The 71,566-nt window shown below is 36.3% G+C and overlaps 5 protein-coding genes and 1 long non-coding RNA gene across 9 annotated transcripts in view; 2 read left to right on the forward strand and 4 right to left on the reverse strand.

Annotated features, from left to right (window-relative positions):
• Positions 1-4,168: 4,168 nt before the first annotated feature.
• Positions 4,169-5,636, reverse strand: LOC122023483. The gene is made up of 2 exons (XR_006123155.1): positions 4,677-5,636; positions 4,169-4,563 (listed from the first exon to the last, which is right to left on the reverse strand). It is a non-coding gene; the product is annotated as an uncharacterized LOC122023483 (long non-coding RNA).
• A 379-nt stretch (positions 5,637-6,015) lies between these two features.
• On the reverse strand, positions 6,016-11,816 carry LOC122023480 (peptidyl-prolyl cis-trans isomerase FKBP42-like). 2 transcript variants are annotated; one of them, XM_042581603.1, is made up of 7 exons: positions 11,589-11,810; positions 10,970-11,155; positions 9,408-9,497; positions 8,130-8,314; positions 7,839-7,961; positions 7,603-7,755; positions 6,016-6,440 (listed from the first exon to the last, which is right to left on the reverse strand). In XM_042581603.1, exons 1-7 carry the CDS (start codon positions 11,665-11,667, stop codon positions 6,114-6,116), a joined length of 1,143 nt encoding a protein of 380 aa, XP_042437537.1. In that variant the 5' UTR covers positions 11,668-11,810; the 3' UTR covers positions 6,016-6,113. The 2 variants fall into 2 exon arrangements, 1 of the variants encoding a protein (XP_042437537.1); XR_006123154.1 differs by having other exon boundaries at positions 6,429-6,622; positions 6,871-7,755; positions 11,589-11,816.
• A 176-nt stretch (positions 11,817-11,992) lies between these two features.
• On the forward strand, positions 11,993-16,761 carry LOC122023481. Of its 2 annotated transcripts, XM_042581605.1 has the most exons (4): positions 11,993-12,142; positions 13,038-13,120; positions 13,190-13,319; positions 16,573-16,761. In XM_042581605.1, exons 1-3 carry the CDS (start codon positions 12,067-12,069, stop codon positions 13,277-13,279), a joined length of 249 nt encoding a protein of 82 aa, XP_042437539.1. In that variant the 5' UTR covers positions 11,993-12,066; the 3' UTR covers positions 13,280-13,319; positions 16,573-16,761. The 2 variants fall into 2 exon arrangements, with proteins under 2 accessions (XP_042437539.1, XP_042437538.1); XM_042581604.1 differs by having other exon boundaries at positions 13,038-13,319.
• A 1,269-nt stretch (positions 16,762-18,030) lies between these two features.
• On the forward strand, positions 18,031-24,657 carry LOC122024262 (vesicle transport protein SFT2B-like). Its single transcript, XM_042582840.1, has 6 exons — positions 18,031-18,242; positions 18,937-18,990; positions 22,229-22,302; positions 22,941-23,058; positions 23,163-23,221; positions 24,308-24,657. The coding sequence occupies exons 1-6, from the start codon at positions 18,096-18,098 to the stop codon at positions 24,384-24,386; spliced, it is 531 nt and encodes a 176-aa protein (XP_042438774.1). The 5' UTR covers positions 18,031-18,095; the 3' UTR covers positions 24,387-24,657.
• Positions 24,658-26,377: 1,720 nt separating this feature from the next.
• Positions 26,378-35,635, reverse strand: LOC122024261 (protein STICHEL-like). The gene is made up of 9 exons (XM_042582839.1): positions 35,325-35,635; positions 32,400-34,497; positions 31,579-31,798; positions 30,167-30,377; positions 29,867-30,057; positions 27,808-28,528; positions 27,033-27,102; positions 26,852-26,941; positions 26,378-26,777 (listed from the first exon to the last, which is right to left on the reverse strand). Exons 2-9 carry the CDS (start codon positions 34,356-34,358, stop codon positions 26,757-26,759), a joined length of 3,483 nt encoding a protein of 1,160 aa, XP_042438773.1. The 5' UTR covers positions 34,359-34,497; positions 35,325-35,635; the 3' UTR covers positions 26,378-26,756.
• Positions 35,636-70,706: 35,071 nt separating this feature from the next.
• Positions 70,707-71,566, reverse strand: part of LOC122024803 (START domain-containing protein 10-like) — a 1,235-nt gene continuing 375 nt past the window's right edge. The window contains exons 2-4 of one of the 2 annotated variants that reach the window (XM_042583512.1): positions 71,466-71,566; positions 71,035-71,327; positions 70,707-70,929 (exon numbers count right to left, since the gene is read on the reverse strand). The exon at positions 71,466-71,566 is cut by the window's right edge and continues 152 nt beyond it. In XM_042583512.1, the coding sequence (XP_042439446.1) occupies positions 70,884-70,929; positions 71,035-71,327; positions 71,466-71,566 (440 nt within the window). In that variant the 3' untranslated portion in view covers positions 70,707-70,883. Of the gene's footprint in view, positions 70,930-71,034; positions 71,341-71,465 lie in introns of both variants that reach the window. The other variant, XM_042583511.1, reaches the window with a different exon arrangement.

Genomic DNA, 71,566 nt, shown 5'->3' on the forward strand with positions numbered 1-71,566 from the left:
ACGTCGTTCAATTTGAGTCAAAAGTTATAGTTTCTCAAATCTTCTACCGATCCGGCAGCGAAAGGAGCAGACTGTCGCCCAACAGCGACAGAAGTAGAATGCGTAGAAAAATTAAAGGAATAGGGTGTTTTGTAAATTACGTTTGAGAAAGAGAAAAATAAATTGACAAGTTAGTGACCACAAACTTGAAAAATATAATTATTATAGTGTCCGTATATTTTTTAAAATTTACACATAAATTATAATTTATAAAAATTTTACACATGAAAATTTTACAGATAAATTTTATTATTATATTTTAATTTTTGTTATATGATAATTTTTTTATATATGTATTTATGATATCTAGCTCTTTGCCTCTCCTTGATAAAATTTTTAGATCCGCCCTTGCGATCCAATTATGATCCTACCAATCCTGCTTAGATGTTACTGATCTCACTCTGATCCCACCAATCCTGCTCTAATTTCATTGCAAAAATTGATCCTACATATATACACACACACCTCTTCACAGGTCGAGGCGCTTCGATCAATTTTTCTTCTTATTTAATTTTTTAAGCTCCTAGTTGTGCCAATAAAATTTTATCTTTAGGATTTAGGGGTTGGGTTATAGTATTAATCACAAAAAAATTAAATCAAAAAAAATTTGGGAGTGCACAGGGTGTGCGGGATAACAAAGCTCTATATATATACACGTGATTGTTATCTGGATGGTAGCGGTGGGTGACATTCACAACGTGTGAAATTCTATTTTTTTTTTTTCCTTTTGTTTATTTTTTAAGCTCCAGATTATATCAATAATATTTTGTCTTTAGGATTTAAGGATTGGATTATAGTATTAAGTACAAAAAAAATTGTAGGTGCTCACGAGATGTGCAGAATAAGGTGCGCATGATATTATTATTATTATTATTATTTCTCTCTCTGTATATATATATATATATAAAAGTGATATGGCACCTGACTCCTTTTCGTGACTCTCACAGACATTAGAGGGCTCGGATCACATCCGGGCATTCGGATCACTTTCGGGCGACCCAGTCGGGGACGACAGTCAGGCACCATATCAATCCTGTGTGTGTGAGTTTTGATATGTTGTCCATCTTACGTCATACACCCCATATGCACCTAAATTTTTTCCATTTGAAAATTTTTGTATACTTAATACTATTAATCCAACCCCTAAATCCTAAAGGGAAAATTTGATTACGATAACCAAAAGCTTAAAAAAAAATCAATTAGATTAGGTGCTCAAGGGGTGTGCTACGTAAGGTGGGAAGCATATATATAATGCCTTTTTAGCCTGGGTTGTTGTTGTGGACGACAACTAGAACTGTCAGACGGGCTAACCTGTGGCGAAGTAAGTCGGGCCATGGCAAGCTAGCCATTTGGTGGGGCGGGACAGACCGACCCATCATCTTAGCTATTGAAAATTCCCAATCCAAGGTGAATTTCGAATTAGGCAGGTCAACCTACGAGCCATCAATTTTTTTAAAAAAAAATTAAAAATGATAGGGAACCTACATGTCAGCCCATTTTTCATGTGAACTTTCTTTCATGACATCTAATGCTACCACTATGCTATTTCTTTAGCTAGATTAATAATTCCATTCAATAGGAATAATTCCATACTATAGGAACATATTCTTTGCAGCAAAGGAGGCTATCATTTTTTATGTTTTAAAAACACTTATCGCTTTTAAGAACCTAGAATGTCATGATAAAAAAATTCCATCCAATAGGAAATGTATAATAACAGCATGCACGACCTGAAGTCTCTTCTTTGTTTGCTTAATGTAAAGTCTTTGATGAGCATGTACGCCGAGGTAAAGTTAGGAGGGGGAAATACTCATGAGATGACTTTGAAAGCTTTCTCGATTTTATTTTGGCCCTTGAAAATAAAGGCACACACGAAGGATTAACATACTTATTCAAATGCCTTGAGTTATTGTAGAATTTCCATCTATTCCTTCTTATTGTTTTGCTTTGCTGATCTTGAAACTCACTTGCCAAGTTGTCACGTATCCTTGCTAGAGATGTTCACCAAAAGTGGATTGACGGTGAAATCATATCGTCCATTAGGTGTTCTTATTTCTCAACCTACGGACCAATCCAAGCCTGTTGCAGGCCGACCTGTACGGTTCAGGGGTCTAGGCAATGAGCTTTGATTAATAAAATTCTAATTAGATCTGTTTAAATTGTTTGACGGGGCGAATTAACCCGACGGATCTGACCTAAATTGACGACTCTAAAGACAACTGCAAGTGACACTCATAGTTGCTACACATGGTAATTTTTTTTAAAAAAAAATTAAGCTTACGGTTATGGCAATAGGCTTTTTTTATTATGATTTAGGAGTTGGATTATAATATTAAGGTAAAAAAAATCAAATTGAAAAAAAATTTTGGGTGTGTACGGGGTGTGCAGGGTAAGGTGTGTAGTATATCAAAACTTATATATAGTTTTGATATGCCACAACTCTTATGTCGCACACCCCGTGAGCACTTCAATTTTTTATTTTATTTGTTAATTTTTGTTCATTTTTTTAAACTGTCTGTTATGCCAATTAGATTTTGCCTTTAGGCTTTAGGAGTTGAATTATAGTATTAAACAAAAAAAAATTGAAGTGCTCACTGGTTGTGTTGTGTGTGTGTGTGTATATATATATATACATGTCGCTCACCTTACGCTGAACATCTAAAATATTTTTTTTGTTTGAAAATTTTTGTAAGATTAATACTATAATTCAACCTCTAAATCCTAAATGAAAAACCCTAAATAGCTTAACCACAAGCTTAAAATAAATAAATAAATAAGAAAAAACCTATGTACCACATAATCACACACGATTGCGCAGGGTAACATTACAATATATGAGTTTTGTATGTCACTCCCTTTATGTCACACACCTCGTGAGCACCTTAAATATTTTTTATATTTAATACTATAAGTTTATAATCCAATCCTAAATACTAAAGACAAAATCCTAAAATGACTTAATCGCTTATATATATATATATATATATCAAAGCTATGTTACCCTAAGGATCTTACCGTGTACATCCCGTGCAAATCTCAAATATTTTTTTATTTAAAAATTTTATATGCTTACTACTATAGCTCAACCTCTAAATCTTAAAGACAAATCTGATTGGCATAATGGGAAGCAAACAAAAAAAATATAAAAAACCAAATACAAATGCGCAGACTTAAGTCCATAAGCACATGGGATGTATAGGGTTTTGATATTCTATCCTATCTTACATTGCACATCCCATATGCACTTAAATTTTTTTTATTTGATTTTTTTTACTTAATACTATAACTCAACTCCTGAATCTTAAAGGTAAAATCTAATTAGGATAATTAAGAGCTTAAAAAAAAATCAATTACACTAGATACTTATAAGATGTGCGATGTCAGATGAGCAATATATCAAAATTATATACATATACAGAATGTGAACTTATCCGTGGGGACTCGTTTGCGCCTAACATGATTTGTTTTTTAATTTTTTAATTTTTAGGTCTTCGATTACGTGAATAAGATTTTATTTTTAGGTATATATATAAGGAGACCCAACTAAATCATACCTAATCATTTGGATAAACATGAATTTTACGTAATCATTGTCCAACAAATCGGGATATGACATCTCGTTGTAACCCTACATATACTAATTAAAGGCGTTCAATTCTCAATACTATCGTGTCTAATTTGGTGTCCAGTTTTATAATTAATCATTACAAAATTTAATAACATAATTCAGCTTGACCTTTTTTGAAAAAAAAATGAGACTATCAATTATGTATTTTCAAATTTAACTATATATATATTTCTGAAATTGCATAACGATCAATCATCCAAATTTAGAGATTCTTTCCTTTTTGTCAACAAGCATACGAATAAATAGCCATCAAATCCAATATAGAGAAAATTAATTAATTCTTCTGCCTAATCATCTAGATCTTCTAGATGGACAATACGCTATTGTACCCACCTGTCTCATCAAAACGACTGGTCCGTAGCTGTCCGATCCAATCCAATTTTAATAATAACAAAAAAATATTACATGTCCTTCGAGAGACAGCTGTTAGAAATTCCAACACCACAGGATCAAATTTGGCACGAGACATTCTCTTGACTCTCAAATAGTTATGGGAGTTTATTTGAAACAAGCATAAACTTTAATTTAATTTTTTTCAAAACAAGAGGGAAGGAATGAAGAAGCTTCCTGACGTTCACGTTAAAAAAGAAATAGGAAAGGGCGATACCAAACAAACCTCACGTCGAACTCGCCTTTTTCGCACCGATGGCTACAGCTGCCCGTGCGACGTTTTAGTTCCCTTTGTTGACCCGTCGAAGCACGCAGAACCACACATAAATACACACGCCGGTCCTTTTCGCCGCGACTGCTCGGTGCGATGGCGACGGCGAGAAAAAGAGGAGCGGTTGGTGGAACGGCTCGCCTCAGGCTGAGTCGGTCGTGGGGGAAAAAAAGATTCGGAGAGAATTAAGATCCTGTTTTGCGACGTCGACGTAAATCAGATAGTAGTAACAAGCCTGTGATCAGTGAAACAGGGAAACGATTATCATTAGGCCTGACACGGGTACGGCCAAATAAAAAAAAGGCTACACCATCAGAGATTTTGATCGGAATGGGGGAGGGTCCCTACCTGCAGGTGTTCAGGGGGAGAGCACCAGGTCTTTTGAGGCGTGTCCTTGCAAGTACTGTTTGGCACTTGAGGTAAATGCTGAGATGCAGCCAGTGATCTGTGGCACTGACAGGGCACTGTGGCAGAGCAGCGGCAGCTCGCTGACAGTGATGGCCACCGCGTCGTTGCTCGCGCTGCCGGTGTTTGTGTTAGTGTCCATCCAATTCCAGTTATGCAAGGACGACAAGTGATTAACAATAATTTAAGTTGTATTTCCCAGTTTATTCATGCACAACGTTCTGATTTTTCAGGAACGGCATATCTCATGAAAAAAAAAAACAGTATGAAATAAATAGAAGCTAAAGCCATCTTTCAAGGGTTTTGAGGACATGAACATGGATGATTTTCAGTTTACTTACATTGAAAGAATGTGATGATGATGAATAGAGGCATCAGTCAGTGTTAATGCCAAAATGTTTCTGGCCTTCTGTGTGAAGGATGTTCCTTCCAAATACACTGGGAATGGTAGAACTATGAATAACATATATAAAGCCCCGTATTAAATACTTGTGTGGACTGTTTCTGAATTACACTAGCATTATATAGTATGGTTTAAAATGTTGAGCCGTGCTACGTGTAGTAAGGTTGAAACTTTTGTTCTTTTGGAGGGTCATGACATGGTAGGGGCAAGCACAAGGTTTAATCATTGTGCCGCCTGTGCTAAAATAGTTTTGCCCTTGTCTGATCTAGACCTAAGCATGCTCAGATATTCAACTAAAAGAGAAAAAAATTTCAACTTAAACAATTTCTACTAAAAAGAGAAAAATCTTTCAAATCTATTCAACTAAACTAGTTGGCAAGGGAAAGGGTGAATTGATGATGGGTCACAATCCACTTGGTGCACTCAATGAGCAAGAACGATGAAATTCAATTTCAACTTATAACGAAGTAGATATTGTTAGAATTAGATTGGATTTTGGATTGGAATTTTGAACTTACAGTAATTCGGAGAGAGTCATCTTCTTTCTCATGTACGCCTTGTCAAGGGACTTCCATGCACAAATTTAGGCACAGCTTCAGATATAGGATTTGACATAGCTTCAAAAATTGGATTTGACAAAGGATTCAGACACAAGATCTGGTGCGGACTCAGATACTAAGCCATTCCTGTGAAGCATGAAAGCTTTATAATGAGATAATAGATAATTACTTGAAACAAATTGACTCCCCAAAACCACAAATATTTCATGATGTTAATTATTCTCTTAGAATGTGATAACCCAATGTACATTACTAATTAATACGGGTCTAAAATTGCATAATGACAATAAGATTTAGCATTTTCACTAGAAACCCATGCTTCGATCATCCAATAGCAACAGCGTTGTTTTTCCATTGTCTGCAAGAAAAATTGTTCAGAAGTACAGTGGAGCACAACATTAACTATATTGAACAGGTTTAGTCTTCCTTGCGCCTTCGGAAGTTCAGTAAGTTACAAATAAGAGAAACAAGCCATTGCCAAAATAAGACCAGTCGATTTGAGCTCTTTGGTTTGGGTTCAGGTCTGGGGCCAAAGATCCCTTTGTAGATCTCTTTCTGCTTTTGATAAATAGCTTTGTCATGTTCATCTAGCAAGTGAAGCTCTCGGATGATGGCCTTGTCCTGTGGGGCATGTTTCCTTGCCTTCTCGAGGTCCTCCTTTGCTGCATCAGTCTGACCAAGTTCTGCCCTGGCCTTTCCTCGTCTAAATAGAGCTTTCACGTTGTTCTCATCTTCTGACAACACCTTAAGATATAAAGGTAGAAAATCACTTTCCATTTATAGAATGTGAGAAAATCATGAAAGTAACCAGCAGAAGTGGTTCAATGGAATAACCATGTCCGCTAGTGCACAAAAGAGTGAGGTTTTATTGCTCAAGACATTTCCTTTTTTTCCATCAAAAATGCATTTCTACAAACTTTTGTGTTCAATGGCGTAGCCAGGGCTGGGCTTTACTGGGCTCTAGCCCAGTGCAGCCTAGCAATGCCCGGCAATTTTAACCTCACCTAGTAAGCAATGCCCAACAATTTTAGGTCTTAACTTTGGTTAGCCTCACCTAGTAAGCAATGCCCAGCAATTTTAGGCCTTAACCTTGCTATGCTGGGCTGGGCTTTACTGGGTTCAACATTTTTAGCCCAGGGTAATTGTTCAATCTGGCTACGCCATTGTTTGTGTTTGCTAATGGTTTAATGTAATATATCAACTGTCCTATAGGAAATTGTGTTGAACTAGCTAGCTTGAATAGTCTCTTGCAAGGCAGGAAACCTGAATGGGCAAGATACTTTTTCTTTTTTATTTACCTGTAACATTTCATACTCTCCCCAAAAAAGATCACTTCTTTCCTTGAAAAATAGAGCACATTAAGTGCAAGCCCTTACCTGCTTGTGATTTGCTCTTTATTTGCTAAGTAGATACGATTGTAAAATTGTGACTTCTATGGGCCGATGCTTCTATGGATGCCTGGTGTATCTTCCTTTACACTAACCTATGAAAGTTTTTAAGCCCGCCAAATAATCATCTATCAGTTTAAACATATCACAGCAAAACAGTTTCAACTCTACGAGCATCATACAAAGCGCTTACAATTAACAAGCTTAATCCCCTGGTAATGTAACTGCTATGTGTATTTTGTTACAAACAGCAACCTAATATGTCTCTGAGTTCAAGTCATATAAAAAATTCATACCTAAAAATAAAAGTGCTAGGAGCCTAGTACTTTGATCAATAAGTGTATGGATCTTGATGATTTATTTCTTTTGTACATATAAAACTCACCCTTTCTGTTTATATGATCTGGGAGATTAAGGAAATTTAGAAAGGAATGCTTAAGTAGATAATGCACAAAAATAATACATAATTGAACAGACAACATCTTGAGAAATACTGGAAAAGTTATGAATGCACTCACAATGGTGCAGTGACCAATAGCTTCCTGGTAACGTTTAAGTTTGATTAGGCATGCAGCCATGTTTAGATGGCATGGGTTCTTTACAGCCAAGGCCATGTCCCTATACTTTCCAAACAGTTGGAACATAAAATCATCTCCCATATAAGCTATTGCCTGACAAGCACAAGCTACATATAAATCTAATGAAGAAACTAACTTAATGCAATTAACAAGGATTGACTTGTAACAGAACTGACCATTTCATATTGTTGCATTGCTTCCTCAAGATTTTCTTCCTTGAAGTAATCATTCCCTTCCACCTTCCTTCTTTCAGCAGCTTCAATCCTCTCCTCCACTGTCATGTCACTTCGGGCTTTTCCCTGCAGAATAGAATTTATACACCAAAACATTAAGATAAGGCAATTATATCAACTGAGTTATGAAGTTAATTAAGAATTTTGGAGATACTAACTATTCAATTTCAAATACTAATGTGAGGTGATAGTATGGTATACAAAAAGAATGAAAAAAAAAGATAGGTAACTCACTTCTTTTGCCTCATCAAAGCCAATAAGTTCAACCTCATAGATAAGGTCTGCCATAGGAGGTACATTTGGGAATGAAAAACTTCCCTCTTTGCCGTAGCCTAGTTCCCAACCTACATGCAGTAGTGCCCGTTCTCCGCTCTTCATGCTAGCAATACCAATGGCTAAACCAGCCATTTCTTTCTTTTCTGTGTATCATAAGTCAAGAACACTCAATGAACAAACAAACTACCAAAGCTCTGTAGGAAATGTCTACTGGTTAATGATGGAATATAATCAAAATTAGATTTCATAGAAGTGTGCCTCATAATCATTTTTTGTGTTGGAACAAAAGATCCATGGAACTAAATACAGCATTATAACCTTAAAAAGAATAAAAACAACAGATGCCAATGATATTTTGTTTGTCACTCAATGCTTCAGAACAATGGGCACAATACCGTCTTGGAATTTATTTTGCAAAGATCCATACATGACAATAGCACCTTGCTTTGAGGCTAGACAACAATTGTATGACAGAACACACTATATTCAAGCAACATTTGGTCTTCGCCAAATGCAATGCTGGTGACCCATTTTTTTATTTTTAAAATAGTATCTGATTTTGGACTTCAATTTCATTAAACAATGAAACAATATTCTTTTGCTGCATGTATGTGAATAGTTTTTCATTATTTGAGAGGAAATGAAGTGAAAATCACATTCTCAAATGTAACAATAAAATATTAAAAACCCTAAACCCTAAAAAAAAATCAAATAATAATGGAAGCATTAAATAGTATATTACATATATATATATCAGGCACCTTATATAACAAATAGTAAAATAATAAGTATTTATATTGAAACATATAATATAATAAAGACAATGATATTTATATTATCCATAACAAAAAGAAAAATAAAAAATGGTAGAAAATATAGATACTTCTTAATAAAAAGCATAATAATAAATACAATAAAATTGTAAAATAACTTAAACAATAATTCTAAGAAGTACATTTAAGAACAAAATGGTATTAAGAACCAATATATGATGAAAATATTTGAAGAAATAAATTATAAATATAAAAAATATGATGAGTTTTTGGTTTGTAGATTTTATCCATATAGGCAAGCAAACACTAGACTATTTTTGATTTAGGTATAGTCACATACAGGAAAATCAGCTACTTTCCTTGAATATGTTTTCCATTAATATTCTACATGAAATAAAGAGCTTAAACAGTATCTTACTTTCAATGACTAGAAAATCCTACAAGGACTAAACATGAGGAGTACCTTTCCCCAATATGATTTCTGTAGGCCTCTGCTCTTGCCATGTATCTTCAAACTTGTGTGAAGTGCTTTTAGCCCATGCTTTATAATGAACTGCATAATGAGAAGTCATCAATGAACTAAATGTCTGGGTCATACGTCTTCAGAAGTCATACCAGCCATAAAATAAAGAATCAATTGCAATAAACAAGAAACATTAGCATAGTACTTTGTGAGAGAATTTAAGGCTTAATGGCATATAGATATAGGTTGTGAAGCATAGGATAGATAACATGTACATGAACAATACTCTCTATGTGTCTGCTTTAATCACATAAAGACTACTAAGTTACTAAGATTCTCTCTTATTGTCTGCTGGAATCACATAAAGGCTACTAACAAACTAAGATTTTAAAATATGTCTGATTTTAGATTCCCTAAATGGTTTCTCGGGGGTTGTTTGTCCTCATAGGCCATAACAAGCCAAAGACTAAAAATGAATGAACCACTAAATTCTGATGGTAATTCTAGTTTCAACTGTAAGTAATGATCACAAAACTTTTACACTTGAGCCACTGCACCATAACTTAATTTGTGCTTCATAATAGCACCTGAGCACCATAGGTAGTATTTCATGCTCAGAGAAATGATGTGTATCAAACTTCAGGAGATTTTAAATTTTAAATTTTCAAATAGGAAGTTTAGACTTCACAAGTTTCTAAGAAATGTTAGTTTTTATTTTCAAGTAAGACAAGATAGAAAAACTTATATTTTATTTTAGTAGGATACACTATTTAGGAATTAGTTATTTATTTACCAAGTAACCAAGGGATAGACTATTTCTTGTCTAACTTGCGAGAATAGATCAATGTTGAGGCCCTTAAAAGGGAACAAATCCTCTATTATTAATTGATATTCTAGTTAATGAAATTTTAAATTCTCCATGCATGTTTCACTCTCTGGGTGAAATGCTTATTTCTATTGTTTATTCTCATGCTACATTAAGTGGTATCGGAGCCAAATGTGGTTGGATCTCTTTGGTATGCTACCTATAACTCCTCACCAGCCCATGTTTTTCCTCTGAAAACCCAAGCCACCACCGCCCATGTTTTTCCTCCCTAGAAAACCCAAGCCACCACCAAAGCCATTTCCTTTTCTCCCTAGTAAAGGTGTTCACAATACACTATGTTGCCATAGCACCTGCCTATGGCCCTTGTAGAGGGCCTGCTTAAACCCATGTCTACCCAAACCACCACACACGAACTCACAAAAACCTTCTCCCATTCCCTAGAAATACACCCTGTGATTTGATTCTCCTCCAATATGAGAACCACCCCTACCCCTAGCCCTAGCCACCACTTGAAGCGAAACACTTCCAATTAGACATAAAAGAACTTGTAATTGTTCAATGGTTTGTTTTTAAAAATTAAATCTTCGTTATTCTAAGGTAATTGGATATTGAACTTTGTATACATGCATATAATCATATGATCTTGCTTTTGTAAAATTAATCATTTTGATTACGATGACAAAGTTTGCTTCATCGCAGACATAAACCTAGAGACAAAATAACAATTCACACATACAGAAGCAAGTCGACAGCTTTGGTGGCTTTCCACCATGGCCTTCCTTAATAATTTGCTTCTTGACATTCTCATGAAGGATATCCATATCTGATTGAACTTTTGGAATATCAATATCATCTTGCAGAGGTTCGTTATGCACAAATGCTGCAGCTTCGGTGACAACGTCATTGTCATCAGCATCAGAGCCTACCAAATTAATAAAACATCGGAAAAATTAGTTGATAAAAAAAATTCAAACGGGCTGGGAAAAAAAAGACTCTCTAAGATTTCAGATAGACTAATAGGAATATCAAACAACAATGCTATAGATATTATCAGTCCAGATGGCTTGCAGCTGATAATCGATAAAAGGATCGTACTTTTCTAATGCGAAATCAAAATGACAGATATAGCACACATAGTGTCTCGCCAGCTACCAACGACTTCTCGATCCACCTAACCCTCTCGCAGTGATAATTTTCCCTCATTTATCTCGAAAAAGGTTTTCTCATTCAACACAAACTCCTCTCTTTAAGTAAACCAATAGTAAGAATAAGTTCACAGAGCCGCGACCAACCCTAAATGCCTACAACTACCTCCAGAAACATAACATGTTCAAACCGAGAGAAAGAGGAATTACCTGGAGACGTCGGCGCTCCCCGGTCGACGACGGCAGGAGACTCTGGCGGCGGAGGAGAGGCGGGGGTGGAAGAAGCCATCTAGCGGGCGGAGGCCGGGGGGATCTGGAAGGGAAGGGGCGGCGAATGCGGAACCAGTGCGGAGACTCGGACATCAAGAGGAAATTATAGGAATGGAATACTCACTTTCCAGAAGCTTCTTCGCATCAGATCGACTTAAATTCTGGTTGGACGAGCGGAGAGAAGTCGAGTTCTATGTCTATGTTTTTTTATATATACTTTTTTATGTTTTTTTTATTATTTTTATTTTTATTTTTATTTTTTCTATTTTAAAAATTTTATGGTGAATTGGTCTGAAAGTAAGCTTGTTAGTAACCGGCCCAACCTTTTTATCATTGGCCCAATGATATTTTAACTTGGGATAGCTGCATTTTATTCTAACAAAGAACAGCACGCAGCGACTGTGTCAGGGGCAGAGAGATGACTGGAGACGGAAGCGGGAGATCTGCGCGGCTGCTACTCCTCCTTCTCTCCGTCTCTCTGAATCTAATTACGGGTACAGTTCTTCGCAACACCCAAATATTTCCTTCTTTTGATGCCTGTCAACCCGTTATTTTAGTGCAAGATGTGATCCTTTTTGTATCCGCCATTGTGCTGGTCTCCCTCGATTTCGTTCGCCCTAGATCTGACCGGTGATCGGTTTGTGACATTCAGTTGATTTTGGCTCGAACGAACCTCGATTTATGGTTCTTGATCTCGGTGTGTTTTGTGCCAGGTTGATGGAATAAAACGAGATCTTTTTGGTAGAACTGGATCTGTTTCTCTTACTTAGAATTTTTCTGGAATTTCAAGTTTCCGTTCATGATTCATGGGTTATCTTCGTTACTAAGGTTAGCAGTGAGGTTTTTCATTTGATTCTTCGAGGGCTAAAAGATTAGTTCGGTTAGTTGTTCTTGGTTAGACAAATCTATGAACAACTATCTTTTTCTATAAGATCCGAGCGTATGGAGGGAGAAATTTCTTGACGGCTGCTTTGTATTCAGATTGAGAAAAATTCTCCTTTTTAATAATGAAAGAAAAATCTGGTGTAGGAGATTACTGTGGACTTTCTAATTCCTGAATGTTGAGAACTTCTATTTGTTGGATTAAGTATTTTCATAATTTCATTTGGTGATGATATTTATCTTGTATGTCATCAACAAAGTTTCAAAATTAGGTGAAAAATCTGGAAACTTTATTTTGTTATTTCATTCCTAGAGACTTTTGAGCTATTTGATATCTGGAAACTTTATTGAGTTATTTCATTTGTCACACTTGATTGACTTCCTTATGACTTATTTTTGATAAGTGAGGTATTTCAAGTATGTATAATATAGTTATCGGCTATATGATATTCCTGTTTATCTCATTACCAATGTTTTTCATTCTGAATAGTAGTTCGTTCTTCGTAGGTTTATCTGAGAATCCATCACCTTCTAAGGATTCAACAACAGCTAGCAATCACTCTAGTTCTGGTCACAAAACTGGGCTCAAGGTTCTCCTTGCATGCGTTGGAGTTGCTATTCTTTTAGTACTGTCCTTTTTCTTATTCAAGATGTGGCAGAAGAGAAAGAGGGAGGAGCAACATGCTCGCTTGTTGAAGCTGTTTGAAGAGGATAATGAGCTTGAAGTTGAACTTGGTCTTCGGGATTGAAATTTTGTTTCCACTTGACAGTGTGACTCTTCTTTCTGAGGTACTGGATGTTCATATTTTCAAAAAGATTAACTTTTGAGGATAATACTAGTCTTACTCTTTATTTATTGATAACACCTCTGGTATTTAAGATATTAAAAACAATTCTCATGAATTTGAAAAACAGTGATAGCTTATATACAATTTATTCTGACAACCCTTGTTGCAGAGGATGTAAATTGAATAAGAAATTAGTCTCTAGTTTTGTACAATCTTGGTACTGCAGAGATTAATGAATTGGGTCTGAGATGATGCTCTCTGTTGAAGAATGCAAGATAATGGTGCTTCAGTTTGAAGAGAAATAAATAAGGCATACATAGTGGCATCTCAACAGATGCCATAATACTTTTATAGATTTTCTATGCAATATTGTAGAGGAATTTGCATTTTGCTTTATCTCTCTCTTAAGCCAAAAGCATTAGGATGTGTTTGGTTTGCGCGTTTTTCATTTTTATTTTCTAAAAAATGCGCGTTTTCTAAAAAATAGAAAATGACTTTTAGACATTCTCTATTTTTTTAGAAAATGCTATCTATTTTTTTTAGAAAATAGACATGGAAAATGCAAATCAAATACTATTTTTCAGAAACATGCGTTTTTCAAAAAATGAAAATGAAAAATGCGTAAACCAAACGCACCTTAATATTTTGCATAAAGCAAACTTGAATCTCCACACTCATCCAACACAGTACACACTAATGAATATTGTTCAATTTTACATGTTAGAGGTGCAAGATCCTCAAGTATCAATAGAAGGAAAATATACAATTCCTAGAACAAGTGATAGAAGTTAAAGTATGGAAAACAAAGCATATTTAAAGAAAGGATAGGAGTACAAATATTAGGAGAAATACATAGCAACTCAAATACGACATTGGATAAGATGACATTAAAGTTGAAAATGATAGCCACGAGACAAGAGTGTACTCGATGAGTCAAAAAGACGTCAACCATAAGTAAATAATCTTGGTAGTGGAACGAGAAAATATAAGAGAAAGTGAAGGAAAAATAAACAACCTATAAGTTATTATACACTTGTAAGCACGAGGAAAATTTTAAAAAGTATGCAGTAGTAAAGAAAGAGGCCAAGAAAGTGGTGAGTGAAGCCGAGAATGAAATTTTAGAATGTTTATATTGACAATCAGATACAAAAGGGGAAAAGGGAACCAAGAGTGTACTCGATCTATCAAAAGGACATCCACCACCAAGTAAAGAATAAAGTATAAGAGAAAATGAAGGAAAAATGAACAACCTCTAAATTAAAAAGTATGCATGAGGAAAATTTTAAAACGTATGCAGTACTCAAGAAAGAGGCAAAGAAAGCGGTGAGTGAAGCTGAGAATGAAATTTTAGAATGTTTATATTGACAACGGGGTACAAAAGGGAAAAGGGACGTTTATAGAATAACTAAAACGAGAGAGAGAAAGATAAGAAATCTTATCTAAATAAGATGCATTAAAGATGAATGTAATATAAGGTATTAAGTAAATGATGAGGAAATAAAAGAGCGATAGAAGAGGTATTTTCATCAATTTTTGAAGGAAGATTTAGGTGATCAACTTAACTTAGGTAATTTAAGTAGGTTAAAAAAGTATACAAATTTAAATTTTTGTTGTAAAATGCAAACTTCAAAAGTAGAAGAGGCTTAAAATCGGATGGAAAATGAAAAAGTAGTTGGGTCGGATGATATTTCGATAAAGTATAGAAGTACTTAGGGAAGCAAAGTATTGACTTACAAAGTTATTTAACTTGATATTGACAATGAAAAAATATTTGATAGGGTAAGTTTTCTAGTTCCCTTATATAAAAATTAAAGGAGACGTATAAAATTGTACGAATTATAGGGGTATTAAGTTATTTAATCATACAATAAAACCTTAGAAAAGAGTAATAAAAAAAAGACTAAGGAAGAAGAGTATAGTGATCGAAAATCAATTTAAATTCATACTTGGAAGGTCAATAATAGAAGTTATATATTTTCTCAAGCAATTAATTGAAAATTATTGAGAACACAAGCAAAATTTACACATGATATTTTTTGACCTAAAAAAAGCGTATGATAGAGTCCTAAAGGAAACTATATGGAGAATTTTATAAAAGAAAGACATTAACATATTGTATATTGAAATGATTAAGGATATGAGTAATCTCACTTTGTCACCCTGTGCTAATTTTATTGAGTACTATACCGTGCCATTATTTAGTACACTTTGGCACACGTAAGATAAATTCAAGTAACATCAGTTATTTTTAAATCTTATCCTTCAAAATTCTAATTCAATTTTTTTTGTTTCTCTATTCTTATTTTTAAATTAAACAAATAGAAGTTTAAAAAGTAGTAAAATGGATTCTTTTGTGAGTGAGAGGGCTGAGAACAACTTATCATCTACAATAACTTAGAACAACTCTACACAACTTGCAAACATCCTAGTGAAGCAGCTTCTTCAAGCTCCACAATGACTCTGCCACGGATCATGACGACTCGTGAAACAATTTTGCAAATATTGCACAACTTGTGCAACAGCTTTGCTTGGATTAACTGCTTTGTGGACAACTCTGTGAGGACCACACAAGCTCAACAAGTATTGTCTTCAAATCACAAATAACTCTACAAGGCTGAAGCACCAAACTTCTGTCAACTAAGGAACAAAACCATAAGATAGCTCCAAAACTGTAGTTGTCTCTTCTTCTTCTTATTATTATTTTCCTGTTTTTTTCCTTCATCCCCTTCCTCCATATGTGATTTTCCAGCGGCATAATGTGTTGGCACTCCAACGTGATTCCAAAACTGTTTAGTTTTGGCATCAAAACCCTGGTTTATAACATGATTGTAAACCATGTTTTTAACTATGGTATAGGTTCCTCAATCAATACTAGGTTACAATGCTGCTCGGATGCTTTACCATCCTTTCCTGGCCAGTTTGTGCTGGAGATACATGGCAGAATGGGCAAACTGTGCGTTCATTATGAGAAGAGTTGTCAATTGGATCATGTGCCAAGGAATGCATCAAAGTTTGTTTTTTTACTGCTTATCTTTCTTGGTAACATGCTTTTTGTGTTGACTAGTAGACGTATTAGTTATTACTAAGCATTGACATGCTTTCTCTGAGGACTGTAACAAAATGAATTTATTTCCTTGTTAATGAATGCAAGGCTTGGAGTACATGAGATTTTCATTGCATCTATCACCTCCTTTCGTTTCTGGAATGGTAGTTAAATCTCAGGAGGTATATTCATGTTCTGTCTTGCATTGCAGGCTAGATGAGAGTTGGGCACCTGAAGGTTCTACGAATGTAAGACAGCTGTACCTTGATCGAAAACTGTAATTAGTGTATTCTATCAAAAGAAGTTTGTGGTTAGTGTTAACAGACTCATATTTCTGTTTCCTTGCCGAAGTAAAGGATTTGGGTAGTGTACAAATCATTTATCAATTTTTTTTCCTTCACATATTCGATCATCATTTGCCACTCTGCAGAAAATGTGAAACAAATTTCTTAGCATTTCTAGTAGAGTTTTTCTTTGTTAAATGCAGTTTAGAAGCCAAGCACATCGAGATCTATGAAAATGAGGAAAGTCTGGTTGCATGGATACCGGAGAAATTATGTCATCTGTTCTACTTATTCAAGAATATAATTTTATGTCGTGTGTGGTCGTGGAATAGAATCGTTGAGATTACAATATCTAGTTCCAAAATTCAGTTTGTTATTATTAACGTGCAATGTCCGTTTATTAAATCCAATGAGAAAATCCTTCGTGATAAAGTGAAATCAATATACTCGTGTAATGGCTATTATAAAATAAATGCGCTCATAAGGGTATTTCTCATTGGGACTATTTAACTTATCTGGACTAAATTTTTATGAAAAAAAAAACTTTTGTATTTTTCTTCATTCATCAATAATTTTTTTTTTAAAAAATACCTATATTTTTTAGAAAGAAGGAAAAGGTACTGAAATGTGTCTTATTTAAAAGTACGGAGGTAAATAAATTAAATCGCTCATGAGTTATTTGAAATTTGATTTAATAAAAGTTTATTTAGTTCGTTTAATAAGACTCGTTAAGATAAAAAAATTAAGCTCAAGTTTCACAATATTTGACTCGTTAACTCATGAACATATTCGTTAAGTTTATGAATCAACTTTTAATTAATAAAATTATAATTTTGATATTAAATTTATACATTTTATATTCTACTTATGAAATATATAGATAAATATATTAAATTTATTTATCAGAATAAAATTATAAATTTTAATAAGGGTATTATAATTTTCTCTAAATATATAATTTAATTTTTAATGAATATTTAAATTTACAAATTATGTTTATTAAACTCGTTTAAACTCAATAAAAGTTTGAATAAACTCATGAGTCATGAATATATTCGTTAAATAAAGTTCGAGTTCGGTTCAATTATAAACGAGCTAAATTTAAATATTCAAGAGTTTGACTCGGCTCAACTTGATTACACCTTTATTTAAAAAGAATAAATAAAAATAATAATTTAAGTATTTATCCTCTTCCTTTAGTTAGACAATAAGAAAAGAAAGAAAAGATAAATGTCCACTTTATCTAGATTTAATTATAACTTACAATTATATACTTCACAAAATTTTAAACAAGATATTAAAAAAAATGAAAAAGTTTTGGGTTTTTTTACAGGACTCAACCTATGTAGTCACGTGCACAACACGTGCTGATCCCCACAAAGCATCAGTGGCTTCAATTTTTACCTGCCGAAGAAGAAAGGAGAAAGGATCCGAAGCCGAAGCAGCAGCCATGATGATGGAGACGATGAATAGAGCTCTCGAGAAAGCGAAGATGCTTGTTGGAATGGAGCCCGACGAGGAATCCATAGCCCAAGAAACACAGTCCTCTTCCTTCTTCGACGATTTCGATCGCAACTGCACCCTCTCGACCAAGCAGGTTCTTTCATAACGCCTCTTTATCGGAAGAGAAATTCTTCTGTATCTCCATGGACTTTCACTTTTTGGTGAAGCTCTTAGGGTTTTATCATCACTGTTAATCTTCCATCAAAAGATTCGGTTTCTGTGCTCATTTCTGGATCCAGTTGGGAATCGCACAGATCTAACTTCTATCACGGTTGAAACTCTTTTGTTACGATGCAATTGGGAGTTTTACAACTAAAAATTCTTGTTTTCTATGCATGTAGATATTCACAGTTTTGGCGACTTAGATTCTGTTCAGTAGGTCACTAGGTCATTCTCATTGCTTTAGTTTATCGTAAAAGTGCATTGGGAAGTGCTTCAGAGATCATAGATGCATTTTTTTAGTTGCTGTTTTAGTCTATCTTTATACAGATAGATCGTGATAATCCTCTTATTAAAATTTCCAATTTGTAAATTAGACCTTCAAATTTACTTACATTTTCTGGATATTCTTTGTATCTAGTTGTAGGGAGTTGCCGACAGCTTGTCAGAAAATTTTGTTAGGTGCTATTTTTCTGTCAGATGGCATCCTTTCTTAGTTGTTGAGATGATTTTTCATTTAGATTTTAAAAACGTTGATAATGATCGTTGGATTAACTCACTGGAATTTGCATCTAAAGGTTTTTATGATAGGCACAACGACTAATATTTGACTATTTCTCATTGCTCAGAGATTATATGGTTTTGCTATTTGCTTATCCTCTGGCCTAGCATGTACAATCATGGTAAGCAACTAATCTTTCTTCTTCTTTTTTCATACTCATATTTGCATCATTTATTGTTTAGATCAATGCTTTCTGAAAAGGTCTGGGATAATATGCTACTTGCTCGCTGCTTGAAAGGTTGAGATTATGTTAATTATATAATGCCTTGTGATTCTTAAAATATTTTTTGAATTATACTATTTGAACTTTTCTGTCTTGCTCGTCATCAACTAATCATATTTACTAGATTACTATTCATTCTCACTGTTTACATCCATATGCTATTTCTGGAGAGAGCGATAGACAGAAGCATGTCACATTTTCACATTAATCTACATATCAACAAGGAAAAATCATGGAATAAAAAAGTCAATTAGATCTAGAAGTGAATGTAAAGTCTATTAGATAAACCAATAATCAATGGACAAAGGCTATTCAAATCTGGATGTAGTGTTCTTCCCTTCTGGTAGATTAAGATAGGAAGAAGGATAGACTAGCGAAATAAGGTCTCACATTTCTAATCTTTTGTCTCTCACAAAGTAACACTCAAATTCAGGATAATCCATTTGATACTCTTCATGAATGGGAAACAAAGTTTATATATGGACCGGGGGCATGAATGTAAGATTTTTGCACCTAACGCAATGCAATCCAACATAACAAACTAAGGCTTTTGGATGTCTTGGAAGACTCAGCTGGCTGTAGGTCCAGCTGATCAGACAGCTGGCGACCAGTCAATCATGCTCTATATTAGGTTCTCTAGTTTGACTTTTGGTTTGTCATCACTCTCATTGATTCCTTTCGACCCTAATTACAACCGTTATATAATAAAATGATGATTTGCCATATGAAACCATGTATGACAAATTAATGACATCAACAAACACCAATCTTAAATGCATATTGTAAGAAATACAGCTAAAACAATATCAAGCTGCATACATGCAATTTAATGTGTGTGTTTGTGAGAGAGATAATTAATCGACTCCATTGCATTTCAACTCTAACTATCAAGTGATTTACATGTCTACTTGTCTCTCCAAACTAGGGTGTGTAACCCTTTTTGATTGAGGCTTCTGAATTTGACTTGATCCTGGATCCCTATGAGGGAGCACTTTGAAAATATTTTCTCTTATGGACTAGCAATTGTTAACTAAGTTTTGTTGTCTCTTTTCTTTTTCAAACCATTCTTCTACCATGTTGCAAGATGATATATTATGATAGTTTCAATTATGAGAATAAATAAGAATACTTGTCAAAAGCATAAAATCCTCTTTACAATGGCGCATATTATGGAAAATAAACAAATTTAATTCACAAACAACAATGAATCATTTAATTACAAGAAAACTCCATGGAAATAATTTGCATAGATAAGCTTCATAAGTCATTTTTTGTTTCTAAGTGATACCTTTGGTAATGACTTTACCCTAGATCAACAGGCCATACCTTCGTAGCCCCACTCCATACTAGCATTGAATAGGGAGCCATCAAATACACCAGCATGTGTTCTAAGACCTCAGACTAAGTCGGCACATCGACACTTTTGGAATCCTGCAAGTGAATGCCAACCATGATAAGGATGTTTAGTTTCTTGAGCTCTCCATTTCGAGCTCGCCTATGTGAATTCCCCAAGCTCCATGAGCTCTGAGTTTTGGCCACACCTGTGGCCCATCTACAGGTCTTCTCAAGACAACTACTACAGCTTGCACATTTATTGGCTAGAAGTAGACGTTGTTGGGGTTTCAAGGTTGCAAACATAGTCCCATATTGAAAACACATGAGAAAGATCATGGGTTTATAAGAGAAAGATATCTCCATTGGCATGAGGCCTTTTGGGTAGAGCCCAAGAGCAAAATCATGAGGGCTTAGGCCCAAAGTGGACAATATCATGTCATTGTGGAGATATCTAAATTCTTTTCGATCCAACAATTGGTGTCAGAGCCCGGACTGCCAGAAGGTTTAACCGCCGACTGTGCACAAGAGCTATGGTCTGATTGAGTCATGTGGGTACAATATTGACCTCGAACAAAGAAAAGTGGAGGCTCCTATGTTCGGATCAAGAGGACCAGACACTAGGCAATGAAGTCCTAGTAGGTCGGGTGGACCGAGGGGCAGGAAGACCTGGTGGGTCGAGGATCGGACGTGGGAAGCCTATGGTCCTTTGTTTGAGGGGGGCATTGTTGGGGTTTCAAGGTTGCAAATATAGTCCCATATTGAAAACACATGGGAAAGATCATGGGTTTATAAGAGAAAAGATATCTCCATTGGCATGAGGCCTTTTGGGGAGAGCCCAAGAGCAAAACCATGAGGGCTTAGGCCCAAAGTGGACAATATCATGCAATTGTGGAGATATTTAAATTTTTTTCGATCCTACAAATGTAGTCCACAATCCCCACATGGTCCCCACAATCATCAATGACCAGCAATGGTCAAGCCGTTGACATCAATGAGGCAACTACAATTAATGGTTAGCTAGCCTGGATTAATGGTTGAATGGTTCCTAGAGATCATGGTCATGATCTCTGCAAGTAACTCCCAATCTCATGCATATAAATACCAAGGTTTGTTGGTATTTAGCCGGGGTCTCTTCTAACTTTCCAATAGATATACTCTCTGCCATTTGTCACTATACCTCTAGTGACTTAAACACAGAGGGGCTTTGTCGGACAACTCCAGCATCTTTTAACGTGTGCTCTAGTGTTTGCAGGTCAAGCCGTTGCCGAGCAAGCTGAGCAGGCCAAATCACACCTCCACCTTAGCATCCAACTCATTGGCATTTTTTCACAGCATCAGTAATAATTACGAAAAATTTGAATACGTAAAAAATTCACTTAATGAAAAAATCACCATGAAATTATATTATTAATTCGTTAACACCAATTAATCAATTATCTTTTGAGTGCATACTCAATTCTTATTTGAAAAAAAATCTTCTTTATTGGAAGAAGAAATATAAACAAATTCAGAAAGTAAAGCAAAATCAATGTAGGCAAAGCCGCAAAGGCTTGCAAAAGCCATGATTATGATATCTCAATTGCAAGTGGTAACTTAGTGAATATCAATAACTCTGCATGCTATGTGTACGTGCTGTCTTAGTGCATATTAATCTAGTAAAAGTTTTAATTCTTCTGATATACTCATAACATCTCTCAACATGTTACAATTTTTTGTCTTTTCATACAGACTTTTTGATTTATATCTTTTTCATTTATGATTTTGTCTTGGCTCATTTTCGCTTCTCCTAATATTTTGGCAGTCAATGCTTGTTTTTTTCAACCCAATCAAATTTGGCATAACATTCACCTTTGGGAATTTCCTTGCAATTGGAAGGTTTGCGCACATACCCTGAAGTTAAGATATGATTCTACTATTCTTATGTATAGTCATGTACATTGGTTTGTTGTGTCATATTAAAGAAATTTCTTATTTCATAGATTTAGCCTTTGTCTGAATGAATGAGAACCATGACCTTTATGCACCTATACTGAATGATATTCCTTATAAATGGGTTTCCTTTTGCTCAGGTTGCATTTTTTGCTGTCTGACTCTGGTATAGTACAGTAGAAGAAGCATTTTCTAGGATTAAAGCCTTATCCACACTAACAAGCCAATGTGTCTACACTTCTTGATTTTTCTTGATGATTTGGAGAAGACCTTATATTTTATTTGCCATTTGAACTCTTCTTCTATAATTTATACGAGTGTATCATATGGTACTACTACATTATAGAATTTCACGAGTAAATCGTTCTAATGATGTGGAATTGGGCATTGCTTCTGATTGCTTTGTAAGATAACGTTTCTGTGTTCTACATTTTTAAAATTTTCTCTGGATCAATTTACTTGAGTTTGTATGACCGACCATTTGCCTTTTTTATTAAGTATGACCTTGATTCTTTTTTTAAAAAAAAATAAATAAATAAATTTCTTAAGTTTTTTCTGAAATCAAATCCACTTTCATTTGGCAGCACAGCATTTCTTATAGGCCCCAAACGACAGATCGACATGATGCTTGATCCTGTCCGTATATATGCAACTTCCATATACATAGCAAGTATGATAATAGCATTATTTTCTGCTTTTTATGTGAGTATACTTCAACTCGTTTGTGGATTGAACTACTATTTTTTTTCTTGTTTTAACATGCAAATATTTGTCCAGCTTATATTTCATTATTAACTAAAAAACAGGTCCACAATAAGCTCTTAACACTTCTCGCCATTATACTAGAGTTTGGTGCTCTCATCTGGTAAGTTGTTAGTTGAATATAGTCTTAGTAATTGTCCAACTACTTTGTTATCTACTTGTTCAAATCTGCAAAAATATATTGGATACAACTTGTGCTGCTAAAGCATATACATACATTCTTTGGTGTCAAATCAAGCAAATCTTTGTTACTGTCTTACTGACCTAACAGCATTTTAAATGGAAATGCCCATCTGTGATTGTGCTAGCTTAGGCACCAAGTGACTTTGCTTATATGAACAAACTTTGACTGAAATTCTATGATCTATGAACCGACAAACTATACTCAAATTTGGGGAAATTTCCCTTACTGTAATAAAAATATCTAGGCATCTTTATTATCTAGTTATTAATCTCTAAAAGCCTATGAGCAAGCTAAAACTCTAGCACAATAATATCTCTACTTTATACTTCACTCTTTATTTACTTTCTGGTACTAGATTAACCCAACTCTTAAATTGACCAAGCTACTCACAACAAAGGTTAGCTCATTTTGAGTATTTACTTAGTGGCAAATCTCATCAAACAAGTTTGGTTATGATGCTTGGGTTGGGAAGACATGTCATACTAAAATGATAACTTCTCAAATGATTTTTGATAATATCTAGCAACAAGTTTGCATAATATTGGATGATCATTTGGAGATCAGACGAACCCCTTTGCCAATTAACTCCTAATGTTTGCCTTCTTTGTATTATAAAATGTTTAGCTATTCTTTTTTTGAAGGGGAGATTTGACGTAACGGTAAAGTTATTGTTTTGTGACCTAAAGGTCACGAGTTCGAATATGGAAACAGTCTCTTGCAAAAAACAGGATAAGACTATGTATAATGGATCCTTCCCTGAGACTTCGAATGGCGGAAGCTTCGTGCACCAGGCTGCCCTTTATTCTTTTAATATAACTGGCTTCTTACATTTACATCATAGTTCTGTTGATTGCTGAGTGTTGCAATAGCACAGTTTTAATGCATAAACAGTCATAAATGTAATGTTATGTGTTCAATCCCTACTTATTGATTAGTCCCAATTATATGAAAAGTCCAAATCTTGGTCTTTTCCCTCTTAGTTCCTGTATTTGTTTGATTTTCCAGGTACAGCCTTAGTTATATTCCTTTTGCAAGATCAGCTGTTTCAAAAGTTATGGTTTCCTGCTTCGATACTGAGTTCTGAGTGATGGATCTGTCTCCTTCAAAAGAAAGTTCATTGATTTTTTGGTGGTGAATGTCTTTCGCATGTGTTGCTGATCGCTGACCGGATGACTGAACTGGTGAAAATTTACCGTGGGCAAAAAACTCTTGATATTAGTTATTCTTTTCACTTTTCAGTCAGCTGTTGTATATTTTCCAGTTTATTCTTCTACTTTTAGTGATCGACATTAGCACGAACAATTGTCTGTGGTTTGATTCAAAACAGATGCGTATAAATCTATATTTGTCTTGTATGCTGTGGCTGGAATTTGCATACTAGTTAGTAGTGGCACACACTTTTCCATTAAAGTTTCAACTTGAGTCTTGATGCGCGACAAGTTGAAATGAATGCGTCCCTGCGTTTGATGATCATGTCTAAACAGATTTCTGCACAAAGAAAACTGTTGTTGATTTACAAGTTGTTTGATTAGGATGCAATTATAGGTTGAACTAGGTAACACTGAGTCTGGATTCATCGATTCCGTCTTACGGAAGTTTTCCATCTGTTATCAATATAAATTGGGAAGTGTTCGTGGCGTGTGGTTTAGAAGCTTAGCATTTCATGGCTGCATGCTCTATTTGAAAGAAAAATCCTTGTAAATGTGTCATAGTTGGGGGTCAAAATTATAAATGCATGGGAGGATACAATTATAATAAGAGAAAATTTACATGCAGTCCTCAATCACAAACAAAACTTTGCATATAGTCTCATTGTCAAAAATCTTTGTTTCCACTCCCTAACCAAAGATAATGAATATCAATTTACTTAATTATCCTTTATATTTTTTAGGTATAAAAAGTCAAAAATAAGTATATTTTTTTTTAAATTTAATACATTAAATTAGAATTTAGTATATTTTCTATCAAATTGAGCATAACTCTTTTTCCACCTCAATTGGATAAAAAAATATACTATATTCTATTTAAATAGTGCTCAATTGGATGGAAAATATACTAGATTCTCTTTAAATGATGTTAAATTTAGGAGGAATTATATTAAGCGAGAAAAAAATCATGCTCAATTTTTCACTCCCTAATAAATATAATATATACCAATTTACCTAATTACCTCTCATTTTTTTTAGGTATAAAATGTCCAAAATGAGTATAATTTCTCTTAATTTTAACACATTAAATTAGAATCTAGTATATTTTCTATCAAATTGAGTACGCCTCTTTTCTCATCTCAATTGAATAAAAATATACTAGATTCTTTTTAAATAGTACTAAATTAAATTAAAAATATATTAAATTCCCTTTAAATAGTGCTCAATTGAATGAAAAATATATTAAATTATTTTTAAATAGTATTGAATTTAGGAGAAATTATTAAACGGGAAAAACATGATGCTCAATTTGATAAAAAAAAATATATACTCGATTCTAATTTAAAGTGCTAAATTTAAAAAAAAATTATACTCATTTTTTTGATTTTTTTTTATACTGAAAAATATGAGGGACAATTAGGTAATAATATTTACACGAGGAAGTTGAAGAAATAAAATTTTATATGCATGGAGTGAAAATAATTTTTTTTTTGTTGAAGATGAGAACTATATGTAAAGTTAAAGTTTCATTTAGGTTCTCTAATTTACCATTATAACAAAGGAGAGTAAAATCCCATAAATAAATTTTAAAAAGCAATAATTTTACGAAGCTCAACTCCAGCTGCTTCCGCAACCTTTCTGCATCAATTTGGCATGCCACTTGGGAGTTTTCCCAGGACCAACTTCTTGATTTAACAATGCTCGTAGGAACCAACTTCTTGGGCATTGTCCCAACTGATTGAGTATATATGAATCTCATCTCAGCTCTGTAAAAAACTATATCACTAGTGAATATCAGAGTTGTAGCTCCTATTTGAATTCTGACAACCCTACTACCATAATTTGCAAAAGTTCAAGAATTTGAACTAAAATGAAATTCTAAAACCAACTTGGATCAAGCGTTTAGAACGCTTATTAAGAATCTCTGTTTACCAAAGACTTGACAAAATGTTTTGATAGTGTAGAAAATTTAAAAAACAAAGTTGGACCATTCAGAATCAAGAATCCAAACTCAAGACCCCAATAAGCAACTCAACTGATAGCCCACCAAGCAATGCTACAGAGAGAGATGAGCTACTGCATGTAAGAGATCAAAGATAAGGATGCAAATCTCATCTACTAGTAAAATAGCTATTCGTGTTCAATTAATTGATTTCCGTGATCAATTTTCAGCATGAGAAACCATTACGCTGGAAAACCAAAGCTGCTCTTTACTAGCCATTCAATCGCAGAGTAAATATCTGTCTCAGGCTCGATCAAGTTTTGTATAGCAAAGCTTTCAAAGATGGACACTTTTACAACCGAAGCTAGCGGCAGTAAGTTTCGATCTACATCCATGTGAATCAATGAAGTGTAATTAGGAGTTGTGTGATACACAAGCACAGAGGTCTCAAGAAATTACTTGAGAGAATGAATTCAGTTTGGAGCACTGCCCTAACAATGAAAGTTGGCCACCAGTCTTTTTTGATCCAATGAGAACTCCTTGTTTTACCTGAGAAGCACAAGAAATTGGCCAAGCTTGATGTATGAAACTAAAATCAGTGAAATATGAAAGAGTTGTAGCTGCTAGTCCTAACTCATACCCTTCGCCCATTGCTTTTTCTGGTTCTCCAACAGAGGAGCCCATTGCATCCGGGTCCTGGTTCATAACCCCTGAAACACAATTAAGCAATTTAAGAGCTGCGACTAAGGGACATTGAAGCATTAATCTGATTGATTATGTGAACTAAATCAGAGTGAGAAAGTAAAGGATATAGTTGATCAAAATACAAAGTTATTCCAGTATCAGACAAAATTAGATTAATATAGCATATAACTTGAGTGTTTTTTCACATCTAACATGATGCTCACAATTTGTATTCAAATCTAATATTCGTCAGTTTCCATCCATTCACCATTAGAACACCATGTGGCATTCACATTGCAATTGGAGTGATCACCCTCTCTCTGGTGACGTGCAGTTGTGCCGCCATCTTTCTCACTGCCCTTTCCATGCTAGCATCCACATCAGCATTTTATTGAGAGTAACCATAGGATGTCATGTCAGCGCTTCAATGATGGATAAGCAGAAAACTAGCAGGTGCTACATTCTAACATGAATTGTAGACGATATGCAAGACTTGAAAAAAATAAATACTAGATGTTGTGTTATATTAATCTATTAACCCTAATAGAGAAAGGTGCTGAATGAATGTATTAGATCCAATAGTTATATTCAACTGCAACAAACTATATTTTAGGGGCAAGGAAAAGCAGAGAAGTGACTGCAAACTATCTTTTAGAAGAAAGGAACAGCAGATGACCGACTTAATAAGATTGCAACAGCTTCCTCAGATCCACACACAAGATTAACTTAACTGGTTTTCTTTGTGCAATAGACTTGGAGAAACGACATGCGGATTGGCAGCTCCAGCTTGTTCCTTGTGGCTGTCCTCAGCATCGCAGACTTTTAAACAATTGATTTCATGATTTAGTTCATCTATCCTACTTCTTGATGCTGCATCCAGAGCCATAAGGGACTGGATATTAGCCTGAGAAATGGCACCATTTTGTGGGAGTATCTGGTTCTTCTCCGGCTTTGAGTGACCTAAGAATTCAGGTGTATAGTTATCTGCAGCTTGAATCCAAACACTCTCTAACCTTTGCTCATCAGAGGTTGCTTTCTGACACTGATGTGTCGATTCCCCTTTAACTTCTGCCAAAGGCATCGGAATACTAGGTACTTGGTTGTCTCCTATTGCTTCAGGTTTCTCAGGTTTTTCTGCTGATTGCAGCTTTTCAGAATGATTGACACTGTTCACTGGAAGATTGGATGTTCTTTTAAGCTTGTCTTTCTCAGAAAGGCCAGATACAGTCTTTAATTCTACTTTATTGCTGCCTTCTCTTTGGAGCAAATTGCCTGCAGAAGATTCTGAAGAAGCTTCTGTTCCTTCAACATTATTTTTTGGTAGAAGACTCAACCTGACCTCCACATTTTGTTTCAAGACCATCTCAAATGAGTTTGTGATGCTGCTTAAAAACCTCTCTGCTCTGGTCTTTATCTTATCATCCTCAAATGTAATTAGAACAATCAAGGTTCCTGAAAATGGGGCAAATTTGAAAATAAAAGACTGTCAAGAAGCTAACTTCGGCTTGGAATAATAGCAACTAATCTTTTCTGCCATATGACAGGAAGCTTATCATCCTATTAAGCAAAATTGGGTTAAGTGCACCAATACTATCCATGGTTTGAAATCTCAAATCAGTGACATGGTCAAATTACCAAAATATTAATTGGCACAAGTAATCTCTCGTGTCTCAGCATGTTGCGACACACATCAAAATGAATTTAAGCAATATTTGTTATTTTTTTGTAACTTGTATTTGCACAACACGGTGTGAAAACTATATCATTCCAAATGTGATGGAAAATCCAACATGAAATGCTATTTTAAACTTGGTCTTAGTTATATTCTCTTCCAAATGTTAAGGTTTCAAGATGAAGGATGAGCTCACGACTTGGTTGTCAGGTGAAGAAGACTATTTGTGAACAAAGAAAAAGTTCGCATATCAAGGGTTTCAGAATGAAGGATGAACTCACAGCTCTCTTATAAATGAAGAATGAGCTTGAATGAAAGATCCTCTCACATTTTGAACGTTTCGGCGGTTTGTGTTTTCCACACATTGGTTGGCAGGTGATGTGAAAAGTTTTACTTGTGTCAATCGCCACAGACTGAGATTCAAATGTTGGTTAGCATTCACCAAGGAAAGATAGGTTTATGCCACTGAAGGAAAAGTATTTTCATAATAGTTATTTTAATTTGAGATTACATAATCGCCACTAAATTCAAAATGACATAGGATGGCAAGGATAAAAAGAGAACTTGAGGAAAAATAAATTTCGTTAAAATTCTAAAAATGTCATAACAATGCCATCTAATAATGTTGATTTATGCTTTACTAACAAAATAAAGGAATTAAATATAGTTATGGGAATCATGGAGACCCCTGAATGGACAAAAAATTCCAAGTCCATAAAAAAAAATAGAACACTAGAGCTTGAGACATACTAGATATTGTTATAAATGTATGTTTAAGAAGCATTTTACCAAGGTAAAAACATGACAAAGTACATATTTTGAGTTCAGAATAAACGAGCTATTAGTTCCTTAGTTTTTTCAAAATGAAAGGGGAGAAAACAAATATACATATACAATACCTATTATCTACATGCAATACTGGTGCATTCTAAAAGTACTAATAATCCTGAGACTTGTATTTGGACTGCTGACATATGCAGCATATATCAACTAACCACAAATGATCACTTTATTGTAACACAATGCAGCAATATACTATATCAAGAACGAGTGCATAAGAAAATGAACTACAAGTTTAATAAGGTCAGCTAATCTTTGTATAGGATAAGATGGCTTACCTTCATTATCAGTAATTGATATCAACCTTCCATTGCCATATAGCAATTGCTTCAAGGTATTTGAATGACACTGATCAATGCACCTTCTCCAGGTCATGTCTAAATCATCTGAGTTTGCATGTGCACATAACTTCACACATGTTGCCTCATTTGCTAGACGAGTATCAATTATTGCATCACCAAGAGATCTCCTGTTTCCAGAGAAAGAATCACTTGTCATTGCCATTCCATATTCCCTAAAACTTAGAAGGCATATGAAAAATATAATATTTGATTCCTTCTGGATGTATAGAGAAATACCTGCCCTGACAGAATCTGGTGTTATAAACCATGTCAGTGTTCTGTTTGTTGTTGTTGCTAGATTGAGTGTTTTCTAAACACTGACTCTCACCAAGACGAAGCAGAGCTGCTGTGAACCATGTTGAGCGCTCACTAGAACAACGGAGTTGCCTTTCAGCATCAGAAACAATTTTCAAAGCTTGTTTTAATCTGTCTAACTCAGCTTCAGTTACTGCAGATTCCCAGGTTAAATGACAAAACATCAGCATCAGGCCTTGATGTCATCCATAAAAATCGGAGAGAAAATAAACATGGATAACAGAATTCATTGGCATGTCAATTCATGGGAAAGAGATTATCCCCATTCCCCTCCTTTTTCAACAAAAATAAAGAATTTCATCAACACAAATAACTAATCATCCAAAGGCATATTTGTTTCTGGACTATAATTTACCTCTTAAGTAGAGTTCTTAAAAATAAGTAAGTAAAATGTATTAAGAAGCAGAGATAATAATTCGTATTATGCATAAACAAAATTATAATTAACAATATCATAATAATCAGGAAAGTCGAACTTCAATTAATAAGTTATTTGGAGAAGCCTCCAATAAAAATTCTGACAAATTGAATTATTGCCACTATGAGAAGCACAAGACAGCCATCAAGTTCTCTGAATTTTATGAACTGCCTTGGTACACCAATTCAACTGTTACCCGTCAGAAAAGTGATTCAAAATAAACAATGACAAGTAAACAACATATTTTCTTGAAAATTGAGTTTCCAAAGAAAGTTCTTTGATTTGCATTATAAATTATAGTTGATTAAGGTTATTATGTCTGGATTGGTTACATAATTCAATATTATTGGACTAATTTCATTTCTTTACTATTGTTTGAATTAATAGTTAACTGAGTGTCAGAGCTAATAGATTAGTTTTACATGGGATGTTTTATTATTAGTTCTTTATATGTCAAGTGTCAAAATAATTCTCCTACTGGAACACTTTTCCCTCTCTCATCTTGTTGTCATAGCAGGCAAGAAATTCTCTCTCGACCCAAGTATGATAATCTATTAGAACTTTCCATTATTAGCTTCTACAATAAATAGTTAATGAATATCAAAAATAAAAGCCTGTTACATGCCCGTTTACAGCTCACAGAGAAGGACAATATTTTAACCTTCCTTTCTATACATTCAATTATCTGTCATCAGGTTCAATAATATGAATTACCTGCCTCAGGTACACCAGAACCTCTGCATTATAATAGTTTGACAATGAAAAAAAGACCGATGCTTTTGACACTTAACAATTTAATAGATACAAATTCTCTGTTGTACTTATGCAGCAAGCAAAATAGAAATTCTTAATTAACAATTTTATGAAAAAGATCAACCTGAGCAAAACAATGGAAAGATGGACACCTAATACTCACAACTATGCTTCCCAAGAGTTGTGTCATGAATCTGCAAATTCTTTAATTCGTAGGTACCAGCAATTATGTCCATTATAAGACCGGCGAGTTGAGACATCAAAGCAATCGGATCAATACCAGAATCCAGCAATTCTCTAGACCTTTTAACAGTTTCAGCATTGTTGGATGACATAGCTATCTCCAGGAGATCAAGCAACTTATCATCAGAAACAACTCCAACCTGGAAGTTCCCAAATAAGAGAGAGCTAGTGAATAAAAGAAATTTGTCCTTATACAAGTAAATATTGCTTGGGCTGTCTGGTTTCTTTCTAATATCAAACATGATAACGATCTAGTTCTTAAAAAAATTGAGAAAAGTGTTAAGAAAACAACTTGAGCAACAAAAAATATTTGATTGCTTGAGAATTTACAGTTCCTTTTTAAATGTTTCATGCAAAGTTATGATCAATATATAATCAGATTATTGAATATTGTCGGACCGTGATTATGACTACTCTTGAAACTTTGTTCATCTAAAAAAATTTCAGATGCTTATACACTGCTTTAGGTTTGTTTACATCTCAGAAAATGTTAGTATCAAACTCAAAGTTTTCAGGATGGAAAAATAATAAAGCTGCATCTAGATCATTGATAATCTTATCTACATAAATTTTGTCATTGCCCATCACCTAACTTCATTATAAAATAGCTACAACATGTTGATTTTGAAAGAGATAGTCAAATATTTAACTGTCAAACAAGTACAAGACCAGCAAGCTGTTATACATCCTGCATCTCTAGCATTGATTCTAGAGTTATAGATAAACTAGAAGCAAACTCACAAAATCATTTACAAGAGTAGTTGTTATTGTTTTTCCCAGCAAGCTCAGTTGATCTAGCATTGATTCTGCATCTCTTGGTGAACCATCTGAATTCAAAGCAATTAAATTTATAGCCTCCAGTTCAACATCAAGATTCTCTTGTTCAGAAATGTTTCTTAATCTGCAGGCAATGTCAACATCTTTGACCTTAGAGAAGCTGTATTTTTGACAACGCGTTATAATTGAGTGAGGCAAGTTCATCATGTCAATTGTGCAAAATATGAAGACAACACGAGGCAAATCTTCTTCAAGATACTTAGTAAACGACGACCAAACCTTTTGAGATATCATGTGGCAATCATCAATAACAAAGATCCTATACCGAGAAGTTGGTTTAGACAGTGAGAGATGTTTTAACAAATATCTAAGCTTATCCAACTTTTTCTTACTCGTGGCATTCACTTCATGCATGGTTGTTCTGCTTCTGCTGGAAAAAGCAGTGCATTCCCAACATAACCAACATGGTTTCTTGTCCTCATTAGACAAACAATTCAAGGCCGCTGCAAATATTCTTGCAACAGAAGTTTTTCCTGTTCCACGAGGACCCTGAAACAGATAGGCAGGAGCTATTCTCCCCCACAAGATGGCATTGCTAAGAGAGTGAACAACAATGTTTTGACCTATAATTTCATCAAAGGATCTTGGCTGGTACTTATGGATTATATCTCTTTTGTCCTCAAGCTCCAAGTCATATTCTCCAAGTCTGGCTACTTCCAATGTATCTTGGCTTTTACAGCTAGACCATCTCATTCCATTTAATCGGCTTACTGCCTCTAAATCAAGTTCTCCAAGGTTAGTTGATAACTCATCACTGGCTGTATCTAAGCAGGAACTTCCATCATTACAGCTATTAGTCAACAAAGGCAAACCTTGAGAAACTTTAGAGGTATGCTTTGGCTTAGAATGACCAGAGGATCTCTTCCTTCCACATAGAATGATACTCCCTTTCCTTTTTATAGTGTCTGACAGTGAAGGAGAATTAAGGCCTCCAATTCCTCTATATTTAGTTCTCTTTGACCAGTAGCAACTCATTCCACAACCTTGATTATTAGGTAAATCTGGACGGTCCAATTCATCCCCCTCACAAGAAGTTGCTGTACCATCACATGAATCAACAACACTGGGGTTATGAACCCCAAATTTGTAGTAGGAGTTAGTTGATGCTGGAGTGCAAGATGATGATTCTTGCTTTTGCATCATTCTGAAGATTTTGGAGGAATATGACAAATTGCTAAATCCAGAATCACTTAATAATGGTGAAGCTGAGAGGGAACACTGAACTTTCCATTGGGATAGCTCATGCTTCAACTGTGGTAAATCTTCAGCATTGCAGTTTTCAGCATCATCAGATTGTTCAGCAGAGTTAACAAATGCCAAAGGGTTAGATTCCATATCAAGTAACATTGAGATTGGTCCTTGATTATTCATACCTTTCCTTGCTTTGGAACTTTTTCTTGAAGTTCTATCAGTTTTCCTGTATAAAGCATCTAAATTTGTGCCAGTGACTTTATATATACTTCCAAGACATTCAGGATATGCATGACTATTAGAATCCAGAACATGATGATTTCTTAGATTATCTTCAGAAGATTCCCTGACTGATAGCTGTTTATCTTCAACTGATTTTGTCCCATTATCAATAGATCTGGTAGATCGGTGCTTCCAATTATAAAGATATATCTTATTGCTCTTTGCTTCACCTTTGTCAAGTATTGCATGTGAAACATTGGTTTTTCCTGCTAAATCGCCTATTATTTGATTTTTGGAATTTATATTGGAGATAGCAATTAGGGATTTAGAACTGGCTGGGGACTTCCAAGAAGAACATGTTTCAGGGTCACGTAAAAACCGAGCCTTTTGAAGAGCAGTAAGCTCCTTCTTCAAATGAAGTTCACTTGGACCAACACATGTTTCCACCATTTTTGCACCACAATTAGCTTTCCTAACAAAAAGTACCCACTCTTGTAATCTAGGGAAGAAAGTTAATGCAAAGCGTAGTCATGAAGTCAAACAAGCTTCTCCACCATGTATCAGCAAAGGTAGAGAATGTGGAAACCATCTGCATTCGACCAAAAAGGATAATTGAAGTGAGATAAACTTTTCAATATCATCATATTAGCCATCATCACCACAAATCATGTTTTTCCCAACTATTTGAGAAGGGGCACATGGATTTATGCATCCATTGGATAGAATGCTATATAACTAGTAATATCATCAGATTCGTCATAGGTTAAAGTATTCATTAGATGTGACTAAGTGTATGAAACAAAGTGCCAAATAAACTCTTTCAGAAATGAAGTCAAACTGATCAGTAAAAAATAATCAATTAATGTACCAAACTTACAGATCTTAACATTGTTATTCTCAAGCCAAATAAATATCAAGCGGGATTCATATCCAACAGAATTGTACTATTCTCATTTACATGGCGTTTCTGAACTCATAAGTGCACTTCTAGAAAATATTATTAAAAGGGGAGGCCCATTGCATGAGGCACCCAACAATATAGCCCTGGATGAAGAGAAATCATTTGTCAACTAAAATCTAGTGGTAAAGGAACAACATTTCCATGAAACCTAAGCAAGGATTAAGGAGTCGCCCATTGGTAGAATATACAAGAGCAATTAAAACAAAAAAAAAGGTTTAATTTTGTAGATCAAACTAAATGTATAAAACCATTACCCAACGGAAGAACAAATCAAGATATGAAAACGATACCAGGAACCAAAAATCACCAAAAAAAAAAGTAGTAAATAAATAATTACAGTAAGTATCCCAGACCCATCCTTCAACAACGAAGATCCCTTGACTATAAATCGAAGGGAAAAAAAAACATTTTTGTCTTACTGAAAAAACATAAACTTTACAAGTAAGGGCACATACCTTGAAGTCCCAAATCAATAGCAGAATAGAAGAGAATAGGGGATCTCAGCAATGCGATGAAGTGCCGGGGAGCTTTGAATCCAACCAGTTCTGGCAAGGGAGTGGTCAATCCCGAATGTGGCGTCGCATTTGCTCGATTTTTTTAGGGTTTGAGCTGGCGGAAGTCACTGCCTTCCGACAAGCCGAACTTATAAAAAAAAACAATTCCCCCCAAATTCGCCGAGATTCCAAATTTCGGCGATGATAGCGGCAGTGGCCATGTGTCGGCCGAACTGGTGGCGCCAACTGCCAAACTGGCCATCTCTCCTCCGTCCCTTGCTTTTTTTATTACTTTTTTCGGACCGAGCTAAATATCTCTCATAGTCAATAAATTACTTTTAAAAAGTTAATAGTTATATGCAATTTATATTTTTTTATACTGCCTCTTAGTCGAATTGATACACGGGGTTATGATGCAGTTATAATAAATTATCATTTAGATATTCATAATTTGAATTCGATTTATTCTGTTGATCAATAAAAAAATTTCTTAAAATTAAATTGATCATTCTAAATTCATCGTTATCCAACTTAATTAACCATTTTCTAAGATAAATTTATAGAATATTGAGATGAGTACCATCATCTTTAGCCAACTTATTACTCGCTTTGTATCTAATAACTAGCTTATAAAATATTGTCAATTTAAAATCTAACATTTAAATCTCCGTATATTCTAAGTAAATATCTCGCTGATGTATAATATTGAACGGTGGGACTAAAGCATTCGTTTTTTACCAACTTATTACTTCTTTCGGCATCATTAACTAATTTTGCTTATTATTTGTCATACTGTTCACTGGGTTCCAGCCTTGTCCTATAATTGTATTTTTTAGAAAAAAAATAACAGAGTTAATAAAATGGGAGGCTAAGTAAAACCGTTACTTTTAACAGTCGATCAAGATGATTCCATATTCTGAAAAAGTGAATAAATTATAAGGTATTTTAATTTAGTATAGTGGTTATTTATATAGAGATTGGAAATTAATCATATATTAGAGTAATCACTCAGATAATAAAATTAATCAAATTGATCACTTATATTGTTTTAGTATAGCAAGTTTTTAAAGTCGTTAATTTATATGAATTTATTAGATTGATTCATCCCATCAAATAATATATACAAATTTAATTTAAATTTTATCAACATATTTAAAAATAGATATCAACAATCAATCTATGTAAATTACGGATTTAAAGGATCGATTGATCCGTGAGTTGAAGAATAAAATTATGTTGTGGATAATTATGGATTTTTTTTTTTGCCAATTGTTTTTGGACTGTATAAAAAAAAATCAAGAATTAAGAAATTTGATAATATTTTTTTTATTTAGGATCAGATTCAATAAATTATAATGATTTTTTTTTAATTTTTTAATGGACTGACTCGTATAACTCAATTCATCGTGGCTGGGTTGAATTGTGTGAGCTGAATTGATAATTTCTCAATCTATCAATATGGCGTACGGACCAGTAGCCTATCTCGCCACGGACCAACCGCAACTTTACACGTTAATATATAATGTCAGATGATAATAATAAATTATTTACTATATATATATTCAAACATTTAGGATGATATATAACACTGAACTAAATAGTTCGGAACCAAAAGACATACTAGTACAATTTAAAGAGTTACTCATAGCCAACCAAGCTCAACTCACAAATAGATTAGATAACTTATAATAAATCTGTAAGGAAGTTAAATATAAATAAATAAATTATACTTTGGAAATAATTAATATAAAGAAGGTTTAGATTTTTCCAAATAATTTACTAAAATAATAGAAACAGATTACTATAAACTTGAAGTTGTAGAAAAAAAAGATCAAATCCTTATCCAATAAAATAACATCATATTAGTCTTACATCTTTCCATCATAGACTCACAATAATAGATAATAAAACTACTATAACTAGAAGTTCAAATAAAAGATACACCTAAGACTACATATTTATACTAAAGTATCAATATTATAACAAAAGATTTAAGTAAACTCTCTACAGGAGTTATAATCCCTAGAAAGTAACAAGAAAAATATAAATTTTTAACATATAATGAATCAAACAAGAACCATAACTGAACCATTTTCAAGCCTCCCATAAACAATACGAAGACAAACTGAAACAAATACTACTTCTTGGTTAGATACTATCATAACACAAGGAAAAAATAGTACTTCAATAAATACATATCAACTAGAAGACTCAATAAATGTTGAAAGTAATATGGTTATTTTCTCAAACAAACAATTAACATCATTAAATTCAAGACACATTTATAATCAAGGAATACTAAACTTTCCAACGTACTTTATAAGCATCATAGGACACAACCACTACACTTAATCAAATGGAAGAGAAGAACACTTAGGCCTAATGACAGTCGAATCTGTAAGAGCATTCTCACAAAGACGATATAATTATACTCACCTAGGACTACTGGTAATAAGACTTAAAGGACTAACTAACAAGAAAAAGAATAGGAGCTAAAGTGTTTCTAGTCCTCTAAAATTCTCGTTTCTCAGAAACAAAGCATACAAACATTGGACTTCTAGAAGTAACATGAATAACAATCTTGGAATTACATACTTTTATCCAAATTTTAATCAGACTATTGAAGATTTTATTAAACATATTAAAATAAATGTCCAAGCCAAAAGTTATATAAATTTTCTAAAAGATAACATCTAGATTGATATAGTCTTTTTGAGAAAAATAATGACACAAATTAATAATAGTTATAAAGTTCAAATGAACTCTATCATTAAAACTTTAACATCAAAAGGTATGTCCTTTTTGGAATCAAAAGATTTTTCTTCTAAAACGCTAGCAGGACTAGATTGGATTTTAAATCTAGACCTCAACACACAACAATAAACATTAAGATCAAAATAATTGATTATGTGCAAAAATAGACATGGGAAAACGATAGTCAGATTTAATGACTATCAACCCTCTACTTCTCAGAATGAAAAAGATGAAGAGGAAGAAAACTTTAACTTAATGAACATTGAAAGTCTACCTAAAGAAAACCAAGACCAAGAATTCCAGAGCTTTTATGATGACTTAGACGAATATATGTATAGCCTAGTAGCAATAACATCCTATGCAAATATAGAAGAACGGTTAAAATTCAAACAAAATGAAAAACAATTACATAGACTAGAATAGGACTGGGAACTCTATTTTGATGATGATCAAAACATCATTGCTAGGAAACAACTCCCACAAGTAAATCTTATGAACCCAACACAATCAACAGGAACATCTAGACCATTCAGAACTATACCCGTAAACGTACCTCCAATAACTACACCTTGTCCTGAAAGTTTCATGGGAACAAAAGACTATGGCCAAGGACATCCCCCTAGAACACGAATTGCTCCATATACCAATAACAATCCATTACTTAGAACAATAGAAAAAAGACGCCATCATAAATTACTTATTTTGAAAAAAAAATCATACTATTAAATATAACAGAATGTGATGATCCCTAAATGTATGACACATATTTAGAACAATGGATTGTTTCAGTCCAAAGGGACTACCAAGCCAAACATGAACTTGACATTGAATCTAGAGAAGCTATGATGCGTATAGGAGAAAATTAATTAGGGGGTGTACCTAGAGCAGCATGAGAATCATATAAACAAAAGTTCCCGGAAGACATTGCTAGAATCGTAGCTCAAGGAAATAATATCCTAAATTTTTGTTATACTGCACCACCTACTAACAGCCAAAGATGCTAACATAAACTTAGACCTAAGACAATGAGAGGCAATGCGAGACTTAGAACAATTACAACTCCTTAATTGGAATTGGATCAAGCCACTTTGTAATGACTTTTTAGCCCTAACAACAATCTCTGGAAATTACCGCAACCTTGAATTTGGGGAAAGACTGTTTAGTAAATTACCAGATGACTTAGGCAAAAAAATCCATAAAGCATGGGCAGACATTGAAAGTTCCCCCATAATATGACAACATAGGGATAAGAATACAACACATTACAGAAGTACTAAAAGAAAAATATACATACATACAAATACAAAACAACTTAAAAATAACATTATGATTTTTGTAGTCAGATTTATACTCCATAACAATATAGAGTCAATCAACATAAACAATACAAAAGAAGAGGATGACAACCTCCTAGAACTATTATACATCCACAACATAAGGGGAAACCAAAGAAAACATATTTTATACGAAAAAATAAAGAAAAGAAATCTTACTTAAACAAAGACAAACATGTAAAGAAATATAAATCTAAGAAAACGTATGCAAAACTATTACATGTTTCGCCTGTCACGAGCCATGCCATCTTTCTTCGACTTGTCTAGAAAGAAAAACCTTTACACAAGAGAAGCCCAGCTAATAAATTGTACAAACTTGGATTTAGTTGAAATCCAACTAAATGTCTCAGGCACATCCTTGATATACTCTATAGTATCTGTTGACGGCCTAGAAGAAGTCTCTTCTTCCTCAGATTATACACTAATCAATTCTTTTTTACCACCACCAAGACAAATTGACAAATATGGTTTCCTTATAGATATATTTCAAGACGAGTTAAATGACTTAGAGGAACAATGGGAAGATATCTATCAACCAATTGACATGATGCTCCGACAGGTATTATCACATACATTGGATGCATACTCTGAATGTCCACACTAGTGGACCTTAAAATTAAGAACCACTAATGTTCCTTGTTTTATCTATGGTTACTATCCTTCTATTGACAAACGAGGAAGGTGTACCCTTTGCAGACAATAATGTTGCACACTTTGCCCCTAGAATAAAGTTTCAGCATTTCCATACCAATGCCTATAACCACATGACCCAAGAAACCTACTTCTTGAAACAAAAAGTGCAGTTTTAGAAACTTGACTTAGCAACCTAGAGGATGAAATAAAACTACTTAGACCAATGGCCCAAGCACCTAAACCTCATCAAGCTGATAAAGCAAAAGAGATAGTCATCTCTGAACCTCAACAGGACTTAGGCATTGTCTTTATTAAAACACCTAGTGTTTGTAATACTGGTCATACCATGGACATTTGTGTCTGATGCTTGGCCAACATCCATGGACATGAATTCGCTCTTTATGCCTTTTTGGATAGTGGAGCTACTAAATCCACAATAGATGAGAAGGCCCCTTTAGCAATCTTACCTCCTACATTCATTAAAATTGCTACTCATCTAATGGTGAGTACCTAGTTTGACGATCAAACTTTAACTTGCACAAAGTTTGTTACAAACATACACCTTCGTTTTTACAATAACTGTGACACTTTCGAGCATCGTGGAGGTGTTTTCTTAGCAGCATGCAGAAGCGTAAGATGTTTGAAATTTTGTTTTAAAGCCACTAGTCGAAGGCTGCTTTTATAGCCTATTCCGAGCACTGGATCCCCTCCTGGGTGTCTGGACCGTGCTGACATGGCGTGCTCTCGTCAAAAGTTGATCAACAAAAATTATCCGCTTCCAGGTGCTCGGACCCCTTTTGGACTCTCGGACTGTGACGTAGGCTCGTCTAATCCTCGCGCTCCAGCTCGGCGAAGAGATGGATTTTGGTGGTCCGGGCGCCCTGAGCTAGTCCATGCGCCTAAACTCCGAGCGCCCAGACCACCATGTTTTGTCACCTTCAATATCCTGCAAAACAAGGTTAGTCCAAGTAAATAATATGCAAAGAATGACAAGATTTGACAGCCTTAGGACTATCTGGTCCTGATTTTGAGTTCCGTTGAAAATCTAGGTCAAACGACGCCTACTGTTCCCTCTTAGGGGAATGCATCCTCGCCTACTCCTCTTAGGAGAAATTACTTTTTGTCAGATCGATCCTCCAGACTGTCTGGATTTTTGCTCTATATCCGAGACTTTAGGAATTTTCTGTTGGGCGTCCGATCCCTGACCCATCTAGTCTTCCACCTAGTGTTCGCAACCTCCAGGACTTCCACCTATAATCCATGATCCTAGGATTTTGCCTGATGTTCTCGACCTGTTAAGACTTCGCCTAGTCCCCCGGACTAGGATTTCGTTTCCTAACAGCAGCTATGACTTTCCACCTGTCTAACCGTAGTTAGGACTTTCCTTTGCCTAAGAACACTTAAGATTTTCCTACATGCTTAGTTTAACTTGTTAGACAAAAAGATAACTTAACTTTGAACTCCTTTGCCATTATTAAAACACAGGTTCGATCATCTGATGCTCCCTACACTAACAATAGAGTCATCTTTTGAGCAACGCGCAGGAGAGAAAGTTAAAAGTTGAACTCAAGGTGCAGCTGGTTGAACCCACCTTTTAGAATCCCATCCGGGTACCTCCACAAGGCTGACATGGGGTGCTCTCATTGAAACTCTATTCGGTGAACTTTATCCATCTCCGGGTGCCCAGACTGGTTCGGGCACCCGGAATGTGACGTGTGCCAACAAATCAGTGAGCTCCACTTCAGCTGCACCTGGGTGCCTGGGTTCATCCCAGCACGGGTGTCTAGACGTTCGGGTGCCTAAACCCCAATTCGAGTGCTTGGACTGCCTTTTTTATAGTCTTTGATTTTCTACAACATAAGCTTAGCACAACAAGCAATAATATAAAATAAGAGTAATAAAACATTTAACAGTCTCAGGATTGTCTGGTTCTAACTTTTGGATTTCAATGAAATCCTAGGTTGAACCAATGCCTACTGTTCCCTCAATGGAGAACGCCTATATTGCTCGATCTTTTAACTCAGATTAGTAGCACAATTATAAAAAAATAATTTAACAACTAAAAATAAAAGAGGTGAAAAAATTACTTGGTTACAGCCTAAGTGGTTGTTAATCGAAGGCAAAAGAAAGAACTAAAAAGTCTCCTTTATTAAAAGTGAAGAAGTCTTTTACACTCATTGAACGCTCAGAAATATACTAAGAAATGAATACAAGAGTTATTGAATATTTCCTAACTCTAGAAGTCTTTTTATAGTTTTTGAAAAATATTATCCGCGGCTTAAAGGCACCTTCAAAGTGGTCCAAGGCGCCTTCCAACTAATAGATTTTATCCGCCGAGCATAAAACTCTATCCTAAGGTAACGACTAGTAAAGGCGACTTCTATAGGCTGGAAGGCGCCTTCTATAGGTTGGAAGGCGCCTTCCATGAAGCATTGAAGCACCTTCCAACCCATGGAAGACACCTTCTACAAGGTAGATCAGGTTGGTCTTCTTCACGTGGGTGATGCTTCAGTTATCCAAAGTTGAGCTCACATGAACTCAACTTCGACCCTCTTCTCGAGCAGCCTTCCTCCTCGTCTTCTCATCCCTCAGACCACCATGCACGTTCTTCTCGTCCACCAGTGTACTCTTCCACAGCACCTCGTCCTTCGGATGCACCTAGCACGTGACTCCCTTCCCATACCATCATTCTCCTTGGTTGCATCTTCCGCTCGACTTTTTTGTGTTCCTAAGCTCTTGCACACTTAGATAAAATGATCAAATACATACGACCTAACTTAACTTGGTTTACCACATCAAAACTACCATGGAGTACTTAGACGTATCCTCACCTACACCTTTCAGGAGAGTTTACCTTTTGTCAAATCGGTCTTCCAAACTGTTTAGATTTTTCCTTAGCATCCGAGACTTCAGGACTTTCTGTTGGACGTCCGATCCCCGACCCATCCCGTCTTTAGCTTAGTGTCCACGACCCCGGGACTTTCACCTAGCTAGTATCCTTGACCTTAGGATTTTTGCCTGACGTCCTCAACCTGTCAAGACTTCGCCCAATCCCATGGACTAGGACTTTCTTGTCTAGCCGTGACTAGGACTTTCCACCTGCCTAGTGTCCACTAAGACTTCTTTACTTTGCCTCAACTAGGACTTTCACCTTACCTAAGATCACTTAAGAAGTCAGACATGCTATAACAATAATAGACCTTAACTTTTAACTCTTTGCTATTATCAAAACTTAAGTTTAATCATCTAGTACTTCCTACACCAACAGGAACTGCACCGGAGGTAGCGGCAGTAGTTGGATTGGCACCAGAGGTGGCAGCAACAACTAGATCTACACTAGAGGTGACAGCAGTGGCTAAATATATACAGGAGGTGGCGATTGGATATGCACCAGAGGTGGCAACGGTGCTTGATCTGTAGCAAAGGCGGTGACAACTGATTTGCACTGGAGGCGACGGCAGCGGTTGGAGCGCGCCAAAAACGACGACAGCAGTGTGATCTGTGGCTCCTTGACAACTTGGTCTGTGGTATCACCTGGGCAAGAGCATTCTAGGGAGAGGTCTTGAGAGAGAGAGAACCCGTAAGACAAACATTCGAGAGAGAGAGAGACTGGGGAGAGAGAAATGTGGGAGGGAGAGAGAGAGCAGTGAAAGAGAGAGTGGGAGAGAGAACGTGAGAGGCCTCCTCCCCTCTCCCGGTGGCACCCTCTCCTTGGAAAAAGAAATCCTCCCTTATTGTCCCCTCCACGAAACCCTCAAAAAGGGATAGAAGTCAAAACCCCAAAATGTCCTTCCATCCGCGTGTCTTCCTCTTTTTCCCACATCACAAACTTCTCCATCAAGTCTAGTCAAAGAAGACATGCGTCAGACTATCATACAGAAAATCACTAGCATAAGGCTTGGATATCCATGCCTATCATAAGAGTAATTGCTTTCGACTAAAGAGTCAGAAAAATAAACGCCGAGCCTATTGTAAGGATAAATTACAAGGATCTTATGCATAAAATAATATATAAAAATAGTGGAAAATGATCCCTCTAGAGATACAAGTAAATACTGTATACATGTTATTCTACTCTATCAAGATAGAATAGTTACTTTTATTATGTGAATGGTATAATCCCGGCAGCAACTTTGATTTGTTAGATCTCAGCATGATCAAAGTGGTCACGCCTCTTTGGTATCCACACGAATACGCCCTTCGTTCTTCTCATGAACTCAGTCTTCGGAGAAGACCCACCTTCGTTATGTTAGCCACTTTAGTGATTCGGCCAAGAGAAGAAGAAGAGGAAGAAGAAGATCAAGAGTCTTACAAAAATTCACTCAAAAGGGTCATTTTGTATTCATCCAATGAATACCAAGGGTTTTGTCTTTTGGTCTTCTTTCATTAATGATAAATTAATCTCCATTAATCTTCATTAATCTTCTTAATGGGTTAAATTTAGTATATTGGATTAATCATTATCCAATAAGCTAATGAGTTTAACTCATTTATCCAATAAGTGTAATTTGAATTCATTTGAGTCTAACTCAATAAGTCAAATTACAATATAATCTTAGGGTCTATCATATTTTAGTGAAACTAAAATATACTCTTCTCTAAACCAATATATTCTTTATGTGTGACCCAATATATTCTTATAACATTGGCAATATTTCTAAAATAATATTTTAGATACATATGCAATGAGTGACATCTAGCAATGCATCATTATTACCCAAGTGACAAGAATGTCAAGATCCAACCTAGCTTTTCTGTGTCTATTATATTGTATAACTTGGTCCTTCTATCCTTGATATCTAGACTGATCCATAAGGCATAGATCGTGTCATTCTCTAATTAATCTTTATATTTCTTGATCTCCAAGTAGACTCACTTAACCAAATGAGCTTAATATCTCATATTGGCTTATTGAGCATAGTCATCCATTTTAGTAGTTCTACTTAATCAAGGGGCCCACAGATATATTTTCTGTTATATGGAAGGAATAGATCTCATCTACATCACTCACATTCATTCACATAACTTATTGCATACCCAGTGATCGACTTTATAGTCCACCTTGTTATAGGTGATGTTTGTCGATATCAAAGTACACAACTTCTTATGTAGGAAACCATAGTGACTTCAGGTCTAAGGCTTATTTATACTAATAGTCACTATAAAAATGTTTATGACACTCATATAATGATCCATAAAATATTCTTATGATAGATCAATTCTGTTGGGTTGCAAGGTTGCAAACATAGTCCCACATTGAAAACACAATGGGAAAGATCATGAGTTTATAAGAGAAAAGATATCTCCATTGGCATGAGCCTTTTAGGGAGAGCCCAAGAGCAAAATCATGAGGGCATAGGCCCAAAGTGGACAATATCATATCATTGTGGAGATATCTAAATTCTTTTCGATCCTACAAATTCAGTACATATTCTCTAATATATGCTCATGTATCAACTTGATATCTTATATCCATGACTTGTGAGATTAAGTTATCAATTGATCTATATGCTAGTCTTAATGCATTAATATTGTCTTTGTATATTAGTGTTTGACTAGAAATAGTTAAGAATAATATTTTATATATATCTACAGCTTCCCACTATTAATTTAACCAATTGATATGTCGTAGACTAGAGCCTACTACCCTAGGACAATATTATATTCATTCATCTGACACATATCTAAAGTAAATATAATAACCATAATATTATCTTTTATTGATAAATATAATACAATATGTCCTAAGTCAATCAACTCTTGATTGACTCTTAGAGCTTACACTAACATAAATATCTTCTGACTGAGGAGTCGGGAAAAGAAATCACTTAGTCTATCGTAAGGCTAATCCGAGCCTATCGTAAGGCTATATCATGTCCGACTAAGAGTCAGGAAAGAAGTCTCTAGCGCATGACTAAGATATACGTGTCTGTCATAAGGCAAATCACTAGCACAAGGCTACGATAAATATGCCTATCGTAAGACAATCCAAGCCTTTAGTAAGGTGGAGTGGAGAGAGAGTAGTCCTAGCATCTCATTATGCTCGATCTGCGACTCCTATGTGTCCATGGAGTTGAGGAGAGAAGTGTACCGATTCATGACTACGCCCGCAAAAGAGCATAATAAGGACTTCCAAGTACTGGTGGAGTCAAAGAGAGAATAAGTCAATCCGCGACTATATCCAAGTCGGAAGATAATAATAAGCTTGATCTTACGACTCTCGAGTACTGGTGAATTCGGAGATAAAATAAGTCAATCTACGACTATGTCTGAGTCGAGAGATAATAATAAACTCGATCTCATGACTCCCTAGTATAGGTGGAGTCAAAGAAAAAATAAGTTGATTTGCAACTATGTCCGAGTTGGAAGATAATAATAAACTTGATCTCACGACTCCCAAGTATCAGTGGAGTCAGATAGATCAGAATAAGTCAATCTACCACTATGTTCGAGTCAGGAAATAATAATAAACTCGATTTCATGACTCTCTAGTACAAGTGGAGTTAGAGAGAGAATAAGTTGATTTGTGACTATGCCCGAGTCAAGAGATAATAATAAGATGGTTCTCACGACTCCCTAGTACCGATGGAGTTAAAGAGAGAATAAGTCGATCCGCGACTATGTTCGAATCGGGAGATAATAAAAAACTTGATCTAACAACTCCCTAGTACTGGTGGAATCAGAGAGAGAATAAGTCGATCTATGACTATGTCCGAGTTGGGAGACAAAACTAAGTTTGATCTCATGACTCCCGAGTATTAGTGGAGTCGGAGAGAGAATAAATCGATCCACAACTATGTTAGAATTGGGAGAGAATACTAACCTCGATCTCATGACTCCTGAGTACTGGAGGAGTTGGAGAGAGAATAAATTGATTTACAACTATGTTCAAGTCAAGGGAGTCTTGGCCTTGAAAAATATGTAACCAATACAATATACGCTTGACCTTTATGCGAAGGGGAGGTTGATAGCACAACTAAAAGGATCTTGACTCTGACTATGTCCGAGTCAGGGGAGTCCAGGCCCTGAAAATGACGTGGGTGATACGATACCAGCTCAACCTTATACAAAGGGGAGGTTGATATCATAGCCGGAAGGATTTCGACCCTGACTATATCTGAGTCAAGGGAGTTTTGACCCTAAAGAGAATGTGAGCGATATGATATACGTTCGACCCTTATATAAAAGGGAGGTTGATATTGTAGCTAGAAGAATTTCGATCCTGGCTATGTCTGAGTTGGGGGAGTATGAGGTCTGAAAAAGACTCGGACAATACGATATGCGTTCAACCCTTCTGCAAATGGGTCAGGTTAATATCACAACTAGAAGAATCTCTACCCGGACCATATTCTTGTTAGGGGAGTTTGGGCCCTGAACAGGACATCTATTGATAAAGATCATTGGTTCGAGATTAGGAGAAATAGTCGGTGGCCTTGAGGAAGTACCTTCAAGTAAAGCTGCGAAGAAAAATTGCAATTCATATTTAAAATATAGAAGAAAATACGCTCGAACCTGAGGTGTAGTTTTAAGGTAACCCCGCCACTGTCTTAAATATAATATCATGATCCCTCGATTTCCAAATATTCACAGAGATGAGGAGAGAAGAGCAATATCGATCCCGCTAAGGGAGACAATATCTTTATTCCGCTGAGGGAGAGAATAGCCTCATCCCGCTAAGAGAACATCTATCTCTCGACCCTTAGCATGGCGGTAATGAATTTGTTGAAATTTCCCGGAGCCACGATGAGGGTAGTAAATATTCTGGTGTCATCCATTTCAATGTCTCAGTTCAGGGTCTTAACTCAGTTTTTCTATAGACGACGTCAATTTAATCTTGCTCTAAATTGTCGATGAACAACTCGCCAATGAATGGACATCAAGGTTGACTAAGTCGCCATGACCCGGGAGAAGATGAAGGCAAATTGTCTTCTATGTTGACCAGGTAGATGTGAGCTGGAAGGTGGTGGGACCATCAAAGATGTCTATGAAGCTATAGAAGGGTGTTATTGTGCACCACAGGGGGGGTTGGATCATTCAAAGAGACTGCAGAGAGTAGAGGAGCATAGGAGAATATTAGAATAGAGGTCAGGGTTTTCCCAGTTTGTCAACTCCGGCGCTCAAGTCAGTCTCCGACAGGGGAGATAAAGAAAATGCACAATAATAGACTAATGGAAATAGACACGTAAAAATATGTATATGTACATTGGCCTAAGGGGGTGGGACTTTCTCTAACAATGAGTGGGGGTGAACCAGAGCTTTGGGTCACCAGGGCAACAACACAGCGGCGAGGGAATGAAAATTGGAGGGCTCCAGAAGACGAAGCATAGTTAGGGTGTGCGACAGTGACGGCTCGAAGACCGGAGGTGAAGCGGCCAAATGTGTGGTCGGTGGTTGCATAGTAAAGAAAGAGGGAGGACTAAGATACAAGGTTAGCGGCGGAGGTAGCACAGAGGGACAGCGAGACAATAGCAGTGTGGCGTCGTCAAGATTTGGGTCGAGGGCAACAGTAATGATAGAATCTACGCCAGAGGCGACAACAATGACTGGCTCTACGCCAGAGGCGGCGATAGTGGCTGGATCTGCACTAGAAGTGATGGCAGCGATTGGATCTATGCTGGAGGCGACGACAATGGCTGGCTCTGCATCGGAGACAACGCCGGCTGGATCTATGTCTGAGGTGGCAACAATGGCTGGATCTGCATCGGAGGTGGTGGCAATGGTTGGATCTACACCAAAGGTGGCGACGATAGTGGGATCTACATCGGAGATGACGGTAGTGGCTGAATCTTCACCAAAGGCAGCAGCAACGACTAGATCTGCACCGGAGGTGGCGACAACAACTAGATCTGTACCGAAGGTAGCTGGATCTACACTGGAGGTGGTGGCAACGACTAGCTCTTCATTGAAGGCAGCAGCAATACAGCTAGATCTACACCGAAGGCGGCGATAATGGCTAGATTTGTGCTAGAAATGATGACAATGACGTGATCTGTGGTTCCTCAATGGCTTGGTCAATGATATATCCTGGGAGAGAGCGTTCTAGGGAGAGGTCTTGAGAGAGAGAGCCTGTAAGAGTGATGTCAGAGAGAGAGAGAGTCTGGGAAGAGAGAAATGTGGGAGGGAGAGAGAGCAGTGAAAGAGAGAGAGCCCGTGAGAGGGAGAAAGTGGGAGAAAGAACATGAGAGGGAGAGACCTCCTTCCCTCTCCCAGCGGCACCAATCCTCCCTTATTTTCCCCTCCATGAAACCCTAAAAAAGGGATAGCAACTCAAAACCCAAAAATGTCCTTCCATCCAAGTGTCTTTCTCTTTCCTCCATATCATTGGGGTTTTATGAAACGTGGATAGAAGCATCAAGTCAAGTTACAGGCATTAATGACGCCATATATCAATCTTACAAAAGTAGAAAGAAGGCGCAAAAAAGCTTTTCAAGCCCAAAAAAATTGCACCAAATTCCTTTGCATTGAGTGGAAATGAAATTTCATGTGCAACTTCAAATTCAAATTTAAAGAGAACTTTCGAAGTTTGAAAAAAAAAATAAGTTAAAAGATGCATTGAAAGAGAAAGAGCGACTTTTGGACTATTTAGAAATTAGTGATAATGATTAGATATGTTATGTTATTTCAAGTTATTGTTTGAGTTGAAATTCAAACAAAATTTTTATCAAAGTTCAAGTTGAAACAATAGTGGTGTAAGTGATATATTGAATTTGAAACATATGTTATCTAATATGTTCTGAATTTTGTAAAATGTGGAACCATGTTTTCCTTCTTTATTGGCATCATATCAAACATATTGTAATTTTTAAATGGTGCGATATGCTCGTTTTCCTCCTCTCATTTTTAATTGAGTTTCTCTTGTTAAAAAAAAAAAAAAACTGTGTTCAAATATTGCTCTTAATAGCATTCTTTACACTTTGTAGTATGTCTACAATTGGTCTGTCTTTTTAATGGGGTGTTTCTGATATCTTTTGATTTCCAAATTGTGCCTTTTAGCTTTTAATTTCCATTATAACTACAGCTGCAAGATGTTTTCCTTGTTTTAGTGGCTGCACATAAGGTCCATAGCTAACCAAATCAAGGGAATCACATGAGTTTATGATCTACTCCTGAAATTGAAAATGCATACTTGGCTAACATGTGATTTCCTTCCACCAAAGATCCAAAGTTTATGCATATTGATGTTAGATATGTCATGTCATCCATTGAATTCGGGAGTTTGTAGAACAAAGAAACAAGCCAAGCAAAAATATGTGATATCGAGAGGCACACTTTGTCCATAAAATTTTCGAAGATATATTCATGGGCATTTTACAAGATCCATCTCCATTGATTGGTATCAAGATCATTTGTTCAATACACATAAGTGAAACACCTATAGGATATACTTTACCAAAGTAGAAAAAATACTTTTTGGTATGTTGTTTACGAACTCCATATAACAATGTATCAAAATGGTCTTTTTCTAAAGCATAATACTCAGGAACCAGGAGCTAGAGCAACATTGAAATAAAGCACCATCCACGCACCGAAAGTGTTGTCATGATGGAACCAGGGGCTAGAGCATGCCAAACTTGCAAGAATGATAGGTTGATGCTTGTATTATTTCTAGCCTTGTCTGAAACACCTGCTATCTACAAAATTTAAAAGGGTAAGTTAGAAATTATATTTGCATTACTAAACTAGCTCAATACAAGTAAGATGAAATGCATACTTTCCAATTAACCAAGTGTGTATTTTTCAAGACAAAATACTAAACCAAAGTTAATGTTAGTAGACTAATCTAGCACCTATAGACTTTCTTCATTAGCCTATCACCTCCGGAAACAAATTAACTTAATCTATTAAAGAAATAATCTTACAAACAAAATGATCAAATAACACAGAAAATAAATTCTGCAAAGGAACAAAATTTTAATTTAAGTCCTGGCAAAATTATTCTAATAATATAATTAATATGAAAATTATCTTAAATAACTTAACCTCCTAAACAAGAGGTGCATAAGTAGAAAAGATAAGCTGCCTTATCTTCCAGTTATTACTTAAAAAGTAGAAAACAATCAAAAGTATAAGGGTCCATTGTATAAAGTTTCCTTTTCCTATTTTTTTCTTCTCTTTTGTGAATTACTGACTCAATCATACAACCCTGTGCTTTATTTGGGGTTAACTACATGTATTTATCTCTCCATTGAGCTCTAGGTATGGACACCGAACATCACGATCATGTAGCACTTTCGTATCAATTATATTTTATTCTTTAGAGAGTAGCAAATTATTAAAGAGGAAGGGAAAAAAATACAAACAAATCGAATAGATGAATATCATGTTAAATTTTGAGAGATATTCTAATGCAATCATTTTACGGTTTTTATTAAATATAAATTTACTATTTGAGTATATATTATATGTTTGATTATTTTAAACTCATTTACTGAATGTCCGTAATACAATTCATAGCATAAGAAAAATTGTGATTGGATCACAACTAGTGATTATCTCTACATGTGTAATTATGAATGTATTAGAATTTTCCTAGTCGTTGAATTGATGCATTCAGACTTCATCAATTCTGTAAGACTAGCACGGGTTATACTCCTTAGTTCATCAAGTACATTGGGATGTCAAGAGTTAAACGTGGATACTAGTTATGGTAACTAATTCATTGAAGTGACTCACTATAAGACTTCATATGGTTATCTATATATATGGATATGTCTATGAAGCTTTTACTGTAGCTTGAGTGCAAGTTTCCTTTGACTTGAGGTATACAAGTCATCTTGGTCATGAAGACTTATACTTTAATATCTTAAGTACTTCACTGAGCTATGGACTCAGGATGATTAGGTATAAGTCAAAATGTTCGAAGATATTTGGATAGCCCACGAGGATTCACCACTCCTTGCGAGGAGACGTATACCCTGTGACCACTCGTTAGGATTATTACTCAAAGTCTTTGGCCAAAGCATCATATGTTAAGAGTGTGAGACTCTTAGACATATATATGAGTAATTTGAATCTGTAGAATGAGGAAGTATTACTTGGACTAGGTGTGACATAGTCAGTCTAATAGGGACAGACACATTGACCATGTCCTAAACCAAGTAGGTATAAAACTAGTGAAAGGAATAAGGCACGACTCACTATAGATGTTGAAGGGTTTAGAATTAGTTTTAAGATCAACTATGATTTTTCGACTAATTGAGGATCATGATATACTACTAGGTGTCATTGATGATCGTTCTATAATTAAGTAGTTAATTATGAACGACCAAAATAAATAGAGAACATATTGGGTCACATGCACTAATGAGTCTCTAAAAGATATAAAACAAGTTAAAGAATAGGATTCTTAGATCAAGAGATAAATGTTTGATTGGACCATACATAAGACAAATATGAAAATATTTGTCATAATAGAAGCATGGATGTGCTACATCTCGTATGGTAGAGTTGAACCATATTTAGTTTAATCATGAATTAGTCATGAACTAACTTAATTTAGTTGTGAACTAAACTAAGGGGTTAATGGGATAATTTTTGGTTAAGGGATAATGAGTTGGATTTGGGCTTTCTAATCCAACTCATTAAAGAGGATTATATATAGATGTGATTGGTAGAGAATTAGATACAAGTTTCATTATTTGGTTGATTAACTTTGGAAACCCAATCCTCCTCTCCCTCCCAATGCCAACAAGAGGATTCTTCCTCTTGTTGTTGTGGCCACTACAAGGGAGAAAAACTCTCCCTTGTATGCTTCTCTTCCTCTTCCTCTTGATCCCTCTTCTTCGCTTGTGGCTAGTAACTTTCGAAAGAAAGGCTTGTACTGAAAGAGTTATCTTGAGGAGCTCGACGTTGATACGAATAGAGTCGAGGTTCGACAATGTCGCTATGATTGATGCTCTTCTCGTTACAGATCATCGGTAAGGTATACCTAACGTAAATTTACTTCTCATAAAATTTTAATTATGAGATCATGTTTGAAATATTTTATCCTTGTATGTGTGGTGTGTGTGTGATGTAATGATTAAGAATTATTATTATTTTATTTTTCGTTGCCCATGTTTACGAAATGTGTTCTAGCATGCACCCGCATCAGGCATAACCCAACATACCAGCCATAGAAAATTACAAATATACTAATGCATATTATTAGAACTTGCAACAATAAAGATAATTATTAATTTCATTTTTTCAATGAACCACTATAATTTAATAAATTAAAATTTTGATAGTACCAACTATAGATGTCAAATTTACTTTATATGTGTCGTCAATACTGTTATGATGATTATCTTTAGTTGATATGACAATTGACACATTATCATATTTACAAAATGTAATAAAATAAATTTGAATTTGCAAGTTAAATTACAATAGAAATGTAAAATTAATCGATACATAACCTTGTAGCAAAATTTAACAAACACTCTTGTCATGTGGCATACCTCTATGTCCACATCCAAGACATAGTTTGGATTTTGAGGTTAATTTCTCCTTTAATGATTTTAATCTCTTCCCATAACCCTTTATTCTTACTAAAGAAGGATCAATAATACCAAAGGCCTCATCCATGAATTTCTTCCTTTGACTTCCATCACCGCATATTCTACTCATATTCATCTCTTGAATTTTGTTGTAGATATAATCGAATTGTTCATCCAAAAAGTTTTCCCTCTCATCAATCAAAGATGCATCATCAATTAATATTGAGGTGTTATAGGATAACCTTGAGTGTCTCGACATTAAAAACCTTTATGGATTTAGATAATCGATGAAATTTTGCTCCCCTAAAGTATATATTGCTCTAACCTTTGCATCTTGTATCCATTGTTTGAGTATATATGTATCAGGTAAATAAAATACTTGGTTGATATGAAAAAAAAAACTAATATATACTTGTATGGAATGCTCTTAAACTCAAATTTCATACAACTACACGATATGTAGTCCCTTTATTTGTCATACGTGAGCACCCTTGGTTTGGAGGAAGAACAACTTTATTTCATCACATAGTATACCACTAAGTCAACTCCCATAAATGCTTGTTGCAAATAATAACCATGACTCTCGTTCATTTTACTCTGAAACTCCAATCATTTTTTTATGTACAACTTAATAATTTGAAGTTTCATTAACCAATTTATCTTAATCTTGAGATGCTCATTCATATCAATATAGTATACAACTAACTCATTGTGTCTTTGGTGTCTCAGTGCCATATTGAAACAGATGATAAAATCTATCAATGAGTTCTTATTTGAGATTTACCTCTTGAAAAATGAATGTGAGCTTTTAGATCTCTGCCTAATTGACATTCCAGCACAAAATACATGGCTAAAATATACCAGCACCAACTTGTGTGACAATTCATATATCAACGACAATCAATTATTTTTCTCCAAGTTAGCATACTTGATAACCTCTTCACATGACTTCTCAAAATTATAAGTATAAGTACTCAGGATAGTTTTGATATGGTCAACCAAGTTCAATTAGGTCTTGCTGTATTTGATTTTTGTGTCGAAGTGTGCAGGAGCTTAGGAACACAAGAAATCAAATGAAAGACACAACTAGTGAGAAGGATGAAACGGGAAAGGAGCCAACTGGTTTGGTGCATCCTAGGGACGAAATGCTACTAAAGAATACACCGGTGGACGAGAAGGATGTGCATGACGCTCGAGAGATGAGAAGTTGGGAAGGAAGCCTACTTGAGGAGAAGGTTAGAGTTAGGTTCGAGTGAGTTCAACTCTGATTAGCCAAAGAATCACATACGTGAAGAGATCAGCTTTGAGCTAAGTTGCCCTGTGGAAGGCGCCTTCCATGGCTGGAAGGCGCCTTCAATGAATAGTAAGGTGTCTTCCATCCTTTGAAGGCGCCTTTGCTAGCCGTTAGCCAAGGATAAATTTTTATTCTCGGCAGATAAACTCTATATGATGGAAGACGCCTTGGACCTCTTTGGAGGCGTCTTCAAGCTGCAGATAACTTTTTCCAAGGGCTATAAAAAGACAGCTAGACCTAGAAAATAAGGAAGAACTCTTGTATTCATTTCATAGCAACTTTCTGAGCATTCAACGAGTGTAAAAGGCTTCTCATCTTCAAAGAAGGAGATTTTTAGTATTTTCTTTTATCTTAAATTAACAACCACCTAGCTTGTAATCAAGTAATTTCTTTGCCTCTTCTTTTTAGCTGTTGATTTAATTTAGTATAATTGTGCTACTAATTAGAGTTGAAAGATCGAAAAAGGTCAATTTTATTTTGTAGGAAATTCACCTCCTTCTTGCAGGCCTACCTGTGCCAACAAGTGATATCAGAGTCAGCACACCTTAGAAGGACTAACCACCGATTGAAACACCGAGACAATGGTCGGACCAATCATCTACCCACCGAAGTTTGAGGGAGAATTTACGTTATGAAAAAAAAACTCATGGCGGTATTTTTTAAAATTGACTTTGAAGTTTTATTAATAATTAAATATGATTTTGAAACTCCAAAAAATCAAAAATACAAACAAAAAGAAAAGTACCTTTGGACAAAGAAAGAGCAAGCGAACTTTGTGGCGAATGGATTAGCCAAATTCTACCTACTAAGCGTACTGCCACCTCAAGAAATCAGCAGGATCGGCCCCTACGCATTAGTAAAGGAACTATGGAAAAAGTTCTTGGAGCTACACGAAGGAACGTCTGAAGCAAAGCTTGCTAGACGAGATCTTCTCTAGAACCAACTGACGAACCTCCGCCTAAAAGAAGGAGAATCAGTAGCGCAACTACACGCTAAACTGAAGGAACTGATCATTGAACTCACGAATCTCGAAGAAAAAGTAACAAACTGAGATTTTCTAAGTACGCATTAAATGTTTTTCCAAGGACACCCGAATAGTCCTCAATTGTCGACTCCTATTATATTTCTAAAGATGTAGAGGTAAGCACATTAGAAAGTTTAATTTTTTTTCCACTTTAGAACTTCATGAATCTAGATGTGCATAATCAAAGGAGCCAAGTTAGATAATTGCCCTAAAGGCAAGAATAGATGATCCAGACTCTGAAGCATCAATCGACGAAGATGAAGCAACATTATTGGTAAGAAAATTTAATAAGTTTATTAAATCTAATAAATTTAATAAGTCACAAGAGAAAAAGTACTTTCGGAGCAAAAGGATTGTACGATGCTACAACTGCTAAGGAGAATGACACATTAAGGATGACTGTTCCAAACTGAAGAAGAAGGAGAAGGATAAGGGCAAAGGACCAACAAGATCGAAGCACAAGAATCTAAAGGCAACATGGGATGAATCATCGTCTTCTGAGTCCGAGATCGAGGCCTACTCCAGACCAGCCCTTATGGTAGACCACCAAAGAAACGTTGAAAGTTCCTCAGAGATGAACATCGACAAAGGAGGAGGATCCTCTGAAGAAAACAGCGATGAAGGGGGAGCATCAGAACACGATGTAAGTAAGGTATGTGCACTATCTCCCAAGCAATCTTTTGAATTTATCAAAATGTTATCTGAAAATATAGTACAATTAGAAAGAGATAATGCTAGGTTAAAATTAAACTTAGCAAATTCATGCCCTTAGATATGTTTGACAATCTAAAAATAGAAAATGAAAAATTGAAAGCACAAATAGAAAAACTAGAAAATGACTATGCATGCTTAGATTCGAATATCTTTCAAAACTCAGAACTAAAAATTAATGGTAGAATTAACTGGTACATTAGAAAACAACAAGGATAAATTAAAAAAATACTTAGAAATTATGTACCTCCAAAATGTTTAATAAATCCAGTAGGCAGGAACCCATATTGGGTTTTAAAATCTTTTATAGATTAAAAATTCCCACAGTTTTTTTTAGGATAGAAATTATTTTAATTATAAATATCTTTTGTAATTTTTTTGTTCAAATTTTTTACTCAATATTTTTACACTTATAGAAAAGAAGTATTTCTGTTAAGGAAATTTTTTTTGGATTTTTTATGTTGAGTTATTTTCTATAAAAATTATCAACAAAAATTATATTTTAAATTAAAAATTATTCTGTAGACTTATTTTTTGAAAAATTATTTTTTTATGATAAAATATAATATTCTCTATCAAACTAATAATTTTGAAAATGTTTAACTATTAAGTTATTTTCTATAAATTTATTAATGAAACTAGTATTTTAAAAATAAAAAAAAATTAAACTTATCTTTGAAATCTTTTATTTTTCTAGGATAAAGCATGATGTCTTCTATCACAACAAATTTTTTTTGACATTTTTCAAATTTTATCTAATTCATTGTGAATTTTGTTTTGAAAAGTTAATTTTTAATATTAAAAATTTAGGAAAATAAAAATTTGTAAATTTTGATTTTGTTTCTACATATGTAAATTCAAGATAAAATATGATGTCTTCTATCATAATTAAATTTTTTAACATTTTTCAAATTTAATCTGATTCATTATGAATTTTGTCTTGAAAAGTTAATTTTTAATATTAAAAATTCATAAAAATAGAAATTTGTAAATTTTGATTTTTCTAGTATTAGACAATCTGTTTTTCATATCTAAGAAAAAATTTTATAGAAATTTTTAAAAAAATATACTTAAAAAAGATTTATTGATGAAAATTAGATTTATTTTTTAAAAAATATTTTTGTTAGAATAAATAATATTTTCCATGAATTTTTTTTTTCTATTGGTCTAACTTACTCTGCTCAAGTTTGACAAAAAGTTACATAATTTCTTTTAAATCGAAAACTAATTTTTTTAATTATTTTTGTCAAATTGAAGATTAATTAATAAAAATTATAATATGTATGAAAATCACTTCTGAAAAATATTAGCCTACTAGTAATTTTATAATGTACCCCTAGAATTTTTTTTAGATTTGTTTAACTATTTATTATATTTTTTCCTATTTTTTTGATATGATCAAAGGGGAAGAAATAGGTACAAGTTAAGGGGGAGTAGGTTTTTTTATTATTATTTTGCAAGCAATTTTTTTAGCCTACTTTAGTTATGTTATTGCATTTTTAACCCTAACTTGAACTTGGGTTAATACACATCAAAAAAGGAGAGATTGTAAGTACCCTAGAGCACTGCGGAGCCAGGATTTGTAGCCCGCCCGGGTTACCAATGTCTTTCAGATTACTTCCCAGGCAAAAGATCCTATTTTTTTTATTTAGGAATAAAAAATTAATGACAATAATAGATAAAATATACATCATTTTAACTGATCCACCCGGGCTATAGCCCGGGGAAGCTTACACCTGGCTCCTCCCTTGCCCCAGAGTAGTTTTGATATAGTCAAGCAAGTACAGTTAGGTCATGTTATATTTGATCCTTATGTCTAAGTGTGCAGGAGCTTAAGAACACAAAATGTCGAGCGGAAGACGCAGCTAGCGAGAAGGATGACATGGGAAAGGAGCCGACGGGCTTGGTGCATCCGAGCCCGAGGGACGAAATGCTATGAAAGAGTATACCGATGGACGAAAAGGACGTACAACGCGTTCGAGAGACAAGAAGCCGGGAAGGAAGCTTGCTCGAGGAGAAAGTCAGAGTTGGTTTGGGTGAGCTCAACTTCGGTTAGCCAGAGAATCACCTACGTGAAGAGATCATCTTTGAGCTAACTTACCCTGTGGAAGGCGCCTTCTATGGTTGGAAGGCACCTTCAATGAACAGTACAAAGGCGCCTTCACTAGCCCTTAGCTGAGAATAAAGTTTTATCCTCGGTGGATAAACTCTATCCGATGGAAGGTGCCTTCAAACTGCGGATAGCTATAAAAAGACCTTGAACCTAGGAAATAAGTAAGAACTCTTGTATTCTTTTCCTAGCAACTTTCTGAGCATTCAACGTGTGTAAGAGACTTCTTCTCCTTCAAAAAAAAAGGAGACTTTAGTGTTTTCTTTTGCCTTGGATTAACAACCACTCAGGTTGTAACTAAGTAATTTCTTTGTCTCTTCTTTTTAGTTGTTTATTTAATTTAGTATAATTGTGCTACTAATTAGAATTGAAAGATTGAGAAAGGTCAATTTTATTTTATAGACGATTCATCCCCTCTTAATTGTTGGTGCAACCTTAGGTCAAGGTTGACCTGGTTGACCTGACTCGAGTTGTATTTTGATGTTTGACTTAGGAAGATTGTTGGTGCAACCTTAGGTCAAGGTTGACCTAGTTGAGTTGTATTTTGATGTTTGACACTCGTGGAAGAGTTGTATTCTTGATATGGGACAAGAATAGATGTTTGGGAGATTATTGGTGCAACCGTAGGTCAAGGTTGACCTGGTTGACCTGATTCGGGAAAAAGTCCAAGTATGGAGACTTGGCAACGGAAAAGTCCAAGCAGGGAGTTTGGCACTGGAAAAGTCCAAGTATGGAGACTTGGCACTGGAAAAGTCCAAGCAGGGAGCTTGGCACGCGAAAAGTCCAAGTATGGAGACTTGGCACGGGAAAAGTCCAAGTATGGAGACTTGGCACGGGAAAAGTCCAAGTATGGAGACTTGGCACGGAGAAGTCCAAGTATGGAGACTTGGCACGGGAAAAGTCCAAGTATGGAGACTTGGCACTGGAAAAGTCCAAGTATGGAGACTTGGCACGGAGAAGTCCAAGAAGGGAGCTTGGCACGAGGGAAAGTCCTAACTGGGATGTTAGGCAGTTGGAAAGTCCTGGTGAGTGAAGTCAGGCAGTAGGAAAGTCCTAACTGGGATGTTAGGCAGTGTGGAAAGTCCTGGTGAGTGAAGCCAGGCAATGGAAAAGTCCTAACTGGGATGTTAGGCAATGGGAAAGTCCTAACTGGGATGTTAGGCAGTTGGAAAGTCCTGGTGAGTGAAGCCAGGCAGTGAGAAAGTCCTAACTGGGATGTTAGGCAGTGTGGAAAGTCCTGGTGAGTGAAGCCGGGCAAGGGAAAAATCCAGATGGATCAAGGGTGATCGGACATCTGGTGTGGAGAAGTCTAAGTGGGTCAAAAGGATTGACCGAACAATTAGCGGGAAGTGCTAGCAGGTCAAGGGAGTGACCGGATGCTAGGAATGATGTATCAACAGATCAAGGTTGACCGAATGTTGGTGTGGAAGCCTTAGGTCTAGGGCTGAGAAGTTTGGATCGGTCTGGTGACCGATCCAATGATACTGCGTTTGCCCTGATCGGTCTGGTGACCGATCAGAATCAGATCAGTGGCTCACTGATTGTAATCTGATCGGTCTGGAGACCGATCAGGAGGCAACGCAACCTCGCGAGAAGAAAGTCGTGGATCGATCTGCTGACCGATCCACCCATACCCTGATCGGTCGGCAGACTGATCAGGCATAGATCAGTGGCTGAGGAACCAAAGCCTGATCGGTCCACAGACCGATCAGGAGACGCCGATCAGACGAGGGACCGAAGCCTGATCGGTCTGTGGACCGATCAGGAGGTTCCCTGATCGGTCCATGGACCGATCAGGAATCTAGCCGTTGCGACGCAACGGCTAGTTCTCTGCTCTTCTTCTTCGCGGGTATAAAAGAGGGCTACAGGACTTCGGTGAAATCTCTCCTTCTACTTCTTCTTCTTCCTTCCTGTTGCGAAGCGCTGTTGTACTTGAGCTTTGTTGAGCTCCTCCTTGTCGAAGCTTCGCGTGAGCTTCATTCCACGACTGGATCAGCTGCTGCTGAGTTACTTGTTGCATCTGTCCGTGAAGTTGCTACTTCATCCGGGACCCCAGTCGACGAGAAGGCAAGCTACTGTGTTTACATTCCTGTTGTATTTTGTTCTTGCTATTCTCTTGTACTCTTAGCTTGCTGTTGCAAGTGATTGTGGCGAGGTTTCTCCACCCACAAGGAGTTTGATTTAGCCGGTTTTCCGGGGACTCATCCACCGACGGATTGATAGGCTTCGTCCACCTTACGGACATGCCGAGGAGTAGGAGTTTCATCTCCGAACCTCGTTACATCCTTGCGTAGAGGTTTGATTTCTTCTCCTGCTTTCTTTCTGCATTTAGTTTCCGCTGCGCTAACCCTAGTTTGTAGAAAGAAACGCGAGCAATTGGGGTCAGCTATTCACACCCCCCTCTCTAGCCGTACGAAGAGATCCTAACAAGTGGTATCAGAGCCAAGGTTTGCTCTTCATCGGATTAACACCCGGGGAGCACGAGCTAGAGGATGGATCTACTCGGAGAAGATGTCACCATTCCACCCTTCTACGAATGCGGTGACTTCGCGTATTGGAAGGTAAGGATGAAGTACTTTCTTATGACTAACATAATGAATTGGTTTTGTGTACAAGAAGGTTTTATTCCTCCGGTGGATAAGGAAGGAAAACCACTTGAGAAGAAGGAGTGGACAAGAGAACAAATTCACAAATCCGAAATCAACGAAGGGGTAACGAGAATAATTGAATTTTCATTGCCTACTAACATCTTGTGTAAGATAGGTTACAACAATGCCAAGGAATTATGGGATAACTTGGCCAAGTACCATGAGGAGAGCTCCACTTCAAGCCATGAAGAGGAGCCTAGTGAGCCAAGTAGCTTACATCATGGAGGGAGCGAATTGGGAGTTGAGGGCTACTCAACATCCAAGGAAGAAGAGGAGGAGAGTTCCTCTTGTTCAAGATCGGAGCAAGAAGAAGATTCTACCTCCGGAAGGGATGAAGAAGAAAGCTCATCTCCATCCACAAACCTAGGTAACTCAAACACTTTAATTTCGAGCAAATTACATATATTATGCTTTGAGTGTAGGGAGTATGGACATTACAAGAGCAAATGTCCAAAGAGAGTTAGGAAGACTCCACCGGCGCCTAAGGTCAAGGAAGCCGGAGGCCCGATACGCAAAGGCAAGAAGCACGTGGTGTGCTTCCAATGCAAGCGAAGGGGACACTATAGGAGCCAATGTCCGAGGGGGAGGCAACCTCACAAGGACAAGAAACCAAGCACATCAATAGGGGGGGCTAAGGCAAACCCTAAGGTAATCTCTAAGGTTCATTATTGCAATTCTAATAAAACTCATGCTAGTAGTTTTGTTGCAAGTGTTAATAATGATAAGCATGTTAACTTTAGGAACCAATACATGTGCTTAGGAGCTAAACATGTTAGCTTAGGTAAGGATAACACTAGAAATACCAACCCTAGGATTAACGCTTCTAAAGTTAAGGAAAACCTAGGTAGAAATCCCAAGAAGACTAGACACATGCCTAGGAATATCTCAAGAGAAAATGACAAATTAACACTTGAGGTATTAGAGAGGGAAAATCAAGTCTTGAGGTCAAGACTTGATAATTTAGAAAAGGCTCTTAAAAACATGGAGAAGTCATCTCTAGGGTTTAAGAGTCAAAAACCCAAGTCCAAGGACAAGAAAGGTTTGGGTCACAAACCTAAGTCCCAAGTGGTCAAGCCCACTTATCATAGTGTTCCATTCGATTATGGAACAAAACCTAGGGCTAGGAAGACCACCACCAAGGTCACAAGGGGAGTCACCCCTAGAGTTGATCTTGATGAGTCCCAAATGACCAAGGCTTCAAAGCCTAAGAGGGTCATTAGGAGGGTTGCTAGGGAAGTCATCCCTAGTGAATATTTAGTGAACCCAATGAGCTCACATAGATATTGGGTTCCTAGGAGCATCTTCTCTACCCCATAAATGGGTTAGAGAGTGTCAACTCCAATAAGAAGGGTAGTTAACCCAACTTTGAGGAAATTGACACTCAAGGAGCATTTTCAAGGTTTTGTGAACCTTTGAAAATGAAATGGAATTATTATTTACTCCTTGAAGAGTAAATTGTGCCATATTTGAAAAATATCGATTTTAATCTTATTTGGCACAATTTAAGAAAACCTAGAGAAATACCATAATTGGGATTTTGGTTTCTCTTAGGATATATGGGCAATCTAGGGTTAGCTTTTAAGTTAGCTAAGGCTAAGGATACTTAGATAGGGAATTTAGGTATTTTATTTGTGCTAACTTGCCATGATTGGTTGCCATATGTCATGCCATGACATCATATTTATTTTATTATCATTTGAAATGTCATGATAATGCTTAGGCTAGTTTATATGTCATGCTTTATTTAAGTTTTCAAACTTTATGCCATGACATCATGACATTGGCACATGTTTTTACTTATGATATCATTATATGTCATGTCATCATCTCTTGCATTATAATCAATGAAATTGATTTGAGGACAAACATATAATTTGATATTGAGATCAAATTGGTGTTTAGAAAATGCATGAGAGCTTAGCCTAAGTTGACCTTAACTCATATCTCACATCAAATTGACTTGAATGTGGTTTGATACACCTTAGATGTGTGTGAGATATTAGGATCATGAGTTAGGATCAAGGTGCATTGTCCTTGTACCTAGATGACCCTAATTCAAGAAATTAAGGATCATAGGGAAAGCTTGTGTACAAGTCATGTACATCTAGCCCTAAGATTATGGTCCTAAATTCAAATGGTTTTAAAATCATTTTAAAATTGATTTGAAAAACCTTGATGAAGCTTTCCTAGTGATAGCATTCATCATTGAACATTGTGATACAAAGTTGAGTTAAACTTGAACTATTTCAAAGTTTTTGAACTTTGTATCAAGATTGAAAAATAGAAGTTATTTTCATATAAAACTATTTTTCCATGATAATATATGTTATGAGGAATGTATCCTCAAAATTTCACAATTTTTCGAATTTTCTGGAATTTTCTAGGAGTTTCTGAATTTCGGGAAGGAAATTTCAGAAATCTGCCTATCAGAGTCTGGATCGGTCTGGGGACCGATCCAGGTAAGTCCTGATCGGTCTGTGGACCGATCCAGTGAAGCATGGATCGGTCTGCAGACCGATCGAGCTTGGTGCGATCTGGTGAAGGCCTGATCGGTCTGGGGACCGATCCATGGGGTTTCTGATCGGTCTGGGGACCGATCAGAGCGTGCCAGTTTCTGATTTTCAGCTGTTGGTATGAAATTTCAGCTGGAAGTTGGGTTTTGTAGATTTCTAAAGGTTTGGAACTCACAAAGACATTGTTGGTGCAATGGTCAAGGGGGAGTTAACCTTTAGGGGGAGCTTTACCTAATTGTCAAGGGGGAGTTGACTCTTAGGGGGAGTTTTTACTCCTTAAGACTTTTGAGGATTAGTGATATGGGATTATCACTAAGCTGATTGCTAAGTTTAGTATCAAGGGGGAAATTAAGAGTTTCAATGAAATGTATGGGACTTTCATTAGGAAGAAACTCTTGACCTTGATACCTTTTTTTTTCCTTTTTGATGTGTGTCAAAAAGGGGAGAGTGTTCATTGGAGAATTATTGGAGAACCCAAGTTAGGTTATCGGGTTAACCTAAGCTAGGGAAAGAATGTCAAGGAATGTTCAAGAAAAGAACATTGGAATTCTTTTTGATGTATGTCAAAAATGGGGAGAATTATTGGAGAACCCAAGTTAGGTTATCGGGTTAACCTAAGGGGAGAATGTCCAGAGAATGTTCAAGGAAAGAACATTGGACATTGGAAGATGGTTGGAAAACCTAAGTTAGGTTATCGGGTTAACCTAACTTGATTATGGGTTTTGTCAAAAATCAAAAAGGGGGAGATTGTTGGTGCAACCTTAGGTCAAGGTTGACCTGGTTGACCTGGTTGACCTGACTCGAGTTGTATTTTGATGTTTGACTTAGGAAGATTGTTGGTGCAACCTTAGGTCAAGGTTGACCTAGTTGAGTTGTATTTTGATGTTTGACACTCGTGGAAGAGTTGTATTCTTGATATGGGACAAGAATAGATGTTTGGGAGATTATTGGTGCAAAGGTTGAGGTTGACTGATTCGGGAAAAAGTCCAAGTATGGAGACTTGGCACGGAAAATCCAAGCAGGGAGCTTGGCATCGAAAAGTCCAAGTATGGAGACTTGGCATCGAAAAGTCCAAGCAGGAGCTTGGCACGCGAAAAGTCCAAGTATGGAGACTTGGCACGGAAAAGTCCAAGTATGGAGACTTGCATGGAAAAGTCCAAGTATGGAGACTTGGACGGAGAAGTCCAAGCAGGGAGCTTGCACGGGGAAAGTCCTAACGGGATGTTAGGCGGTTGGAAAGTCCCTGGTGAGTGAAGCCAGGGGAAAGTCAGTGGATGTTAGGCAGTGTGGAAAGTCCCGTGAGTGAAGCCGGGAAGTCCTAACTGGGATGTTAGGCAATGGGAAAGTCCTAACGGGATGTTAGACAGTTGGAAAGTCCCGTGAGTGAAGCAAGGAGAAAGTCCTAGGGATGTTAGGCGGTGTGGAAAGTCCTGGTGAGGAAGCGGGCAGGAAAATCCAGATGGATCAAGGTGATCGGACATCCGTGTGGAGAAGTCTAAGTGGGTCAAAAGGATTGACCGGACAATTAGCGGAAAGTGCTAGCAGTCGAGGGAGTGACCGGATGCTAGGAATGATGTATCAACAGGTCAAGGTTGACCGAATGTTGGTGTGGAAGCCTTAGGTCTAGGGTGAGAAGTTTGGATCGGTCCGGTGACCGATCCGTGATATCGTTGGCATCGCAACCGTGGACCGATCAAGCTCGTTTCATCGGTAAATAACGATTCCCTGATCCGCGGTCAGAATCGTTCGGACCTCAAGGTCGATCGAGCTCGATTTTCCTCCACTCTGTTCTAGGAATGTGTCGAGTGAGCACCGAATTAGGTGTTGTACCCCATGAGACCGATCAGGCATCCTCCCGATCGGTCCACGACCGATCGAACTATAGCGAGACCCATCATGTCTTTTTGGACTCGTTTGAACGTTCATGTCACTAACGACAAAGCATGTCCAGCCTACAAATCATATTTTGTCTTCTTGCCTGTATAAAACAGGACTTCGGTGAAATCTCTCCTTCTACTTCTTCTTCTTCCTTCCTGTTGCGAAGCGCTGTTGTGCTTGAGCTTTGTTGAGCTCCTCCTTGTCGAAGCTTCGCGTGAGCTTCATTCGACGACTGGATCAGCTGCTGCTGAGTTACTTGTTGCATCTGTCCGTTAAGTTGCTACTTCATCCGGGACCCCAGTCGACGAGAAGGCAAGCTACTGTGTTTACATTCCAGTTGTATTTTGTTCTTGCTATTCTCTTGTACTCTTAGCTTGCTGTTGCAAGTGATTGTGGCGAGGTTTCTCCACCCACAAGGAGTTTGATTTAGCCGATTTTCCGGGGACTCATCCACCGACGGATTGATAGGCTTCGTCCACCTTACGGACACGCCGAGGAGTAGGAGTTTCATCTCCGAACCTCGTTACATCCTTGCGTAGAGGTTTGATTTCTTCTCCTGTTTTCTTTCTGCATTTAGTTTTCGCTGCGCTAACCCTAGTTTGTAGAAAGAAACGCGAGCAATTGGGGTAGGCTATTCACACCCCCCTCTCTAGCCGTACGAAGAGATCCTAACATTAATGGCCTACCTGTGCCAACAATAAGGTGTTGTCGAATTTGTAATGACATTTTTTATACTTTGATAATGGCTTTGAAAAGTCAAAAGGTGTGATTTACTACAAATAATATTGATGCACTGTTTAAGGAAAAATTTATGCAATGACTTTCGTCATAGCAGAATCCTGGCCCGTGATGATAATATTTGGTGGACCTTTAGGCATGACTTATGTGTATTTCTTAAGCAACCAAACAAAAGACTCAATTTTATCATCATTTAAAACCCCGTAATAAAAAATAATTGTCTGATGATGATTAACTCTCACAAATAGTGTCAAAATCAAGTCATATTTGTTGGTATTATATATTGTATCAAATACAACTATATCACCAAATACACTGTATATCCTCCTTGATACATGATCAGCCTAAAAACACATACTAAATATGTTATCTGAATTAGTCTCGTAATCAAAGAAAAATACTGAATTCTTCTCTTACTTAGATATAAATAACTTGATCAGTGTTTTAGTATTGATACCCTTTTGTTCATCCCTTAGATTTTTCTCAAAATTTCTAATATCTCTTTATATGGAATCTAACCTCTTAGGTCCTCCATACTCTATCTCCAATAATTGCATCTGTTGATAAGTTGGTACATTGACATTTAAAAACTGTTTAGTCAATGTTTTCTTTGCTAGAACATTATGACATAAGCGTAGCAAATGCACATTTGATAGAATCTAGAGTGGATGATTATAGGTTTCTATGAAGTTATTGACAACCCAATTAGGTCCAGTTTATTTCTTGACAAGTGCAATATTTGACTTACAACTCGTTCTAATTACACCACATGCCTTTTCCCTTGTCAGTTGATCAACTTTTACATGTTTATTTCACCGCATTAGATCTGTATGTCATTCTTTAAAGCATATAATTTATTTTCAAATCACTTCATTTGTCATCTTATTTTCCTTGCTTGTGTTTATCCTTGAACTAAATTTGACTTCTCGTGCATATTGGTTATAAAACAAATATACCTCCTCTGGTGATAAGAATTTCATCCCAATTTTTAGTTTTTGATCATCTGTAATTTGGGGAATGTATTTTTGATCATCAATTTTATTTTCTTCCATTTCTAGGAAATGTCACGTTATATTTATATTTGAGAACAAATAAGTAGATAAATAAAAAAAAAACTATAACTTACTTCAATTTATACTCAAAATTACAAGTAACTTGGCAAATACACTAAACCCTAAACTTGGTTGATATGAAAAAAAATGCTCAAATTAGATTGCCAACTATATTATGCTAGAATAAAACAATGACAACTATAAAAAATTATTAGACATAATATGATGAATCCATGCAACTATTGGCAATCTAGTACAACTTCCAAGTGTGTTCATGCAACTATGACAAATCTATTAATAATTCTGTTGGTCTAAGTACCATTCAATAGGAGTTGGCAAATGATCAAAATCTTCGACTTGCTTCAAAAAATTAAAAAATAATAATAAAATTTTAGTTCCTTTTTCTTCAAAAAAAAAAAATTAATTGACCAGAAATTTGAGATCCTAACTAAGCCCAAAACATTGGCTTAGCTATTTTTCAAGCTTTTCAGTTAGGTTCTCAATATGCTGGTAACTTCAGTCACTGGAGGCCTAGTGAAGTTTTAACTAAAATCTCATCTGAACTGCTCTCAATTTCACCCATTACCATTTGATAATTTATTAGATTTTTAGCTACTTGGAACAAAAATATCTAATCAGTACTAGTATCAAACTTTCAAAAAATTAATTGATCCGGACGTAGTATTAGGACACGGGAATAATTAGTGAAGAAGGAAGGGGCATTTTTGTCATTTGGCATTACTAGGGTTTTTAGTTATAAGTGGGGACACTGTTCACGGAGGGGGGGGGGGGTTGCCTTGAGCCGCCGTCGAGGACAGGGGCTGGTTTTGAGGGTTCTGCCGTCGCCGCCACTAGCACATCTCCGGCGCCGATCACCTCCGGCTAGCAGAGAGTATTCCTGCTCTCCTCACCCTTCTCTTCCTCTTCGATCCAGGCCTGCGCCGTCGGCTGAGGCTCGTCTCCGCCGCTGGGTAGGCGCGCCGCGTCCTCCTCCCTCACTCGATGCACAGCACGGTCGTATCCTTCTCCTCCCTCCGGCGCCGACGTTGCCGAGGAGCATCTCGTCACCTCCAGCAGTTGTCGCAGCCGCCTCCAGCGGCCACCGCCACTATTGCAGTCGTAGCCACCTCCGGTGGTCGACGCCACCTCCCCCATCGGTCAACAGCGTTTCCCACCACTACTGCCGCCTCCAACGGCTGTGGGTGTCACCGCTGCCTCCCTTAGCAACCTCCGTCACTCCCTAGACAGCCGCCATCTGGCGAGTTCAAGTTTGTTTACTTCGGCCTTCGGGCCGAGATGATGTTCGGCCTGCGAGCCGATGTGGTTCCGACCATCGAGCCGTGATATTTCACTCTTCGCACCATTATTATGCTTGTGAGTTATTGGTATTATTCGGCCTGCGTGTCGTGTGCCGGCCTGCGAGCCGCTAGCATATTTCGGCCTACGTGCAACCTTTTGGGATCCCTGCCGCACCGGATTCTAGGTCGTCGTCCTCAGATTCGGCTCCTTAGCTGATTCACACTCATCTATCATTCATGGTCGTGAAGACTCGATCAGCAGCGCGACCGGCTCACCGCTCCATCCGAGGGCACCCTCCGGGGGCCAGGGTACGTTCTCGTACTTCTTATTCATGCATTCATTTCTCTATTATTATCTAGCTGCTCATATGTTCGCGAGACCCACCTCGAGCATCGAGGTACCATGGATCGGGGCAACCCGGTCGCTGGTTGCAGGTGTTGTTGACCAGAAGACTTCGGACGACTCGGTCAACCTAGAAGACAGCTCACCCTCCGAGTCATGAAGATGTGGTCAACATCCCAACCACGTTATCCCGGCGGCTCCGTCTTCCCAAATTCCCGACAGAATCATTAATGATGAGCAAATCAAATCAAATAGTCATAGCAATAACTTGGCGGTCCATGATATCTTCCAACATCAGGAAGGAAATGTTTTACCAATAAGGGAGCTTCGTTGCGGCGAGGGAGGGAGGTACGGAGAAACCCTAACTTTGTCATAGTGAGTGATGGATGTCACTGGGAGCTTTGTTGTGGCGAGGGAGGGTGCGATGAGGGAGGGGCGGCGAGAGGAGAATGATGAGATAAAAAGTTGATTTTATAAACATAAAAGGACAACACGAATGAGGGGATGAGAAAACATTGTATTTAGAATTTTTTTATTTAAAAAAAATATACGATGTGGGCTCACCAAAGAGCAATCCGTTCACAATAAAAGGTCAATAGCTTAACAATTATGTGGGTATATATATATAATTCTATTATGATGTGTGCCCAGCATAACATCATTTTTTTTAATTTAATTAATTAATTAATTAAAATTTTTAAGTACATCCACATCAATTTTTCTATCTAAAATACATAATTTAAAATAAAAAAATATTTTATTAAATTTAGATATCTATTTTTCAATACATCATATATCAGTTTCTCTATTTCTTTTTTTTATTCTTCTATAATATTTAGGGAATGAAATTTATTCCTTATATTTAAAGAAGTATTATTCATAAATTCATAATTTAGTCCCCTCGGATGGGTCTAAAGGCTAGCGCATGAGGTGTTGCCATCATGAGGTCTGGGGTTTGAATCTTAGCAAAGCCGAGATAAATACCTCCCTTATGTGTTAGTCACTATTCCAAAGGCTACTAGCCGCCCGTGATTTATTTTCTCTGTGTTGATCCTGGGATGAGTTGGCGGGGGTGCTAGGGCTCATGTATTCGTCTTTTTGCCATCATAAATTCATAATTTAAGTAATAGATATGATCGTTGATGTAAAAAATTAAATTTAAGATAAAATTTTTGAATAAAATATATGAGGATATGAATGCTATAATTATGCCAACCAGATTTTGCATACATAAATATAACTTTTAAGAACAAATAACCAACTATGAGTTTGGGTGGATGATAAATCATAGTGGAAATAGAGATCTGTGAAAAGCAATTCTTTTGCTTTGGCACAATTAATTTCTTTCTCAAATAAATTATATTATTTAAGTTAAGAGTATTTTTTTGTTGTAATTAATTTATTTTCGAAAGGCAAACAATGTCGGATTTGAATATTGAGCTGGCAAAAGTAAAATTTAATGTAGAATTATGTTTTGGCAACTTAAATAAAGCATAAAATCCCTTTTCACAAAAAAATAAAAAAGATTACCCTTAAAAAAACTCTGAAATATTACTGATTACAAAAACAATTGATCTGAAGATCCATGAGTTAATAGCTTTGTTTATTGTTTATATAAACTCTTGTAATGTACACTCACATCCCTTTATCCATTGGGCAAGTCTGTGCCAACTTCTTCAAGTTCTCTATGATCATAACCAGCTTGGTGTTCAGCCTGTTGACGAAGCACTTGGGCAACCAACCCGCAGGATCCAACTAAACAAAAAAAAAAAAAAAAAAGGAAGAAAAATACAAAATAAATTAAACGAAATGCATGCAAAAAAAGGAAATGAGATGAACTGGAGAAATTTGTGCATGCACCTGAACAACGTAGGTGACCATGCAAGAGTCATCTTCAAGCTTCTCGACCACCCAGCCAGACTGAAGCAGCAGCCCTCGAATGGAGTTGCTGTTCTTGGGCTGCAGTCCTGCGGCGATCTCCTTGGGCAGAGAAGCCACGGCGACCACCAAAGTGCCGTCGTCCAGAGTCTCTCGACGCTCGTAGACAATGAATTCTCTCTTCTTGAACAGAGGCTTCGACGCGTCGCCGAACCGCAATCCGATGATGCTGAGGTTGTCGGCGAGATCCCTGATGTGTTTTGCTTCCACCAGATCTGGATCCCATTGCTGCTTCTCAATTAATTTTTATTTATTTTATTATTATTTTAAGCTGTTTTATAATTAGGGCTCTGTATCTACCAGGATTTGAAAACTGGCTGAAAAATTAAGAAAAAATCGACGGACCGACCGACCTTAGCGGCGTCGATGGCGTTGGCGACGACGATGAACTGCTCCGGCGAGACCGACTGGAGGAGCCACCGGCTCCGGAAGACGTGAAGCGAGCTGGACCTCC

Source organism: Zingiber officinale, chromosome 9B (genome assembly GCF_018446385.1).
Source record: "Zingiber officinale cultivar Zhangliang chromosome 9B, Zo_v1.1, whole genome shotgun sequence".
NCBI lineage: Eukaryota > Viridiplantae > Streptophyta > Magnoliopsida > Zingiberales > Zingiberaceae > Zingiber > Zingiber officinale.

Coding starts and splice junctions, on each gene's coding strand:
- LOC122023480 (XM_042581603.1), bottom strand. CDS start 11,667: ATGGCTTCTTCCACCCCCGCCTCTCCTCCGCCGCCAGAGTCTCCTGCC. Junction 9,498..10,969: donor AAAGCTGTCGACTTGCTTCT/GTATGTGTGAAT, acceptor CTCATTATGCAG/TTCATTATAAAGCATGGGCT. Junction 7,962..8,129: donor GCTTTGATGAGGCAAAAGAA/GTGAGTTACCTA, acceptor TCTATTCTGCAG/GGAAAAGCCCGAAGTGACAT.
- LOC122023481 (XM_042581604.1), top strand. CDS start 12,067: ATGACTGGAGACGGAAGCGGGAGATCTGCGCGGCTGCTACTCCTCCTT. Junction 12,143..13,037: donor CTCTCTGAATCTAATTACGG/GTACAGTTCTTC, acceptor CGTTCTTCGTAG/GTTTATCTGAGAATCCATCA.
- LOC122024262 (XM_042582840.1), top strand. CDS start 18,096: ATGATGATGGAGACGATGAATAGAGCTCTCGAGAAAGCGAAGATGCTT. Junction 18,991..22,228: donor GCCTAGCATGTACAATCATG/GTAAGCAACTAA, acceptor ATATTTTGGCAG/TCAATGCTTGTTTTTTTCAA. Junction 23,059..23,162: donor CATTATTTTCTGCTTTTTAT/GTGAGTATACTT, acceptor ACTAAAAAACAG/GTCCACAATAAGCTCTTAAC.
- LOC122024261 (XM_042582839.1), bottom strand. CDS start 34,358: ATGGTGGAAACATGTGTTGGTCCAAGTGAACTTCATTTGAAGAAGGAG. Junction 28,529..29,866: donor ATCAATTACTGATAATGAAG/GTAAGCCATCTT, acceptor CCCCATTTTCAG/GAACCTTGATTGTTCTAATT. Junction 26,778..26,851: donor AACTGAATTCATTCTCTCAA/GTAATTTCTTGA, acceptor ACATGGATGTAG/ATCGAAACTTACTGCCGCTA.